Source organism: Cyprinus carpio, chromosome B6 (genome assembly GCF_018340385.1).
Source record: "Cyprinus carpio isolate SPL01 chromosome B6, ASM1834038v1, whole genome shotgun sequence".
Classification (NCBI taxonomy): Eukaryota; Metazoa; Chordata; class Actinopteri; order Cypriniformes; family Cyprinidae; genus Cyprinus; species Cyprinus carpio.
Window position 1 is genome coordinate 29,066,328 of NC_056602.1, and position 72,089 is coordinate 29,138,416.

Sequence of the window (72,089 nt, forward strand, 5' to 3'; positions counted from 1 at the left end):
CGACAGATGCTCTCGTCTAGAACATTCTGCTGGTGCAGAGACAGATGAGCGTGACGGAGAATGATCTCGAGGAGTTCCAGAAGGCTCTGAAGACCTACGCCGACACCACGGCCAATCAGAACGACAACCTCCAGTGAGAAAAACACACCCCCAAATGATTAAGTCATTATGAAGATTTGAAACATAATATAATCCAATCAGAGCTTCAATTTATTGTGTGATTATGAAGATTTGAAATGTTTTATTATTTATTTAGTTTTGTAAAGCCTGAAATATGGAGGGGAAAAAAGACTCAGAATAAGCAATTTGCAGTTTGTAATACACACACACACACACACACACACACACACATATATATATATATATGCAAATTAGTGCCTATGCTGATATTTGCATGGACAAAAAAGTAAGACATTTTAATGCTTGTAATGTAAATTAGTGAGATCTTTATAACAGTGCAGCAGATACTATATAAATATCAGCAGCCACTCTGTGTCTCCAATAATATGTCTTAGTTTGATGAGATTGCAATGATCCAAACATATAATGCAGTGATTGAGAGATGAAGAAATAAAGGCTCCTCAGAAGATGTGAGATGTTCTGGAGGCTTGTGAAGATCATTCCTCCGCTGAGGAACAGTGAAAGTAAAGCTTCTGGAAACAAACGCTCCTAAAAAGATCCTGATGATCAGATTTGAGACTCTAAAAACATGATTGATGGAGAATCAAGTAAACTGAGCTGCCTTCAGTCCAGTAAGAGTTCATCTGGAGATATTACTGCAGTTATTCTGACCTTTACTTGATCAAAATCACTCAAGATTTGAGACATAAAGCATGAGTGAAGATGGACGTTGACCTTAATCCTGTAAAGCCTGACATAGTCGGAAAAAAAAATACAGTTACACTAAACAGAAGGCATGGAGGAGATTGTGTGTGACACGTGTTTAACAGCATCATGTTAGAGGCTTTAGAAACGTGTGTATCAAATATTAGGCTTTATAGGGTTAATATTCCCACTCCCTGACTTTGATGAAACCCAAAAGGCACATTTGGAGACTATAAAGACTAGTTTTAGTACCAGAATATTCTCTCAAACACTGATTCTTGGTCTGTTTGTATTTCTCGCTCAGTGTTTCCATCCAGAAGCTTCCCCAGAAGAGCTGCTACATCATCTATGAGTTCTGGCAGGACCGTATTTCCTGGATGAGGTGTGTGTGTGTGTGTGTGTGTGTGTGTGTGTGTGTGTGTGTGTGTGTGTGTGAGAGAGAGAGAGAGAGAGAGAGAGAGAGAGAGAGAGAGAGAGAGTGTGTGTGTGTGTGTGTGTGTGTGTGTGTGTGTAGCACCATAATGATTTGGAGAGTCGGTTCAAGGGTCTTTAGAAATCAAACCCTAATCGAGTCTATTTTTACGAACACAAGACAAGCACGGTCTCGTCTGAGGGTTCGCTCAGCCTCCTGCTGCAGTCCTTCAAAGGCAGAAGCTCCTGCTGGGTCCTACATCTGTCTGGGTACATGGATGGACACGATTCTCTTCTGTCCACTACACTTACTCACTGAAAACTGATTATCTTGAGTAAAGGAGAAATCTCCAAATAAATAAGGAGTGTTTGGGTTTGGGTTTTGATGTTTTATGATTTTTGATTGTGTTTGGTTTTTGTTTGTTTTTGATATTTGAGATGTCAGAAAGCTGCGGAAGTTCAGCGTCGTTTGTAGTTTAGATGCAATAAATGTACTTTTTGGACTGGAGAAGAAGTTTTGAGCTCTTACAGTCTCGGGATGTTTTCATGAAGCGCTTAAATTTCAAAATATCTGGTAAAATGTGATTCCTCGAGATGGTGTCTATGTTCAAAAGGTTGGGTCAGAAGTAAAATTAAATGAAAGAAATTACTGCTTTTATTCATCAAGGATGCATTACATTGGTCAAAAGTGACAGTAAAGATTTATATTTCAAATTTTGAACTTTCTGTTCATCTGTGAATCCTGAAAAAATTAATTTATCACGGTTTCCACAAAAATATTGTGCAGCACAATTGTTTTCAACATTGATAATAATCAGAAATGTTTCTTGAGCAATAAATCATCATATTAGAATGATTTCTGAAGATCATGTGACACTGAAGACTGGAGTAATGATGCTGAAAATACAGCTTTGATCAAAATATAGATGAAATTCACAGATATATTTTAAAGTTTATAATTTATTAAAAAATGTAAAAGTTTTTTTTAAATGTTGGTGTATGTTTTTTTTTGTTTTTTTTGTTTTTTTCTGTATTGTTGATCATAAGATGATTATTTTAAAAAAAAATTAACTGAAAAAATTCCAACCATTTGAATGATAATGTATGTCTTCATTATGATGTGTGTGTGTGTGTGTGTGTGTCATTTGAATGATAATGGTGTGTGTGTGTGTGTGTGTGTGTGAAATTAACTGAAAAAATTCCAACCATTTGAATTATGTTTTATGTGTTAGTTTTAGTTGAGGGTCTAACGAGACTCATTTCTAATTAGCAGATGGCTCGTCTAAGAGCACACATTTCTAAACCACACACTTGTCTAGATGATTTCCACGTGACATCTTCATCTTGTGTTACTTAATCTCATTTGTGACGCTTCACATACAGCTCATGTGTGGGTCTCATCTGCTCATTGTCTTCAAAGATCTAATATAAGAAGTAATTTCAGAAATAAAAATGTAAATTATAACTTGCAGTGTAATTATCTCCTGTGGAGGGAGTGTGTGATGTTGTGTTTCCCTTATAAAGAAGTAAAAACATCCTTAAAAGTCCTCGATTGGTAGGATTTTTTACACGTTTTTGAAATAAGTATCTTATTGCTTATCGAGGCTACATTTATTTGATCAAAAACACAGTAATTTTACTCCAGTCTTCAGTGTCATATTAGATGGTGCTTAACAGTAAGGAGTAGTTCACCCAAAAATTAAGATTTGCTGAAAAAGTGCTTACACTCAGGTCATCCAAGATGTAGATGAGTTTGTTTCTTCATCAGCAATGGATCCTCTGCAGTGAATGGGTGCCGTCAGAATTAGAGTCCAAACAGCTGATTAAAAACATCACAATAATCCACAAGTAATCCACAGCACTCCAGTCCATCAGTTAACATCAAATGTTATGTGTTTGAAAAAAAATCATCAATAGTTTTTTTTTTTAACTTCAAGCCATTGCTTCTGGTTAAAATTTGAGTCCCCAATCCATAATAATGCTTAAAAACTAATCTTGTCTGAATCATTTTTTTTAGTTTTTTTTTTTGATTTTGGTTAATTGCTTCTGGTTCTTAATGATGGATTTGTTTCTTGCAAACTCGCAGCTTTTCTCTTCACAAGATGTTTACTGATGGACTGGAGTGGTTTGGATTACTTCTGGATTATTGTGATGTTTTAATCAGCTGTTTGGACTCTCATTCTGACGGCACCCATTCACTGCAGAGCATCCATTGCTGAGACACTGATGCAATGCTGCATTTCTCCAAATCTGATGAAGAAACAAACAAATCTGTCACATTTTCCTTTCTGGGTGAACTAGGTGTAACTCAGAACTCAACTAAGTCTCTCGAGTGCTGTAAGAGCTGGCTGTTTTCATCTGGAGGATGTTGCTGATTATATATCTCATCCCATAATGTGAGCTGGATTGTTTCTTCTGACGTCTGTTGTCTCTCTCTGCAGTTATTTGCAGTCTGACGCCAGTAAGATGTTCCAGCGCTGCATCATAGACATGCTGGAGGATCCAGAGATCGTCTCCACGATGCTCATGCCAGGTAAGAGCGGGCGTCATTTATTAGTTTGGTTGTTTAAAGCTGAATGCATCTGTCTCAGCCTATAGGCACAAGGAATTAAACATGAACCCCAGAGCTGAAAAGCACTGGCTGGTGATCTTTAGTGAGGAGTTATGATGCTTCATCTGTCTAATATCTACCTGTTTGTTTCTCACAGCGTCCTGGTGGATCATGACCAACAACTAACAGCAGCAACAAAACACAGCTGAACCCCGATCTGAAACATCACCCAGTGTGTCTTTGAATTATTAAACCTAAAAAAATCAGATGAATCATCTGTACGTGTGACACACACTCCGATTTTGTGTTGCATTTTATAGAGTAACGACTGATTTCCGATAGTTTACTGCAAACAAAACACGTTACACAGGGTTGTGCATCATTCAGAACTGAATTCAGATGCTTTTACATTCCTGTTCAGTTTTCTGAATTTGAATCGAATTTGCAAACAGGCAGCAGAAATGTTTAAATTCAGAGAACATTTAAAGAAATTCATATAGATGCGATTAAAGTGTTTTAAATAATTTCATTATTTTATTATATTTAATTCTGGAGTTGTTTAAATTTTGAACTCAGAGAAAATGTAAAGAAATCCATATAAATGTTTTAAAAGTATTCTAAATAATTTATTGTTATTTTTTAGTAATTGAGTTATTTAAAAATTTATTCAAATAAAATTTATTTTATTTAAATAATAATCATTAACACTTAATTTCACAGAATTTATAATTTTTTGATGCTAATGTTTATTTTTTATTATTTTTAAAGTATTTAAGAATTATTTTTAATTTGTCTGATGGACAATTTTGTGATAAATCTTTTAAATGTTTTGAAAATTTTATCTCAGTTTAGCAAAATATGTCTGATCAGTTAAAAGGGAAAACATGTAAATAGACATAATTATCCAAAAGTATTTCTGTAAATATTTATGTTTTAGAGCTTATGTTGTTTCGAGCTTTAATTAAATTCCTCTGTCTTAAATTTCTTGGGAGTTGCAGTTCAGTAGATTCTCAATTCAGCATTCGATTCAGTTCAGATTCACACTCATGAATGGAAAGGATCTGAACCTTCAGCTCTAAATCATGCTCAACTCGATGCTAACAGGCATGGGTCTAATATTCCTCGCATGTACAGAAAATCAAAGTGTATTTTGCTCCTTTCCGTTGAAGCTTTTAAAGCCAGTAGCTTTGATGCAGATACAGCGAATCTCAGAGCAAAACAACATGAAGAAAAACAAGAATTCATGTCTTCTTGTAAATAATTAAGATAACATTAGCAAAATGATCTGCTACTTGAGTCTAACACCTTTAAAGCCACTTTCACTTCTCTGGATAGAAGAACGCCGATATAAGAAGTTTTAGAGAGTCGGTTGATTTGCAACGAACTTGTCGATCACAGATTATTTCTCAAGAGAAGTTTGAAATATTTGAGTTGAGTGTGAATAGAATAGACATTTAATGAAGATGTACAGCTTTGTCATTTCTCTGTAAACCTTCCTGAAGGTGTTTAGAGGACTAGTTCACCCAAACTTATCATTCTGGCATCATTTACTCACACACATGTTATTTCAAACCTTTACACAAAACATGTTTAGCTACTCTGATTTATTATCATTATTATTATTTATTATTATTTTTAAAATACAAATGAAAAAAAATATATTTGCCTAAAATATATATAGTAAATATATTTTCTAACCAAATATTAATTCCATATTTTTTTTAAATATATTTTAATATATATATATATATATATATATATATATATATATATATATATATATATATACATATTTTTTATTTTTTTTAAGGCCCTCCATTCATTATAATCCAAGAAAATACCTTCACATAATATGACACATTTTTAAGAAAAAAAATATATTTATATATATTTATAACATGTGAACTAAATATATTTCAGTAATTTGAAAAATATATTTAATTGATTTTCACTGTTTTGCAACATAATATATATATATATATATATATATATATATATATATATATATATATATATATATATATATATATATATATAATTTTATTTATTTATTTATTTTCTGCATGGAACAACATTTATGTGAGTAAATGCTGATTTTGGGGTGAACTGTTCCTTTAGTTCACTGCACAGACAATATAAGATCCTGGTTTTATTTTAACATGGAAACCTGCTAGTTGTTGTACTATTTATGCATCGTAACTGAAATTTTGATATTTGTTGTACTATTTATGCATCGTAACTGAAAAACAGAAACTTGAGTTTTTGCTTTAGTTTTTTCCATTTTTGTGGTTTAGTCCATTGATTGAAAATAAAAGTCGAACAGTTATTTTGTGTTTAGTTTTGTTCTTCAGCCATTTTTGGTTTTACACTTCCTAATACCTGCACAACGTCCTGCTATACTTTGTATGATTGTGTTTGTGAATATATGAATATAAAGCAGCATGTTAGAAGTCAGATGTATTATAGCTACATCTTTCCAAGTAATTAGTAAAGATCCTTTCGCTCTCTCATAATGACACGGTTCAGAGTTTTTCCTCCTTACGTCTTAGTACATAACGTTTCTGAAACGATGCAGAAATATTCAGCGTTCAGACAGTAATTGGGACTTTTAAGTTCTTGTCAACAAGAGTAATTGGACAGTAATTAAAAAATGTGTGAAAATCTCACAAACAACAAACATACACTCGAATAAATTCTAACATCTGCTTCCTTATTTATGATAGGAAAATATCAGTAACACTTTATAAGAACTAAACATTAATGGCATTAACAAACAGTGTCATATTAGATGATGTTTAATAGTAAGGAGTAGTTTACACAAAAATGAAGATTTGCTGAAAATGTGCTCACACTCAAGTCATCCAAATGATGTGGTGTAGATCAGTTTGTTTATTAGTTTTGTTTGTATGTATATTTGAATGAGTGTGTTTCTAATGGATGGATGCTCTGCAGTGGGTGGGTTCAGTATGAGTGTGAGTACAGATGGTTGATAAAAAACAATAATCCACAGCACTCCAGTCCATCAGTTAACATCTGGAGAAGACAAAGGGTGCGTGTTAGTAAGAAACAAATCCATCATTATGGTGTTTTCATCTAAAATATGAGTCCATAATCCATAACATTCCTTTCTTGGATGGCCTGAGTGCAAGTTAATTTAGACAAATTGTAATTTTGGGGTAAACTATGCCTTTAATATAGATTAAATGTTTTTAAACATTCAGTCATATATTTATATGAAATCTAATATATAATGTTTGTTAATGATACTGATAAAACCAATGAGATCATATGTAGGCCAATATATGTAAAATGACCAACTAGCATACTACTTTTAATACTTTAGAATGTAGAGGGTGCATGATATGCAAAATTTGTAAATGCAAACAGGGAGGTGCCATGTACTTCAAAAACAATGAGAAAAGTCCTTATACTAGTTAGTAATCAGTTAGTATTGGTAATGGTGAGCAGCATGTGTTGCTCTCTCAGTTTCCTTCTTCTGCTGCTGTTTGGGACTCGTTATAACTAAAACTAAAAAAAAAAAAAAAAAAAAAAAAAAAAACTTTTTACTAAAGTAATTAAAACTAAAAAATAAATGAAAATCTAAATTATATGTGGATGTAGACATAAAATGCCAAACAAATTACAATTTTAAAATTAAAATGAATACTAAAATATACAAATTTAAAAAATATTAAGAAAATATTGATTTAAAAGCAACGTGTTTGAGCTCATTAATGGTCGCGGGTGTTTCGCGTTACCGAGACCTGAAAAACTCTCCGTTTGTGATCTATAGACAAATGCATGTGTGTGAGTGACTGAAGGAAGGTGTGTGATTATTGTGCGCGCGTGAGAAAACGGGTGTAAAAGGAGGCAATACAAAAAAAATGGACTGAAATGCATGCAGCTGAGTCTGATACCCCAAAATATCTGACTTCTACTTGATTTATCTGTACAAAGCCACGAGTCAAAGTATTGACTGAAAGAGTGTGTCTGGAGAACCTGAGGGAGGAATCTCTCTGATGGGAAGCACAATCTCAGTTCCACCCTGATTTCATTAAATGATTAGAGTTGATGGAGAAGATTAATCACATCATGCAGCGCGGTGTCTGTCGGGAATCCAGAGAGATCTCGAGCTGATCCTGCAGACTTCTGCATCAAATCAATCCACTGAGCCACAAAATCAACTGCATTAGGACAGCAACACCTATTCCATAATTGTGCATTGAATTACATTCTTTTCTTTAGTGAAATCAGGCACATTCACGCGAAATGTGACGTTTTTAACACGCAGGCCTGTGTGCAATCAGATTTTGGCGTCGTGTGTGTTTGATTAAAAGCTGAACAGGGTTTTCTACAGTGAAAATATACTGTGACAGACAAATCCGAGGCAGAAATGTCACAAGTTTTTGCTGAACTGAAGCGATAATATTATGATTTCTATTCAGATTTTATTTCTGGACAATTTTTTTGTGTTCGTGACTATCATAAATACGCTTAATCACGTCGCGTTGTTCCAAAACACTTTTATTTTGATTTCTTTTATGATTTTATTTCTGGACAATTTTCCACACACACACACACACATCTGCATGTCATGAATGACTAACTCAGGCTGTCTGTCTTCATTAACGTTAATGTTTAAACCTCCAAAGCATCCAAATATGAGGAATCTGTTCACTCAAAAAAACATAATTCTTAAACTACAAAACAAACTTAGTATAGGTTGCAATTTATAGTCTTTTAAGAACTCAAAATGCAAAGTGATGGTATCAGATGGTAAAACCGTGGTAGCTTATGTTTTAAACAGTGAATGCATGTTGAAAATCTTTTTGATTTTATCATGTTTTTTTAGTCAGATTTTTTTTTTTGATTAATTTTTTGTTTTTATAATTTAGTTTTTCCAATATTGTTTAATTGTTTGGTAAGTGTGAGATTAGTTGTTGGTGAAGTCAAAAGTCAAAAATAAAACTAGGATTAAAGACGTACAGAAGAAGCATTGTTTGAGTCAAAGTGAGTGTAGAGATCTTCACTCTCTTGTATCTGCGTTATAAGAGATGATAAGTTTTGTATTTGCGTTGTTTTCAATCCAAACTCTTTTCCTAACACAACTTCACTTAAAATCTGAGCATAAATCTGCAGTGGGTTAGTCATGTTTACTATGTAGGTTGACTCGATCTAGAAGACTGAAGCTGGTAAAGCCAGTGTGCTTCTGCCATCTAGTGATGGAAGCTTGAAACTATGGGTTAAAATGTCCCCATGTCTCATTTTTTTATTTATTTCTTGTCCATAGAGGTCACTAAATCTCATCTCAAAGCATGACTCCATAGTTATGCTCTTATTAAAAGTCTTCTCATCTGATCTGAAAATCAACATTTGTGATTTATTCACCTCTGTTGTGAGGTTTAATGTTGAATTTGATCATTATAGTGATGTATGAATTTATTTTAGATTGGATGTTACACTATATTAGTTAATGGGGGATTTTTGGACAGTGATTCATTTATTTGCCAATAAATGTAACACACACACACACACACTTTAATTTTGAATTTTTTTTTGATATATCATATCATATCATATAATTTTTCAATTATATCATTGTTTTATTTGTTTATGTAAAAAAAAAAAAAAAAAAAAAAATGAATTAATGTAAAATTGTATATATTTATATTTTCCCAAATCAGATTACAGCTGAAATGAGTTTTTCTTATGGCAACTAAATTAGCATATATTTCATCATTCAGCACACAAGTCTTAAAGACTTAAAAAATAAACATGATCAAATTTAGGGTAGGAAGACTTGTGTGCTGAATATTATTCTATATTATTAGTGCCGTAACAATACATCTTATAATTACAATTAAATCGATGGATTATCAAATGATGTGTTTTTTTTTTTTGTTTTTTTTTGTTCAGTAAAACCTCCATGACATGATCAAATCCACTGGTAAAACAAAGACAATGATCATCAAAGCCTGATTTCATGTTATTGTCTTTATTTATTTTTAATATCTACTTCATACCAATATTCAAGAATTCTCAAAGAAATGACTGTCACAGAGTAGCTCACAAAATAAAGATTCTCTTGCACCGTTATATTTTACACATTCTTAAACTGAAAAAATAAATCAACATGTGGAGTACCGTACAGAAGGAAGGTAGCTGAAGACGCCAGCGTGGAAATCAAAGAAAAGAAACAGCCTAAGACTCACCTCGACTCTACACGTGGAACAAAAACAAAAGTATACACATAAAACATCCTCCTGAGATTGCAGAGTTTTGCATGTGGACACAAACAGATCGGTGGATCTTATAAATCACTTATTCTGTACTGGAAGCTGAAGATTGTACATCTGGATCCCTTCAGACCAGGGTTTGTCCTCCACGATTAACACACACATACTGTACATACACTCATTCTCCATTAATAATATTGTCAGAAAATAACGATAAACTGGAACGGGAACGAAACATGAACATGTCACAGCATTGAAAGCTTTGGTGAATCCATCACTTTTATATTGCTCTGATATTGTATTTACACACACACACACTCACACACACATAAACAAACGCTCACGAAACACTGACAACAGTTTGTGCGGGTAAAACAGATCACATCTGCACCAAATGTGACCCTGGAGCACAAAAGCAGTCTTAAGTCTCTGGGGTATATTTGTAGCAATAGCCAACAATACATTGTTGGGTTCAAAATGATAGATTTTTCTTTTATGCCAAAAAATCATTAGGATACCCCAAAGATCATGTTCAATGAGTATTTTGTAAATTTCCTACCATAAATATTTCAAAACTTAATTTTTGATTAGTAGTAATATGCATTGCTAAAGAAACTTCATCTGAACAACTTTAAAGATGATTTCTCAATATTTAGATTTTTTTGCACCCTCAGATTCCAGATTTTCAAATAGTTGTGTCTCAGACAAATATTGTCCTCCTAACAAACCACACATCAATGGAGAGATTATTTATTTAAATGACACTTATGACTGGTTTTGTGGTCCAGGGTCACAAATAAGCAAGCTGAGTCTCGCCGAGTGATGCAAAAACACGTCCTCCTGTCCATAACCTGGAAAAGTGTGTGTGACTGTCCTGCTTCTGTCACATCCAGCAGTTAAACTCCTCTTTCATTGAGTCGTGGCTCTCAGTGTCCGCTGGCGTCTGGCGTGGAGGAGGACGAGGCTGGGGTGGCTGGCGTGGATGCTCTGGAGGTCTTCTCCAGGCCTGGACTCAGGACCGGGCCGCTCTCCGGAGCTTTGGCCGGGATGCGTGGCATGGATTTGGGCTGCGTCTGGAGCCCCGGGCTGCAGATGAGATGGTGTCGCTCCCAGTCCTTGTGCTGACAGAAGGAGCCGCAGTATCGCGCCGCATTACAGCCGCTGCACGTCTCGCTCGCCTTCCGACCGCAGTTCCAGCAGCACTGAGAACCAGAGAGAGAAAAATGACAGCTTACAGTCATTAAACATTACATCATAAATATAGAAACATTACACTTATAAATATAATACTAAACTAATACTTAATATGTAATGTGAATTGTAAATTTTTATGTATATATAAAAACACACACATACAGAATATGTTTTGGAAATATTATTTTGGATGTGATTAATCGTTGCCCAGCACTGATATGATATATAAGTCAGTAATTATGTTTAATCGTACAATGGTACTTATTAGTAAATTGTTAAATACCATGGTATATACACTATCATTCAAAAGTTTGGGATCAGCAAGAATTTTTTCAGGAAAAAATATCATATTTTTATTCATTAAGGATGCATTAAATTGATTAAAAGTGACTGTGAAGGTATTTATAATGTTACAAAAGGATTTCTAGTTTTAAATACAACGCTGCTCTTTTGAACTTTCTATTCATGGTGAATCTCTTCAAAAATATAATGCATCAGTTTCCACAAAAATTATTGTGCATCACGAACGGTTTTCAACATTGTTGATAATAATCAGAAATGTTTCTCGAGCAGCAAATCATCATATTAGAATGATTTCTGAAGCATCATGTGACACTGAAGAGTGGAGGAATGGATGGCTGAAAATACAGCGCGGCATCACAGAATAAATTACCAGTTTAACAGATATTTCAGAACATAGCAAAACAGCTATTTTAAATTCTAATAATAGTTTATAATTTTAATACAAACAGTTTTTACTGTATTTCTGATCAAAAAATGCCAGCCTTGATGAGGGAAAAAAATTCTAACATTAAAAACCCCACACCATGGAATGCTGATATTGATACGCATCAATACTTGGTAGTATATTTGTGTAATATTGTAATGTTTGTATATTTATTTAATAATGTGTCTTTATTTGTTATTTGCATGCACTTTCTGTGCATTTCTGTTATTTTTAAATATATTTTTGTTGTCTGAATGTTGAGTGTGTTTGGATTATGTTTAGCCTCATTTGCATAAAAAGGAAGCCAGAAAAGATGACCCAATTTAAATATTCATGATGCATTTTCTATTATCAGTGCATGCAGCATCTCTGCGGCTGCTGACTGATAATGAATGCGTGTTCACCGTGACGCTCACCTCGCTGGAGTCTTCCTGCTCGTTGATGACCTGTATGGCATCTTCAGTGGCTTGTCCTTTGGCCTCGGCGAGGGTTTTTCTCCATCTTGGCTCTCTCGGCGCGTGCTTCATCTCGAAGGCTTTCTGCTCGGCCTCGGCGACGGCCTTCTGCACCTCGTCCATCGCCTGACGCTTCACCTCGTTCACCGCTTCCTCTGCAGAATCAAACCACACATTTTGTTTCATGCACGCTACTTTCTTGTGATAAAACAAGTATCAATATCCAGCAAAGAGCTTTGAGTCTGATTGTTTGGTTAATGGGATGATGGACTGGTGGTAGAGGTGGTAAACAGGTTTCCCAGGGTGCATCTGGGTTACCGCGCTTACCGGCTTTCCTCCATATCTCATCAGGTACGTAGCCAGAGCCGGAGCGCAGGGGAAGATCTCTCTGAGAGTCTGCGGGACACAAAAACAAAAACATTAGGAGCATCGAAACGCTTCAGAAGCATGCAGGAGGGGACGGACTGGAATAGGAGGCACCGTTGAGCCACTTGGAGAGTTTTGGGCAGCGTTTGGTCACAGATGGCGGTGAGGAACGCTGCCAAACCACAGCACTTGAGACGATATTCTCTCAGCCTGGACTCAAACACATAACACCTGCTCCATCAGCAGGCTCTTTCTCACACACACACACACACACACACACACACACACACACGACTTAGTCTGCTAGTTGTGTCTTAAAAGACACTTAAAGGGACGGTTCACACAAAAATGAAAATTCTGCCATTGTTATCCTCGATGCTGCCAAACTGTACGACAGAAAGGGGGGGTAGGGCACGGGGTACTAGTCTGGGGTCCTTCTTATTTTAAGCACAAAAGATGACATTTTTAAGAATATCGGTGACCAAACAGTTATGGTAGCCATTGACTTCCATAGTATCTCTTTCTTTACAATGGAAGTCAATGGCTACCGTCAGCTGGGTGAACTGTCCCTTCAGTATTCAGTAATATCATCAACTTGTCTGCACTGAAACTAACCGATGAAAACAAAACTTGAACTGAATCAAGCTGGATTGTTTGATTTATTTTTTTGTGTTCTGTAGAGCTTATTTATGTATAAAAAAGAGTTTTTTTTTTTTTTGTTTGAATTGAATGAATATTAATTTGATTGGATATGGATGACAACACTACTGTCTTTAGTAAACCTGCTCATGGCTGAATTCAACTTGTTTCATAATGAATGAACTTAACACAATTATTGAACTGAACTGAATCAACATTGAACTAAAATGAACTGAATAATGACACTATTGTCTTCTGTGGAGCTGCTCATATCTAAATTGATTCATTCATGATTAATTATTGTTCTGTTGTTGAACTGAATTAAAACTGTCTTCAGTTAACACTAAATTTGTCTCATATTTGATGAAGTTTGCATCACTGATTCTGTTATTAAGCTGTTTAATACTGTGAAGCTGCTTTGAATCAAAGGTGAATCAAACTTGAAATGATTCTGAACTCCTAAATGACTCACCTGTGTTGACTCCCTCTGCCGACAGAGGGCTGTGTGTCTTGCTGAACGGGACGTTCCCTGCAGCCGATCCGTTCTTGCGCCCGTCGTCGTGTGGGTTGGAGCGTCGCCGCCAGTAATTGAGCTCGTCGCGGTCGGACTCCTGACAGCGCCGCAGAACGCTCACCGAACGCCGCGTCTTCTCCACCATGTCCACGATACAGTTCAGCACCTACAACCAGAGACACGACAGAAAACGACTCGGTTACGTACGTAACCCTCATTCTCTGATGGAGGGAATGGAGACGTTATGTCGTGACAACATTAGGGCTCTTACTTGGAGCCCGACTCCTCTCTGATTAAGAGAAAACGCCAGTGAAATTTGGCTGCTTGCTTTAAATTGTTGTTGCTTTTCCCCAAAAAATTCAAAAAAGTTTTCTGTTTAATTTACTTGCAATTTTGTGTTTGATTTTCCGAGCAAAAAATAAATATCATAATTTTTTTCCCTGATTTACAGAAGACACCCACTAAAAAGTCTTATCAGGCATATTTACAACAAAAATCTATTTATGACATATTAAAAGACTAATTACTTACATTACATTTTAAAATTGTGACCATTGGTCAGTATGAATTTTTTACTCATTTAAAACACAATAAAATTTAATATGCTCCCTTATTCTTTTATATATTTTAATATGTACAAGTCAGAATAAGCATGTCTTTGAATTTTTACATAAATATTGTGTTACACTGAATGACAATGTAACATTATTTAAACCAAATTTTGACATTTTATTTTCCAAAAACTTAAAAGTAGACGCTTTCCTTACATTTAATGTGCTTTCTGTGGACATAAAATCATCTTTTGATGCGGACATCTTAATGTTATTTTATTTGTTTAATTTTATTATATTTTATATTTTTATTTTTTTTATTTTGTTTATTTGATATGATATGTTATTTTATTTAATATTATATTTTAATTTGAATTTAGATTAGAGGCATTGTAATGTATAAATTTATGATGAATAAATAGTTTAAATAATGTATGTTTTGCAATAATATTGTATGTTTTGGATTTTTATTTATGAGTATTAGGTTTTTTTTTAGTTTTTTATGATAGTGCGTAGAGTTTTTAATCAGAGAACGTGCTTAATTTTTATAAAATCATACAATTTTAAAATACAGAATTACTAAAAACAGTTTCATCAGTGTTGTTACTAAATAAAATAATAATAAAAAAATTTATTTAAATTAAGCAAAAGAATATATAAATAAATATTGGATGGAAAAACATGTTGCCTTGGCAGCTAAAATTCCTAAAACTGAAATTTAAATAAATTACAGCTAAAAAGAAATATTAAAACAAACAAAAAAAAAACTTTATTAAAATTATAAAAAATTAAAGTAAAAATAAAATAAGAATTGAAAATATATAAATAAAACCTAAAAATAGTACTTAATAATGTACTATTATGATATTTATTCATATTTCAAAACTTTTATTTTAAATACAAAATGTTTTAATTTTATTCTTGATTGATGATTAGTGATATTCACCATTTAGTACCATGATATTGAATTTTTAATAAACTCAGTCTTACATGATCCAGATGTCTCCATTCTTCAGCCCACTCTCTTTCCGTCAGTCTGTGGTCCACAGGTTCCTCACGGTAGCCTCCGTTACTGCCTGAAAACATCAGCAAAAACATGAGAAATGCAGTAGTGTGTGTAAATGAATGTGAAAGGCGTGCTGCCGTGTGTTGCACCTGTCAGCCGCGGCCGCTCCTTCAGCTCCAGGATCCGCTGCGGCTCTCTGTACAGGTGAGGTGTGCTGATGTCATCCAGCGCGTAGTGCTGCAGAGGGGGCGGAGTCGGGTGGATCTGGGCGGGGAGCTGCAGCGGGTGGGCGGGGCTGTGTCTGGGGGCGGGGCTAATGGTGCAGATCCGTTTGGCAGGAGGCTCCAGGGAGGCGGGAGGACGCTCGTGAAATCCATTCTCTTTTTCTGGAGTAAATCATGAAAAATACATAAGAAACAAAACTCTAATAACACTTTTGGACCTGCACAATGACAATACCAACCAAGGTATTTTCTGAAGTACCTTGCATTAAATACCATGGTACTTTTAAAAAAGGCAACCATTATATAACCATATTAAAATGCAATGGTAAAAAAAAATCCCTAATAACACTTATAAAAAAGTACCATGGTAAAACCTGATTTTTGGGCAATTTATCATGGATAATACCATGTTTTTTTTTTTTTTTAGACATGTACAAAATATACCAGGTTTCTTTTATTTTGCACTTAAAACTGTGGTGATACCATGTTTAATCATGGAATTACTTTTATTTTTATTTTATTTTTTCATGTTTTTAGACTGAAAAAAGGGCTGAAGGCTGTAACATAAATGTTACAATTGTTTTTATTTTATTTTACAGTATTGCCATTGTTATTATTATTATTTTATAGCATTGCTATTGTTATTTTAGTTTTATTTATATACTAATATAGTTTTATTAATATTTTGAATTAAGAGTTTATTTAATGTTTTCAGTTTCTGGTTTAATTTTTAGTAATTTTGTTATGTTCTTTGCCAGTTTTATTAGCTCTTTTTGTATATTACTATTTATGTCAGTTTTAGATTTAGGACCAGATTTACTAAAAAGAGCAAATTAGCGTAGAGCGCAATTTCATAAAAGCACCAATTTGAGAAAATTCTGCGTGTGATTTACTGACAATGCGCACATTTAAGAACAAAGATTATTTCCATAATGACCAGAGCAATCTAATAAGAGCAGCGCATTTAAGAACAAAGATTATTTTTTTGGTGTTAAGATATATCTAATTAGGGTAGCAGTGAATTGACGAGTGCAAACATTAGTAAATCTTCATTCAGTTAGTTGCAAAGGTTGTTAATTTATCTAATGTTTATAATTGATTTTTATTTTATTGCAGCTTTATTTTAACGCCCAAAAAAGCATGTGTATTGTATTGTATTGTATGGTGAAAACGTGGCATATGAATAACCATTATCCGATACCATAACTTTACTATAGTACTGCCGTGGTATTTTATGTGAGTGCTCGTACCTGTTAGGACTGTGGCGTCTGCTGCTCTCGTTGGGCTCCAGCAGTAGTTCTGTGGAGTCGGCTGGCGACGGGACGCTGGTGCTGAGCAGGAGGTGCTCGTGTTGGGACAGATACTGCGCTGGAGTCTGTTTGGCGGCTCGAGCGCAGTGCAGAAGCTCCCTCTGCAGTAAGGGCAGGTTCGCCTGCAGGAGAAACACTGCGTTCACAACAAACATCAGCTGAACGCCACACTGTTCGCAATCAAACCCACTTCGCAGGGCTTTTCCTAAAGTCTGACCAGCACATTTCTGGCATTTTTCCTGATAAGAGTGGAGATAGAGGTCAGAGGGACTGGTTCCTCGACAGACTTGGAGGAGCCGCGGCGTCTGTTCAGCGTCACTGCACGTTCTGCTCGCTCCTTTCACCAACATCTCGTCAAAATAGTCAATAAATCTTTCATATGAAAACACGGAGAAGAGAAACAGTCGGCGAGATGAAACAAACCAGAGCCAGCGGTCCATTTCTTACATGATGAGCATGTGAGGAGTTTGATTACTAATGTGAACACATGAAGAACATCAGACTGTTTTCAGCAAACACACTCTCTGTAAAGCATGCTAAAGTTACTGTTGGAAAGCACAATGCATTTGAACACTGATGATTTAGTGATTCATTGAGCTGTCACTCAAATTTGCTTCCAAATCCAGCATTTTATGCACTTTCATGAAATAAAACATGGATAAATTGCTGCTGGGATCACTGTGCTATAAATCAAATTGTATAAATGGCTTTTAGTTAGTTGTATTGGTCACATACTGATTATGATGCTATTTTAGTATCATTTAAAGTTTTTCTGAATATTTTGAACTACATTTTGTTTTAGTTTAAGTTTTAGTTCTTTTGAAACGTTCTATTTTTTGTTTTAGTTCTTTTGAAACGTTCTATTTTTTCTTTATTATTATTATAAAGGCTTTGGTTTAATTGCTTTTTTTATTTCTGGTGAGTAATTTTAGTGCTTCTACTTAGACTTAAGTTAGTTTATTAATGGTAAGCGTTTATTTTTTTAATCTCATATTTACATTTTAACTTCATTTCAACTTTATCTCAATTTAACAAAAAAAAATTAATAAATGTTTTAATCACAATAAGCCTGTTTTTCACCACATAAATGTTCCAAAAGTTAAAAAAACAAAAAAGAATAAATTTAGCATTTATGGTTTCAATATATCAGTTTTACACTGTTCTTATTGTCAAGTGATTCACAAACTGGTTTCGACTAAATCTTTAAAAAGAACCACATCAAAAGAATGATTTGTTTGTGATCAGGCTTCATCACTAAACACTTTAGTATTGATGATATTCAAAACAATTAACTTTTCATAGAATATATTCAACATGATATCCAAAGAAAATGATCTGGGAAGCTTTAAAATGTTTTCTGAACACATCTGAACGAGGACAAGCATCTCTGTAGTTTTTATTAGCAGTAAGACAAACATTTCTGTACATGATTAACTCGGTCCTCCTCTCACATACGCCGCCTGTCATTCACAATCTTTTATTTTGCACGGGCAGATATTCGTCCCGACTGTGTTAACCGCTGCCGAGCTCCATATGCTGCGCAGCCTGTAAAAACCTGCAACGGTTTATAGTCGTGTTTCACACTTCCGACCGTCTGGAATTCTCAGAAGTGAATTACCAAAGACACCTTCCACTTTCTCCGTTCAACATCCCTGTCATGCATGCTGTGTTTAAATATGTTTAATGTTTAAATATTTTCAATATACTTAATATTTTCACTTAATATCTTTTTCTTTTGTTTTTAAATATTACAATTTAGGAATTTCATTTCTTTTTTGTATGTTTTGTTTATATTTTTTTTTTGTAGAGCAAACATAGTTTTTCCAATCTATTCTGATTTTTACTTTAACATTTAACATTTAGTGTTTCCATATCTCATATTTATATATATTTTAACTTTAGTTCAGCTTTATTCAGCGAAATTGTTTTAATAGTGTAAGTTAAAATCGTCCTAATTCAAGCAGCTTCACCCTTATTTCATCCTAAAATATCTTTTCAGGGATTCCCTAAAATCCCCCAAATCAACATTCCTGCTTTTCATTTTCTAAAAAAAAAAAAAAATTGCAGAATTGCCTTTCTTTTATATTTATATATTTTTAAAAAATAATAATAATATTGTAAATATAAATTTTTTTTAAAAAATATTAAACATATTTTAATTTTTTTTAATATTTACAGTATTTTTAATATTTTAATAACTTTTTTCTTTCTATGTTCAATTTATAATAAGGTCAGTTCTAGGTTTTTTTTTTTTTTTTTTTTTTTTTTTAATTGTTCCATCTTATATTTATATTTATGTTTTATTTTATTTTATTTTTTTTTCTCCATTTTTACTATTTTATTGCAATTTTATTTTTGTTTATTTAGTTAATTTAGTTACTATAATAGCCCTGGTTAACAATAGTAAATAGTAATAGTAGTCTTTTTTAGCTCAACTTTTGCTTTATTGGCCGTTTACCTTCAGGAAGGGAATGACGAAGGGCCTCAAGGGGAAGTTTGTAGCTTCTTGCAGTCTGGAGTGAAACTCTTCAATGGTGACTGTGTTGTTCTGTGGGAGAAAGCCAAGGCTAGTTAACTCTGGTTCACATGTGAGCAATCGTTGCTCGTGAAAGGCGAGTGTGAGAGACGCACCACCAGCGCCAGCACCAGGTTCCGGACGCTCTCTCCGATCTCGGGCGAGATGTCGTTGCCGAACTGCTGCAGTGTTGTGAGGAAGCGCTTGAGTTTGCTCAGCTGTCGTGCGCCGCAGGTGGCTGGAAGCTGCTGATTGGCCAGAGAGGAGGAAGATGATGATGAAGGGCCGTTGCTGTAGCGCTGAGGCGGCGAGGGAATGGCGTTGAGCATCGGCGGGGAGTGATTGATCCCATTAGTCACTGCAGAAAGAGCAAATGTGGTTAGTAATGATCTGCAAACACATAATTAATCAATGTTTTACTATTATAGTTAATATTTTGAATCGTCTTTTATTGCATGCTTCCAGTTTTTATTTTAATTTTAACTCTCTTATGTGCATTTGTCTTTTTTTTTTTTTAAATATTACTATATGTGTTCAATTTGATGTTTTTTTTTTTTGTTGTTATTATTTTTTTTGTTTTTTTTTTTTTTTTTTTTGTTTAGTTTTTCCATCTCATATTTATATGTTATTTTATTTCAGCTTTATTTCAATCTAACATTTTTTTTTTCATTTGTAATTTTAGTTCATGTTAATACCCCTGTTTTTCACTATATACATTTTCCTGCAAGCTCAAAAAAATTGTTTTGTTTTTATGGCTATGATATATAAAGGCACAGTTGTAAAAATAAATAAAAACTCTGTTTCAGCAAAAACACTCTTTTCATTTTAAACGTTTACTCTGATTTTCCTTTGTATTTTGGTACAGCAGTTAGTTGCTCCAGTAGGGTAAATGACTTTTTTTTCTCATTCTAAGCTGTTTTGCATACAAATGCATGCTAAATAATGAAATGTAAATGCACTACTATGCATTTAAAGTACTGTACTTCTCTGGTGAGAGATTATATGCCAGTATTAGGGCCTCTGTGTTTGTATTAAACTGGAAATGGATGACACATTGCATACTACATACTGCAATTTTGACAAATAGGCTATCCGGGTATTCCATGCATAAAGAACATTTCTGTTTGTGTACATGTTAACTTAATTGCATTGATTTTTTTTCTCTCTGATTCATCAGCATTTACAAAAATATCTAAAACGAATCATCAGAACCTAATCATTACGAATGGAAATAACCGATTATGCAACTAGCGCTACATCGTTGTCACGTGACCTCATTAAATCCATCTGTAATCATTTGTTGGTTTATCAATCACAATGGAAATAGAAGGTCAAGTCAAATACACTGCATACTAAAAATGTTGACAAATGCAATAAGTTATTTACTGTTTGTGTAATTAATAGCTAAACTGAACCAATTTTATTTTTTCACTTCAATGTACACATAAACAATGGCCTCCGTATCTGATTCATCAGCATTTTTTTTAAAAAAGCAAAAACTTTAGAACATATGTTGGGAGTTGATATTACTGAATATTTTTAATTTTTTAGTATATACTGTATACTTTTTTATTTTTAAAAATAGTTATGTTTATGTGGTTGAGTTTTTATGATTTGAAAATTTAAAATTTTTAATATTTTATATTTTTTGTTGTTTGACCTCATTAAATATGTCTGAAATCGCTTTTGTGCATTGCACACTACATACTGCAAATGAAAAGGGTTATTCAGGTATTCCAAGCACACAGAAAATTAAAATCCTATGCACAGTATGCATATTGCAGAAATGGTAGTATGTCATCTTATGGGATGCACTAGTGCCAATGCAACATACTGCATAGTAGAGATAGCATGCATGTTTGTGTGCGGGTCTCACATGCTGTGGTGGAGAATGCTGCCGGTCGAGGTCCGCTGGGGTTGACGGAGGGTAGAGGGGGCATGATGGAGACGGTTGGTCTGGAATGAGTCTTTCCATCCACTGGGGAACCGGGCATGGCAGGAACGTTCTTCTCTGCACTGTCTGAAAACCAGAGAGACTGAGCTGGAGACTGACAGGTCACTTATTATCTTCCTAATCATGAACATTTCTGTTTGTTCATGTAGAGATTTCCATTAAAACCCAATAAAGTGCGGCGGATTCGTGGCAGCAGATCATCTCTGATCTCATTCGTCCTGACATTAAATCAACACAGAAGCATTTCTTAACTAGATTCATCTTGCATCTGCAACCCAAAGCATCTCCAGAAGCACCAGGGCTAACGATGCAAATGCAAATGGGGTCATTGTGTCTCGTGCATTGATATGCAATCGATGCATTGATATGCAATTCATGTTTAAAGACTCCTAATCTTGAGCTTGTCTAATCTTAACCCTCGCAGGCCTTACTAAACCCATCGTCCTTTCTGCTGCACACCAGATGTTTTCTGCCCCTGTTTAAGAGCCGTGGAGTCCCGACAGCTGAAGTGCAAATGAACCAGGTTTTGTCCTCGGGAAAGAAAGGGTGATCATTGAGCCCGCTTAAGAATGGAGAATCGGGCCATTTCACGCTTTCTAACTAGGCTTCACAAAAGCCGTCAAGGGCTAAACGCATACTTTCTGCCTGTGAATGGACCACCAGGCCCAAAAGTCGTAGATCAGAGGTGCTTTTGTTCTACAAGAGCCGTGAGAGAAGCCATCGGCCTCATTTGGAGTATATCAGACCGCTGGAAATGCTTTAACAAAAGCGGCTAATAGACCCACACAGATCGAGTTGTCAAAGGTCATGAAACGCTTCTAACCAGACAGTTTTTCATAGATGCACGGGGCTGAAAAGCGTGTTTTGTTTAACGTTTATTCATGGGAAACTAATGCAGTGAATGTGTTTCTCGCGTATAGATTTTAAATGGGTCTCTCCACTTAACAATGAAAAGTAAGGCGGCTTTTAATGGGATTGTTATAGCGCTTCATTTCTACGCTTCACTGCAGTCGTGATAATCAGTTTGTCACAAAACAGAAAACTTTTTGAAAGCATTTTGCAAGTTAATATGCTGTTTATATCATTCTGTTTTACGCGTGTCTCTATTTATTTATGTTTTTGAGTTTTAACTAAAACTAAACCCTTTAAAAATATTTACTTAAAATAAAATAAACTAACTATATATCAAACTTATTTTTATGTAGCTAGTTGCCAGGGCTACATTTCTCATTTTTAATTAGATTAAGTTGAAATACTAAAATAACTACAATAAAAAATAAACCAAAACTAATAAGAAATTAATACAAAATTAAATAGACATTTTTAAAAGAGCAAAAACTAATAAAAATGATAACACACAATAAAATGACTAAAAATTTAACTAAAATTAATGTGAAAACATAAAATCTAAAAAAAAAAAAAATATAAAAAATATAAAAGTAAATTATTGATACTAAAATAACACTGTGGTGCACTGCATTAAATAAAAGAAATCACAGAAATATAAGACAAATCACGTTTCTATGGAGGACAAAACCTGCTGTATAATATATTAAATATTTAAAAATTATAAGATAAAGATAAAAAAATACATATTATTACATTTAATAATTTATTGTATTTTTTATTGTCATTATTATTATTTATTATACATTTATTGCATATTTCTGCAAGTTTGGTCCTCTGTATGTTTCAAATCAACGTTTGAAGGACAAATCAAATGCTGAAGGATTGCATTTTGCAATTTAAGCTCATTTCATGTATTGCAGTGAATCTCATTCTTGGGTTTTTATTGTGAGACTTCAACAAAACCGTCGTCTTAACTCACTAATCGAATGCGGTGCAGTCACAGGTGCGACACACTTTTACACACACGCGCTTGGACACGCAGACACAGATCTTGTGGTTTCCGAGCGCACCTGAGCCCTGCTCCGGGTCCTTCAGGCTGCCCCTCTTAATGCCTGACTGAAAAAATCACATGCCAACTATTTTTCCCTTCTATGTACACCTGGTTCCTTCCTAGGAGGCAGGAAGTAGAACACAGGAAGGACTGGGAGAAACAGGAAGCCCAGCCATTTGGGTTTGTGCCACACCATAGGATGTACACAAACCCTCCCGTATCCACCGTCTGTTAGCAGAGATTAGCATCACACCTGCAGAGAACTACAGCTCAACCAACACTAGCGACTTAACACAAGACACAGTTCTACTAGTCAAGTTACATTTTAAAAATATATATTTTATAAAAGTTCATGACTCTAAAATCAGATTGGAGTCAAGTTTATTATACAATATCAAAATATATAGACTAGACTGATCAGGCAGCCAATATTTGGCCAATTTGAGATTATGAATTAAATCATGTTGGTGTAAATATTGTATAAAATAGCCATTAATGCATGCATACCGTTAAATTATATTGAATATAAATACTTTAAATTGCATAAATGGGCATTGTAATGACTCTCAAAAAACCTTAGTAACATTTATGCATCAATGTTATTTTAATATTATTGATATGCTATTATACTTTTTCTTCATATTTTAATTTTATATTTATATTTTATATATACATTTTGTAATTTTATGTGCTTTTGTCATTTTTATTCTTATTTTTTTAACATTACTATTTGTTTTGTTCATTTTTAGTATAGTTTTAAATGTAATTTTTATTTATTTACAGTTAGTAAAACATTCCTGGAATAATAAAACATTTTATTTCAGCTTTTAACAAAACTTTACATTTTTAGATAATAACCTGCATATTATGCATATTTTATGCATTTATATTTATGCATAATTGAAATGAATAAATGAAGACTTTTAAAAATCAAGTGTTTTTAAACTGTAGATACTTCCAGCTCTTAAATGTGTCCTTTTTTGTGGTTTCAGGAACACAAGGCAGGTGTGGAGTCACACACACACACACACACACACACACAGCTCCAGGATATCTGTGCGGATCAATATTGATCTGCTAACAGCAAACACACAGCTTTCTCTGACTGCCACCTGTTACACACCGCCTCCAATAAAGAGGAAAAATTAATTACTGCGGTTATTGAACGTCACTGTCAATATTAGCTGGTCTTCTGACACATCTCATGATGCTGAGAAACTTTAAGCTGCATCCTATACATAACATTTCATCATAGCTTCACCACAGATTCATTAATAACTAGTGTGTTTAATTGTTTATGCATAAAGTACACATATTATGCATAGATGCATATTAATGTTTGATTTATGTTTATGCATATTTAGGTATATTTGAAATTAATGTATAAATGTCACAAAGGTCATTAGGCAAAACAACTGAAATAAGTTCTTGTTCACTTCATTTTTTTTTTTTTTTAATTATTATGTATATTTACCAAGCATAAACATTTAATATTTAGCTCTCTGATTAGTCAATACAATGCATTCCAGGTCAAATATTGTTATACAATGATGCTAAACTGAATAATTAATTGATTTCAACTCTATCTATCGTATCCCTCTATCTTTTTTAAAAAAGGTTTACATTCCTTTTAATTCTATTTTCTCAATTCAAATTTTACTCAAATTCATGCATTTTTTCCTTTTCACTTTTTGTCTCAGAATTTTGAGTTTATATCTAACAATTCATACGTTTTTTTTTTAAAATTTGTATCTCAGAATTCAGACTTTTTTTTCTCGCAATTGCGAGTTTATCTCTCAATTCTGACATTTTTCCACAAAACAGATTCATTTCTGAACCTACCATGAATCATCAAGAAATGCAACTTTAGTCAGAAATGATGAGACATGTTCTTTATAACATCTCTGACAAGAACATGGATATGCATACAGTATATCACTGATTGATTTCTCCTAAAACATATGAAACCATAAACGGTGTTGAATTGGTTGTGAATACATGTGCTGACTCTGAGAATATAACCAAACCCATCTGAAAGAGCTTTACTCCCCCAAAACGTTAAACATTGAGGCACAAAGAGTTGATTTAAAAGCCCGGCCTGTCTTTGTTTTAAAATGATCTATGAATTTCCATTATAAGCGCTTCAATGCGGCCGAACCGAGTGTTTAGAAATAATTTAAAGAGCACCGCCTCCAGCCACACATCATCAAAACAAACCCACACAGAGCTGCTTCCAGCCTCGGATACAAAAGGGTTAAGCCATCGGATCATTATTATGTGTGTGTGTGAGAGACAGAGAGAAAGAGAAAGAGCTGGGACGGATGTTTCTGTTTCCCTCCCCCTCCGTCTCCTTCTGTTCCTCCACCATATGGAGCTGATGGGGGTGTGAAGGACAGCTGGAGTCTCCAACAGTCACCTGTGTCCAGAACACAGAGCACAGAGCACACTTCCTCAGATGACATCACACTGAGACGTTCTGCTGCTCAGCCTCAGATGTTACTCCTCCTTGTCTATGAAAGCTTATTTCTCCCATGGAGTAAAAATTTTAAAAAAGACAATTGCGAATTGTTCTCACAATTAAGAGTTTTTTTCTTGCAACCGTGAGTTCATATCTCTGTTCTGACTTCAATTAAATTCAAGTTTATTTGTATAGCGCTTTTCAAGATACAAATCGTGCAATGCAGCTTTACAGAAAATTAAGTTTCTTCAATATATTTAGCAGAAGCTTGTCAGTGGTGACTATGTCAAATTGATACGGTAAAATTCAGTTAATGACGTAATCAAACAGACGATGAACACTATGAACAGCAATGATTATATGATGGAATTTAAAATTTGGTAGTTCTGTACGTTGTTTCGGGGTTGGCATCATTTGTGGTGCTCTTGAGGGGTTTGCATCATCTCTTCTCATTCTTTTTGTCAGAATTGTTAGTTTTTATCTCACAATTCAGCTGCTTTTTCAAAGATTAACAAGTTAATATCTCAGAATGGCAACTTTATGTGTCAAAATTTGGACCTTTTTTAATCAAATTGCAAGTTTATATCTCACAATTCAGACTTTTTTATAGAATTACAAATTTGTATCACAATTTATAAACAAATTGTGAATTTATATTACAGTTCAGGTGTTTTATTTCTCAAATTTACACGTTTATGTCTCACAGTTCAGACTTTTTTCATAGAATTAAAAAAAATATATATATTTGACAATTCTTTTTTAAAGTTTAGGATTTTTTTATTGGATTTAAAAAAATTTTTTTTTTTTGAAATTTTTGATTTTTTTTTAGGATTTGTTGTTTTAACTTGCAATTGACAGAAAAGGTCCCAAATCTAATATACAAAGTCTAAATTCTGACGAGTCACAAAAAGCAAAAATAATGCAAAAGGCAAACGTCAAAATGCATGCATAAAAAGATCTCAGTGGCGTCTCAAACTGTGCATGGATACCTGCACTCAAAACTCAAACGACCTGAGCTGCTCTATATTCCAACTATTGTCTGATTTATAGAATTTAAGTTGAAGAAACATAACCGAAATAACTCCATGAAGTCTCCTGAGCTCTGAAAGAGCAATAAAATGTTCCTGTTGGGAGGGAAAGAGGAAAATAGGAGTTTGACAGGAGGAGAGGGAGGAGGGAGGGAGAGTTAAAGAAAAGAAGGCAAAACAAAAGCTGCACCTGGTGCCTATCAGTCCACACACACACACACACACATCTGCTGCTCTCTCGCCTCAGCAACAGGTCGAAGCCTCACGCATGCTGTTCATGTTCAGTCCTCTCATCTCTTCAATGAAATCATCACATCTGACCCTGAGCTCATCAGTGTCAGTCACTCCAGCTACATCCATAGTCTGACCCTCCATTCACTGACCTGCCAGACCCATTCAGATCACTCATTCACTGGGAATGGATTTACTGGAGCATTTACATCTTTAGAAGATTATACTGTACAAAAGAAAAGTTTGACATTTAGTTCAATGAGTTACTCTCCATTTCTTTGCAGCTGAAATTTACTAGCAATTTCTGAGTGAAAATTGTTTTTGAGAATTAAACCCTACACCAATGTTTTTTTTTTTCAGTGAATATTAACAGAATGAGCATAAAGTCAAAGTGATTAATAAGCATTTGAAGACGATTGGATTGTAAAGGTTTGAGATGTATTTAATTGTTGTTGTTTTTTTAACTTTCAGTAGCATAAAAATACTATGGCATTCGAACGTAACATCAAGATATTATTTTTATTATTAATATCTGGAAAAAATATTTTACTAATTAACTACTGACATTGAACACAGTTATAGAAAGGGATTTAGTGATTGAAACTTTTCTTGAATAGTTTCTATATTAGAATGACAAAAATACAATGGTATTCTTCGAAAAAAAAAAAAAAAAAACACTATTTTTGTCTTATTTTATAATAAAACAATCTAAACATACCTAAACTAAATGCATTTAAAATTGCTTCAAATATGAAGATGTTTTCAGAGAACAGGTGTCAGAAATAAATGTATTCTGACTGCTATTAGCAGATATGTCCATTAGTTTTCAGCATGAATCACACTTCATTTATTTATTTCCACGTCTTCATCGCTGCAGCCTGATGTGGATGTAGTTTCATGAATGCAAGACAGCTTGTTTTTCTCTGAGAAGGACTTCACACATTCACACACACTTGCACATTTGCATGATGAAGTGAAGGAATCCATTACTGACATCCTGATAACAGTCAAACTGGAAACCGCGCGTGTGTGTGTCATGTATTTGGAAACCGCGCGTGTGTGTGTCATGACTGAAGTCGATGTCCTTCCCGATTGGCCGGCTGATCAATCACTCACTCAGCGGCTGCTCTGATTGGCTCCTTCCGCTTGATCGTAGAAACACAGAGATCAAGCAGTGTGGGACTCGATAAGAGCCTGTTGAAATGTTAATGTCAGTGTGTTTCTCTGGCACACACACATCTGGTCTGATATAAGGCCCGTTTCTAGCCAAAACTCTCCTGGACCAGCTGCATCACGTCTCATGAATCATGAGAGAAAAATACTCCAAATCTACTATACGCTGTCAGCTACCTGGACTAAATCCTGGAGCACAAAAGCAGTCTTAAGTCGCTGGGGTATATTTGTAGCAATAGACAACAATACATTGTGTGGGTCCAAATTATAGATTTTTCTTTTATGCCAAAAATCATTAGGATATTAAGTTAAGATCATGTTCCATGAAGATATTTTGTAAATTTCCTCCCATAACTATACCAAAACTTAATTTTTGATTAGTAATATGCATTGATAAGAACTTCATTTGAACAACTTTAAAGATGATTTTCTTAATATTTTGATTTTTTTGCACCCTCAGATTCCAGATTTTCAAATAGTTGTATCTCAGACAAATATTGTCCGCCTAACAATAAACACATCAATGGAAAGATTATTTATTCAGCTGATGATGATGATTTAAAAAAATTGACACTTATGACTGGTTTTGTGGTCCAGGGTCGCATATTTGACACTTATGGGCACTAATATGTGAGTTATGTAGCATTTGAATACCATGGTAAAATCGAACAGTACCATGGTATATATCCAAGTACTATTAGCTGATACTTGTCAGGGTACCTAAAATTTTTATATATTTATTATTAGATGATTATTGTTAGGGTAACTTAATTGTATAAGGTTTGATTGAAAGTAATGGTTAAAATGTTCCAAAATAGTACTAAGCTTTTTTTAATGAATTTACAATGGTATTTTTAGGAGTATGAGGTAAATTCCTTGATGCACTAATCATTCAGTACTACAGTAAATACTGAAAGTACCATGCTTTTGATACAATCATCTCTCTCACATGCACAACAAGTGTTCTGTCAAGCTCTGTTAGATCTTCTCTAATTACGGGGCCCTTAAAGACTAAACGTCTCTCACCAGACTCCTCCAGGGCCCCTGAGGGCCTCCACAAAGAGCTGTTCGGGGTCATCGAGCACAAGCCGCCCAGCGCTACATCTTCACTGGGGCTACTAGTGACTGTTGGATGTCCAGCAGACCTTCGGACCACACCGCAGGTCAAAGTGTGACAAGGGCTGCACACACACCTCCATCAGACGCAGCAGACAAACGGTTGTTTTAAGGCTAATCGGCCGGATCAGCCGCCTTCTTAGTTAGAGTCTTTAGCAGAGCTAATGTGGAACTTACTGCTTTCAGTGTGTATCAGCAGCTGCTCTGTGGATGTGTGTGTGTGTGTGTGTGCGTGTGTGTGTGTGTGTGTGTGTGTGTGTGTGTGTGTGTGACATATTCATATGCAACGATACTTGTTGGTATGCTTTTGGAGATGTACTATAAACACTATATAGTACTTCTAATCAACAGGGATGCATGAAATTGATCAAAAGTGACGGCAAAGACATTAAAAATGTTACAAAAGATTTCCATTTCAAATAAATGTGGTTGTTTTGAACTTTCTATTCATTAAAGAATTTTGAAAATAGGAATTTATCATGGTTTCCATAAAAAACTAAAAAAATGAAAACAAGACTGGAGTAATGGTGCTCAAAATTCAGCTTTGCATCAAATTAATAAATAAATTACAATAGAAAAGAGTTATTCTGAATTTGAATAATATTTGACAATTTTTTTATGTATTTTCAATCAAATAAATGCAGCCTTGGTGAGCAGAAGAGACCTTCGAAGCTTTCAAAAACATTACATAATCTTTTGAACAACCATTCTAATGTTTTGGGTGAATAAGTAGAAATTAATACTTTTATTCAGCAAGGATGCATTAAATTGATTAAAAGTAAAAGTAAAGATATTTATAATGTTTCAAAAGATTTCAAATAAATGTTGTTCTTTTTTCAAGATACAAATAATCCTGAAATCCATGGAAGACTGGAGTAATGATGCTGAAAAATGCAGCATTGCATCACAGGAATAAATTACATTTAAATTATTTTCACATAGAAAACATAGTTTCACACAGTTATTTTAAATTGCAATTTTTATATATATATTTTAGATCAAATAAATGCAGCCTTGGTGTGCAGCAGAGACTAAAACATTACATAACCCTGCCAACTGTTGAACAGTAGTGTAATAATATAAAAATACTGAAAAAATAATCATGTTATCATCTGATACCATCACTTTTAAAGTTCTGAAGCAAAAAGAAAAAAGATAGAAAGAAAAAAAAACACTAGAAACAGTGCTTAAACGTGTTTATCCTTAAATACGGAGGAGTACAAGACACTAGTTAGATTCCAGTCCAAAGCTGTGAGTCTGGAAAGCAGACAGCAGGTCTACAGGGAAGAAGAAACACACACACACACACACACACACACGCTGTGCTGTCAGTGTGACACAGTCTGTTGTGTGTCTGTCAGAAAGCAGCTGTAGATTGTGTTTAGGTGACATACAGCAGACCTGCAGAAACACGTCAGTAATTTCTTCTTTTCTCAAATCTTTGATTGAGTTAAAACTGGGCTCAGATGTGCCAAAAGTCTCCAAAGAAAAGCCAGAAACTCAGACATGATCACACATTCCTTTTAGAGCTCTATTATCTACTGTATAAGCTCCATTAAATCTCCTGAGCAACAACATATCGAATCGTAAACCTTCTCATTGCTGTTTCATCCACTGATCTGTCCATCCACACACACACACACACACACACACAGAAAACGAATGCTACACATGACAGTTAAACCAGAGTTAAAGCAGCTTGGTTTAATGAAGCAAAGCTTGATGCTGTAGTCAAACTCCATCTCTCTCCTCCAGCTCCTGCCACGTGGAAACGCTTCAACCAGTGAGCTCACGTTATTTGTCATCAAGGATTTTTTTTTTATATATATATTTTTATAGAGATGACACTCTCAAAGAGCAGATTCCAGCTGATGAAATATTTCAGAGCGGAGCAGAAAAACTTTCCATGATGTTATCATTAATTTCCATGACTGACCTTCTTCAGATTCCCAAATCGTTATTTTAAAATTCCCTGATTATTTCAGATTTTCCATGACCTTAAAGGCATGAATCGCCTCTATTATATCAATCAAAAACAACATAACAAATGCCATTAAGTGAATTTGCATTAGAAATAACCACATTTTTACTTTTTTTTAATTAATATTAAGTTTTAGATGCACTATATAATGAATGCATACAATTCATAAATATATATTATATATTTATTAATTAATATATCATTTAAATGCACTTGCCAGATGGCTCATGACAACACTGCATTTGTGCATTTTAAAACCATTAACCAATTTTATATGGGCATGATGTACTCAATAATGTACTCCATTTGATAAGATAAAAAAAGATGAGTACACACACTAAAGCCCTGGAATAGAGTGCAAATGCATAAATAAAATAGCAAAATCCAGTGGAACCAAAACAAACAACTGAAGCCATGAAAACACAGAGAGATGAAGCTCACCTCCTCTCTATGATGGTCCGCTCCGCTCGTGTCTTATTCCAAACAATGTAAATCACTCTGCTTGAGTGGTGCTCTCTCTTCATATGTGAGGCATGTGTCTCAAACTCTCTCACATATGTGAGCGCTGCAGTCCGAGTCCTTCCCACCGCCAGCGAGGCACAGATGGACTCCAGATGGTCTTACACGCCTCCCTCTCTCTCTGCTGATGTCATCACACAGGCCACGCCCACTGCGTGGCTCCTGGCCAATCAGCCGCTGCTCTATTCAATACATTAAACTAGAGGAGACTCATTAACATAACTAACTGCTCTGGCACTCAAAGGCTAAACAAAGTGCATGCCAGCTGAAGGGAGGGGAAGTTACCCATAACACCTCATGCTGTGTGTACCATTACTTTAGGCTGAACTATTCAACTTCTTGTGCTGTTTGCACCAAAAACGTACAATTTTATTGCTCAGCGTTGCTCTTATGAGCCCTAATTGATGTCTCAAGTAACTTTGTTCCAGATGTTTCTTGTAAAATTGCTTAGAAGAAATAAAATGCATGCAAACAGTCAATTGTTGATGTACATTAAGACATTAGAACTACTAATAAATTTGTCTCTATTAGACATAATACCGTATATTTTTATTTGTACTCATAACGGTGTCATTTTAATATTATTGAGATACTATTATAGTTTTTATTAATACATTTTTTATTTATATATTTTTTGTTTTCATTTTAAGTTTAGTTTTTTACATGCCTATTCATATTTAATAAATTTGTATTTCAGTTTTAGTTATTTTAGTACATTAACGAAATTAAAATCAGCTGAAATAAAGGGTTTTTATATTTTATTATTAAGTTTTTTTATTTGATTGTTTCATTTTTAGTTTACTATAATAGTAACCCTGACTCACAATTGTTAAATTTTAATAATAATAATAATAAATTATATATATAAAACATGTTGCAATTTTATTTATTTATTTATTTAAATATTTATATTTATCTGTTTGTTTGCTGGGACAGAAATTGTGCTTTCCCCATACAAAGGAGAGAAAAAAATGTGGAAAAAATCTTCCAAATTATTCCAAACATTATTAATAAACAACACTTCATCCGCGTGTCAGATCATTTTCTTTTCACATGGGGCGAGGGAGGCAAAGTTTAACAAAATCTGACATGTAATAAGAAACATTATCTACAATGTGGTGTCATGTGGCACATGTACTCTATCTCCCTCTCCATCTACATCTAGACAAATAAACAGAGCCCTGACTAGCGGCCAATCTCTCGTCCCGTCCAAAAAGAAAGTCAAAAATGCATGACCTCACGCTCAGAGATTTCTCAAGACTTTGGCATCGCACAGAGAGAATGAAACCTGATACGAGCAGAAATAATAAGAATTCATCATGTATAGTGAAAGAGCGATTTATAATCCAGCCTGATTAATCGGTCAATATTGAGATTATCGTTCTGTTATCAGAGCTCATCTTTCAGCCTAGCGTCAGCTCCTAAATCAAATGATAATTGGGGATTTTTTTTTAAGTAAATATATAAATGATAGTATTATTTTTGATAATTATTATAAAATTATAATTTTATTTTTTTGGTTGATTTATTAAATTATATTAGTGAGGTTTATATATCTTTTGGATGGTAGTGTTTAAATTATATCTGGTATATATATATATATATATATATATATGTATATATATATATATATATATATATTATATATATATATATATATATATATATGTATATATATATATATATATATAAAATTGTAAATATTTAAATAGAAATAATATTATAATTTTTAAATAATTATGACCATGTTTGTGTGTATATTATATTATAATATACATAATTTTATATGATAAAATATAAAAATCAGAGCTGCGTGACAAACACAGAAAACACTAAAACTAGCCCATCTTATATGCAATCTGAAAAATTGCATGAATGGAGGGAGTAAAAATCAAGAGTGATGTGAAACCTGTTGATTGTGTGCAAACAGTGCTCTGTGTGTTTGGCCTGCTATTCAGGTTAATGAGCGTTAACACCAGCTCCCTTCATTTGCATGTAAATGCACATCTATAAAGCTCGGCTTAAACAAAAAACGACTTTCTGCTCCAAAATGCATCTGAAAGAAGTGTGTGGCCATTATACCACATATGGAGACGCCACAAAGAGTCTGTTTCGAATAAAAAACCCTGGGAATGACAGAAGACTAGCTCTAAAGTGTGCTGCCTACCTAGAGAGTATTTTAAGGCTAAAAAGCAACACAAAAGCATATGCTGCCTTCTAAAATGCCTTATTTTAGACAATTTATAAAGCAGTGTTACATTATACTTCACGTAAAAGCCAATCCCAGAATGCACTGTGACAAATTAAGTAAAAAAAACATCCAAGGTGGCAGACAAAGCAAGGGAATCGCATATTATAAGTATATTCCCAGCTAACAGGGAATGTTCTCAGAAGTTTAGCTAGCTTTCTGGCAATGTTCTCTCAATGTTATGATCAAACATTCTTCCAGTAACATTAATATAGTAGTCAACATTTGAAGTGGATCAAAAAAATTTTTTAAACATTTTATTTGGACGTTCATCTAACATTTTTTTTAAATGTTACTATTTGTTTTAGAGAACATCCAAAAGTAATGTTTGCATAATGTATCAAAAATGATCAAATGGAATGTTCATTTATCACCTTTGAAACATTTAAACACGGGACATTTTGTAACTTTCGAGAACATTCCGAAAGAGTGTTTAATGGGAAACATTCTTAGAACTAATTTTGCTAGTTGGGTTAACACAAAACAGTTCTAATTAAAAATGGGTTATTTTACCCAATATTTCTATGCACTGTGAATTTTTATGATTTTTAAGAGTATTATGTTAACATGCTTAACTAAGAACAAAATGTTAACATCTTTGGCACCAAAACAGCATGGATTGATGAGTTTCATCATTTTATTTTGGTGAAAATCGTTCTTTAAACACATGATGATAAAGAGCACAGGAGCCTGTTTCTATCTAAATCGTTACAATCCTTCACTTCCATCTGCAAGACGTTTCCTCCATCTGTGGACGTAACGCAGCAGGGCAACAGATGTGAACATACTCGCCCTGAACTCACACACACACACTGCGCGGACTGCTGTTCCAAATCCACATCCAATCTCCTCCACAGCAAAATCTCTTTCCAAGCACTTCTCTGCGTCCGTCAGTCTCTCTCTCTGTGTTTGTAGTGGCATTCCTGCTCGGCTCTCGGCTCCAGTGTGTCTGGCCCCGCTGCACGCCTGGGAGCCATTAGTTTAAGTAAAGCCTGACACACACACACGCACTCAACTCCTCTTACAACACGTACAGACTGAGTGTGTTTGTATGTAAGTGAGGAGAAGTGTGTGAAAAAGGTGTGTGTGTCCAAATAGTCCCCAGAAGTGAGTTAAATCTCATTAAACCTCCCTTTGGGGTCATCCAAAAAATATATATATAGTATTTTCTATTTTTATTTTAATTTTTTCAATTATTTTAGTCTTAAAAAACTTGGCATTGTTAGAACAAGGTTTAAATCAATAATAATGTTTTTTTTTTCATATAAAAATACAGCATGCAGTAGCATCAAACAATGGTGTAAACTTCATTCAGTGTAAATTGTGATAATAGTAATTCATAATTGCAATTTCAATTTCAAGGGAATAATCGACAATTATGTTTATTGTCATAATCGTGCAGCCCTAACTTGGACGTTCATCTAACATTTTTTTAAATGTAACCATTTGTTTCAGAGAACATTCAAAAGTAACGTTTGCATAATGTATACAAAATGATCAAATGGAATGTTCATTTAACACTTTTGAAACATTTAAACACGGGACATTTTGTAACTTTCAAGAACATTCCAAAATAATGTTTAATGGGAATTGTCATATTGTCAGTTATTGTCATAATCGTGCAGTCCTAGTGTGTGAATTATATCATTTCTGCACCATTATTGAGTCAAAAAAAATAGCAAAACAATAATAATGATTATAGCATAAAATGCCACATTTAAGAATAAATATCACAACAATATAGCATGCAAATAATTAAATTATATTGTAGTAAACTATGTACCATTTAGATGCTATTATTTAAAAAATGGTAGGTATGCATGCATGTGAGCGGTATTCAGTTAGTCTGCTAGTTTTTCATACTGAAACACAACAGTCTGAAACCATCACACTACTGGCAAGAGCAGCTAAGTTACCAGTTAGTTACTCCCCAACACTTCAGCGTCGGTCCGGGTGCGTGCATCAGCACAATTTATGAGAGGTGGGTCACAGGCTCTCTTGGCCACATCACCCTAAAGTTTCCACTTTGAGAGCCAAGAAAAGAGTCCACACACACAGTTTACTGTTAGACAGACATAATGACCATCAAATGACCAGTAAACACAGCAATCCTGATCCATTATCATTACCTGAACCTGTAGTTTCAGCTTTGATGGTCAATTCATTAAGTTTGTCCCTCAGAACCATTTAACAAACACACATGTGGTTTCAGATGCCCAAATAGAATTAAATAATGTGCAAAAAAATATTATGTGAATCAGTACGCAACAATAAATGTTTAAATAAGATATAATGTAACACTGTCACCTGACCTCCCAAAGCTACATGTTTAATTTGGAAATCTTAGAAATAAAGATGCATTTTCTGCACTTCATAACACATCAGTCTTTTATTACTTCACTTCAAATGTCACAGAACAGCAGGTCTGGTATCTGACCCGACTGCATTAACCATCCTAGAGAAAGTTTCTCTGAGAATCGCTTTTCAAAGTGACGAGGCAATGACGGGGAGGAATTTACTGCCTGGTTTTACAAGAGAAGAACTGATGTGAAGTACATGTGTGTGTGGACGGACAGAGAAGCACACACCGCTTCATACCGAAGAGGTCAAATCCCAAACCAGGTCTGGTGTAAACAACCTCAGGATTATATTTAAGACTTCTGATTAATCACTGATCGTCAACACTAATAAATGGCATACAGCCGCCATAGAAGAACATGTAAATGTCACTGCATTAAATATCGTCAAAGCAAATCCTAGCAAAACATTTCACCAAAGGATGTTCATTAGAATTTTAAATCATAAAATAATGACTACAGAGGCAGTTTATCAACATTTTAGACTAAATTCATTTAAACGAATTAGAAACCTTTGTGTCTTCATTAGTAAATTTGAAATACTTGATATTTAGTTTTCTAGTGCAGTGATATTCACACATTTGTAAGTGTGATTTATACCTCTAAACACTTTCTGGGCCGTTGCATAATGAACGAAGGACGTACTGTAGGCAGTGACCTTGAGCCTGATTTGGAGGTGTATATATATATCACATCCAAGTTGTGCTATTGGAATAAAATGCATCCGAGTGGGATGAAAGCATGGATGAGATAACGTGGCTGTAACAGGGATATTTTCTTGACAAAGACACAAAGAGCTCTGTGTCATGTGGGATCCATGCCGAACGAAATCTAAGACACAAGATGAAAGAAAGAGATGCATTGAAAGAGACAGTGTTCGCATAGTGCTCCTGATGTGCACCAGTGCACCATTTAATGCAATACTCATATTTATGCTGCATGCACTATGTACATGCATATATAATTAATTGCAAATGTAAATGCAAGCTTTTGTGTGTATATACTGTATATGTAAACAGTATAGTAGAGCAGTAGAAAAACAGTAGGAAACGCTTGTTTTAGAGGTTGTTTGGAGCTGGTCTATATCTCTTGTTCTCCTAAACCACACCTGTGTTTATTCTGAATTCTCAGTCCATTTTTTTTTTGAATGAAGGAGAGAGGGTGTGTTTTTTTTTCAAACACACACACACACACACTTAGAGTCACACACACCTGTGTTTGCAGGTGGTTCAGCTGGAGTATGTATAGAGAACACCTGGAGAAAGAGAGCGATAGAGCGAGACAGAGAGCGAGCACGCATGGGGCTTTTTACGCTGTAAACCAAGGACTTAATTATAGTTGTGCTGATAAGAAGAGAAAGGGGATCTCGTGTGTCATGCCTTTCCTGAGGCTGGATTGCAGGATCTGTTCTGGCCTGTCAAGACCACCGTTTCCCACAATCCCTTTGGCATGTCTACAAGTGCTGGAATGCCTGACTCATTTTGGTGAATCGGTTCTTTCAAACTGTTCGTTGCAATGAACCAGTTCAAAATATGATTCATTAGCTACTTTACACTTTCACACAAAACCTGGGCCCATATTCACAAAACATTTGACATCTTACCACTAAGAGTTCTCCTACATAGCACTAAATGTTTTTAGCAAAGAGTTTTCTCTTAAAAGCTGTTCACAAAGCTGCTGAGACAAACTTGTACTAAGGAATCGAGAGAAGGTTTAAGCTAAGAGTAAGGGGGCGGGGTTGACCTCGTTGCTATGGGTGTTGTCAGCATGCTTATTAACTATGCACACAGTGATTGGCTGATAGGGGTCTCTGTCATACAAATATTGTAGAGTGCAATATTATGTTCGAATAAAGATTTTAAAGTGCAAGCTAAGTGTCACTAATTAAACAAATATATGTTCAGCTAATTGTCAGCCTCTTACATGTGTGCTTCTCATAATTAGTGAATGTGCATATAAACAGCCTTTTAATTAACAGAGTAGAATAATCAGGGCTGATTGTAAGACATGCAAACGTAAAAGAAAACCAAACTGGATGCAAGCACAGCTGTGACTTCATGCCCAGCTGGTTAATGAAAACAAGCATATAATCAAAAGGAACTTGGAGTTGGGACAGCCTCCGAAACCAAAGGTGATACCTTCATAAAAGCTCATTATCGTCAAATATTTGTGGCTTGGTCTTAGGAGTCGTCTTCACTATTCCTGACGTTTCATAGATTTAGGAGCTAGTTTTAGCGCTAAAACTCTTTGTGAAATACTTACCATTATAAGATTTTCTCCTGAATCAGTGAGTTATGAGCTACTTTTAGCCTTAAGATGTTTTGTGAATACGTGGGCCCTGATGATTTATCATAATTATTCTGCTTATCTGTTAAGTTGTAAACAGATGTAAATAATACCATAATAGCATACTATTTTATTTTATCAGATAACTTATTAGGTTTCATTTAAGTTAGGATGCTGCCTTTGTAGGCAACAAGGCAACAAGTGATATTTAATTGTATTTTATTTATTGTTTTTGTAATATTTTGAATTAGTTTTTTATTATTATTTTTATATTTAAATTTTGGTTGTTGTTGTTAATTTTTTTTTATTTTTTATTAGTTTTATCTTTTTCAAAATAAAATATTATTATTAATTTTAATTTAAGGTTTATTTTTAGTTCTTTTATTATATCAAGTTGAACTAAAAGGAAAAGAGAAATGACATATATTATTATTAATTTTAATTTAAGGTTTATTTTTAGTTCTTTTATTATATCATGTTGGAATATTATTTTTTATTTATTTATTTTTATTTTTAATTTAATTTAATTTAATTTAATTTAATATTTAATTGTTAATTTTTAATTTTATTGTTAGTTTATGATATTTACCCACAAAATCAGCCCGAATCAATCCGAATTCAATTTTTCAAAGTTGTTTGTGAACCAGTTCAATGAAAAGATCCGACTCACAAGACTGATTCGTTCCCAAATCAGACATCCCTCACATGAGACATAAACACTGCGTTCACATGCTGGTAATCACACTCATATTTAGAGTATTTCATGGGAAAGATATCATTACAGCCCTCTGGACTCCCAAAAGCAGACAAAAATAAAGCGTCTCATTCACTGTCCCGTTCATTCAGAAGCACTACTGCCAATTCTACAATTGAAGAAATATAATGGATCATTGAAGTGTGACACAGACATCCTGTTTAATGTGGCAGTATGGCCTGAAGCATGAGAAACAGTTGGGAATACACACACACACACATAGGGTCTCAATGTCAACGCTCTGGTGAGTTCTCACAGACTGGACTGAAGGCGATTTTTATCCCCTCTTTTTTTTAATAGTCCATCGGCCACTGATGCCCACAAAACAGCTGGATTTCCCATCAGCCCATGAGAGAAATAAAGGATCGGACAGAGAGAGGAAAAGAAAACAAGTAGTGTAATGTAACCACTGGATTCATTATCATTTTATTTTATATTGCACACATTTATTTTAAATTGCACACATGTGGAAATATTTTCAAAATATATTGCGAAATATTTATATATCACATTAAAATCTGCCAAACATATATTTTTGGGGGGGTTAAACTGATATACTATTATAGTTTTTATTAATATTTCAAATCTGTTTTATATTTATATTTTCCATTTTAAATGTATTTTATTCATTTACTTAAAATTAATTTGTCATTTTTAGTATTTTTTTATATTTATAATTTTTATTCAAGTTTATTTCAGTTTTATTTATTTTAGTACATTAAGTTAAGCTACATTAAAATGAGAAATGTTGCCTTGGCAACTAGCTAAAATAAAAAAAATCTATTATATTTTACTTTGTTTATTTTATTTTAAGTAAAGAAAATGTTCTTATGGTTTTAATTTTAGTTTCAGTTTTAGTATATTATGTTAACCATGACTGTGATGCAAAAATAAATAAATTAATTAAATTAAATACATTTGTAAGTATGCATCATGGTACTATTTGTTTTATTAAATTAAATGTATGTATTTTTAAAAATCATTGTGTCCAGATGATTTCCATTACCATTTGACAGATGAGATTTTTTATTGTTGTTTATTGTATTAAAGATAAATGTGTTCAGTTGTCACGAAAACCATCTTAATGATAGGCTCTATATTCTTTATACTATAATCTCTTGATTGTTCCTGTTTATTTTGGGGGTAAAATAACACCTGGATATTGATCAAGAGATTCAACCATACAACAATGTCTCTAACATACAGCTGCTTGAATATGATTCTGAGACTATACAGAAAGAACTCCACAGAAACGTGGCTGGAGGAGGTGGAGGGCTCGTTCTCAAGTGGTGTGGATGGTGGGAGTCCTAAAAAGCTTTAACGGCATGATAAGCCCCTTTCACAAGCTCTTAAACGCTCCTCCCTCTGATAAACCCTCAATGACTGCCGTCTTTGTCCCTCTTTAAACTCCCACCGCTGCAGAAAGTTCAGAGCGCGATCAGCCGTCCTGAAATAATCCTGCCACTCCAAACCCTCCGAACCCCTATTGCTTTGTTTTCACAACAGCCAGATCAGCTAATAACCATCAGCCGTGCGAACAATCGCAGATCAATTCAAAAGACAACAAAACCCATCGCTGCTCCAGGAATCTGCTGCCGAAACTGAGGAAAAGACACTGTTAAAAAAGTCCCATAATAAAAACGTAAATGACTGGCAGCTGCGGCTGCCAAACAAAAAATGTAAAATTAAAGTAAAATATCATAATTGAAAATTCTGTAAAATAACATAATATAATATTATTTTTCTGTAAAACCTTTAATGAAAATTTCTGTAAAATTACAGTTTTTTGCACTTTATTTTAATTAAGATATTTCACTTTAATTTTACAGTTTTTGTTTGGTTTGTTTATTTAAAAAATATATATTTTTATTTTTTTTTTTTTTTTTTACAGTGGACTTTTAAAGGGACGGTTCAGCCAAAATGATCTTTCTGTCATTTTTTTTTCTTTTTTTTATGCAACACAATGCTTGCTGTTTCTATGTAATTATTTGTGAAATTGAATTTCTGTGTGAAAATTGTTTCAAAGTAAATCCTATGCAAGTAAGTAAAGTAAGTCCATATGCAAAATTTCAAGTCTTCAGAAGTCATGCGTCAAACAATTTAATTTGTTAGAACAAATCGTGCATGCACCTGAGGTCTCAAAACTCACATTCAAACACAGTGCTTTGAGATGCATTATGGTTTAAATTCAGTGACGTCCAGTGCTGAATTGATGACGTATTGTTGTAGGCCAAAACCTGGAAACTAGTTTAGAATTTTAGGTTCCATTGTTCCAAAATCAAAGGGAATTTTGTGATTGAAATAAGGTCTGTGCTCCATTGTTCCAAAATCAAAGGGAATTTTGTGATTGAAATACATCAGTGATGTGTGTTTTTGAAAGTTTTACTATTCTTTAAAAAGTTGGTTGCTTACTAAATGGGACTACAGAGGTTATCGCAGACATTAAACCTCATCACTGCGAATAGCTAAACTCATCTACTTACTAACTGCTTTTCCAGCCTCATCATGTCTATAACCATGACCTTTGACCACAAAAATCAGTCATAAGGGGTCAATTTTTCAAATTGAGATTTATACGTCATCTGAAAGCTGAATAAATAATCTCTCCATTGATGTGTGGTTTGTTAGGAGGACAATATTTGGCCGAGATTCAACTATTTGAAAATCTGAAATCTGAGGGAGCAAAACAATCTAATATTAAGAAAACGCGCCTTTAAAGTTGTCCAAATGAAGTCCTTAGCAATGCATATTACTAATCAAAAATTCAGTTTTAATATATTTACAGTAGGAACTGTACAAAATATCTTCATGGAACATGATCTTTACTTAATATCCTAATGATTTTTGGCATAAAAGAAAAATCTATAATTTTGACCCATACAATGTATTGTTGTCTATTGCTACAAATATACCTTGTGCTACTTATGACTGCTTTTGTGCTGCAGGGTCACAATTGTGCTCTTGCAAAAAAAAAAAAAAAAAAAAAAAAAAAAAAAAAAAATTTTAATAAAGACAATAATGTCTTATTTGTTTAATAAAAAAGTTTTCAGGAAATATGCAACCATAGTTTGTTTATAGTTTATGTTTAGCTTTTTACTTCTTCTGATTGTTTTTAGTCTTCTTTGAAGGTGTGTTTATTTATGAAGAGTCTTTAGTTTTGATGAACAAAATGTGTGAGAATCACCAAAGACCGACTAAAAATCTACTTTTGTTGGTCACAGACCTTATTTTCTAAATAATGATCCAACAGAAAAGCAGATTGGTTGGTTTTTTCTCAAGGCAAACAAATATATCATATTGGGTCTCAGGTGTCTCATAACCAATCACTATGCGGCAAGATTGAATATGCACAAGTTTAAATGAAATTTGAGAGCAAGAGAGCAAATTCTGTGCAAAAGGAGTTACAAATGGTCGAGTAAATAATGAGACTTTCCATCTTAAGGTGAACTGAAGTGAATCGAAACAAAGACAGTTGTCAACACATCAGGTTAATATTCATGATGGAAGCATATAAAGAAATCTGGATTCTTCTAAACGGGGTCAGAGGCCCGACTCCAGGCAAAAACATTCTGGGCAACAGTCGTTCGTTGGTGGTGAGAGAACTATTCGCTGTGGAGCCTCGACATCTGGATTCAATCTTGCACAGCCTGTCTGCGCAGCGGTGGGCGACGAGAAACATCTGGTGGAGCTGATGTCAATTACTGCGTTGTGTTTCCCTTCCGAGATAATCCATCCAACACACACAACCGTGCTCAAACTGCTAAACACAAGAACGGGGTCAATGACATTCACATACACGCACGAAGAGCCATATTTGAGCATGTTTGACATCTTCAGTGCTGGTTTTAACACTCTACAGCATCAAACAGATGAATGAAAGAATGCTCGTGCATGTAAGGTCTGATAAACTAGCATTTGCAAACCATAGAACCCATCTAGGGTGCATCGTGCATCCGTTTTATTACGGTTGGGACTCAAAGGGTTTGGTTAATTGCTAAATGGAAGCAGCTCTCAGCAGTTTGAGAGGAGAACCGTGGAACTGAAGCAGGCCAAGATTGCCTCGTTTAAACACTAACAGCTGCTAAAACCGTAGCGGAGACCCGTACTTCATTCCCCAGACTTCTTATACTCTCTCTTTCTGACGTGCACAAACTCTCCCACGCGACCCGAGCGCCGTGATGCCAGCGCTGGAGACCCCGGCAGCAAGAGCCAAGAGCAATTAAAGCGCTAATTCAAACCTGAAGGGCCCTTTTGTCCTGTGTTTCCTTTCTTCAAGTCAGAGGACCGGAATCTAACCACCCCCAACACACACACACAACGTTCCCGTCTTTCAAGAGCCCTGGCCAAAGCTGGAGGGGAAAATTACACCAAAGTCCTAAGCTTCACATTTCCAACTGGATCTGAACCAAACACTGGCTCACTAAAGAGGGCTGTACATGAGCGTTTAAGTCTCCAGGATGCTGGACAAAATGGTAAATGTGTTGTTTTGGAAATGATCAATTGTATTATCATGATAATACTGTGCTTTTTAAACAACACATAAAAGTTTCACGGTAGTCCATAATTAGATTTTTTGTACCATTTAGCATCAGCATGCTTTCCTCCAGATATTTATGATTTTATTAAGATGTTTCATTGGAAATTATACTGGAATGGCATTTTGGTAGATTGAATGGTTGGTTTTTTAAATGGAATGTAGTTTTACTATTTAATACCGTAACTGTACCATGGCACCACCTACCAATGTTGTTAGTGTAATCTAAAACAAAAACAATTAAAAATGTTTTTTGTTGACTGAAATAAAGGATGAATAATTTCAAATGTAAAAAAAAAAAAAAACCTTTCAACCAAAATTAGAAATATTGCTTTGGCAACTGACTGAAAAAAAAAAAAAAAGTAAAAACAATAAATTAAAGCTAAATAGAATATATAGAATATAGAATATAAATAAATGACAGAAGCACATAATAAAATTGCTAATACTTAAAGTAAAATTAAAATAAAATATAAAATAAAAGCTAATTCAAAACATTAATAAATACTATAATAGTACACAGACTACTAAAATAACAGTGATCTACAGTAATAATACAAATGCACTTTGAGATATAAGCCTACCTTGGCAATAAAAGTTATCTGCCATAAGTATTTACATGGTGCACAAGGGTACTTTAAAAATATCATTGTATATGTCCAAAAAAACTTGAGCTTATGAGCGTAGAATGAAAGTGTTTTGTAAGCATGCAATTTTTTTGTTATATGTGATGTCTGTTTTATTAATTGTAATGACTAGTTTATATATAGATAATTTATCTATCATGTGGTCAAAATGATCATCACATGATCTTCAGCATCATCAGCTTCAGCTACTAGTTCAACGCATTAGTTATTCAGGCCAAGGAAACAAACCCCAAGGGACAAAACAATGCCCTGCGTTATACTTGAGCACGAGGGACCCGACAGCACTGCTGTGGCACCGGGACGTTCATTGTAAACACACACACACACACACACACACACACACACACAGGCCTCCTGTAGATCAGTCCACCGAGCAGCACTAAAGTCCAGATGGTGTGAAACTTTGCTGAAGGGATTAACGCCAAATCCTCCAGTGAGACACAAGAGAGGGGCCCTCAAAACAGATTAGAGCCGGTTTACCACGCTACACAGACAGCTTGCCTGGTCTACCACGGTATTAGCATGAAAATATACTTTGATACTGTATGGGAACCAACCACTGGCACTCTTCTACAGGATGCCTCAGGGCACTTCAAAGAATGACATGATCATCATTATAATGTCCAAACAAACAACAAAACATAGGAGTAGCATGGTCCAAAAAAAGGTAATTCCACTCTTACAAAAAAGAATTGTGGTTATGATATCAATAATCCATGGGTTTATGTGGTACTTCAAGGTACTTTGAAAGATACTATGGTGCTACCAGGGTACTTTGCTTGGTCTGCACTCTTATAATGGTACCAAGTAGTGTTGGGAAGTTTACTTTGGAAATGTAATAGGTAACAAATTACCCTATTTAAATGTAATAAGTGTAACTCTTTCTTTTCTTTTCTAAATTTCTAATGAATAATTTCAACTGTTAAGCATTTTTAAGCATTTAAACCAGGCCGGGTTAACCTCACAGTAGAATTCAACACTTGACAGACTTCTCAAAATCCATCATTACTTGAATTAATTAGGATTATAAAAATGTCATTTTAAAGCGCAGTTACCACAAAATCAGACTTTAGCACCTCCTTTACTTTGAAATTTTGAAATCAAATCTTTGCATCATATTTTAGAGCAGTTGTCAAATGTATAGAAGTAGGCTACACGTTATCACACTTTTAATGATACAGTAAACAACAATTGACCATGCATGGTAATGGTAGTTAAAATACCATAGTTAACACCTCACAAATTGCTTCATAAATTGTCTGAGGGAGGTTCCATATTCATATGACTATTAACATTAACATATGACTGACTATTAACAACCTACAGTCGATACAATACACTTGCAAAGAAAGAACGCGTACATCATGCCTTACAGTAAAAACAATAACAGCGGTATTTACCATGGAAAAATTGCAGTACACCACAAAACGTGTTATTCTCGCTGCTCTGTTGATCTTTTTAGTGTGGCATGCCGCGATATGTGTTACTGTAAGATAAGAGCTGCTAACAAAATGCTGCACACACGCATAATCACGTCACATTAGTGCACTTACATTGAAACGCGCCCGGAATCCCGACCATTGTGATCCTCCTCGCTGTGTGTTTGTGCTTCTTCACTAATAGATCCACGGACTTCAGTGTGTGTGTTTGCGTGTCTGATGGGGGTCTGAATACACTGACAGCATCTCTAGATGTTCATTACTGGAGGTGGAGCTACAGAGACTCTTCTGAACAATAAATCAGAAGCAGTGTGGTGATACCATGGTACAGTCATGATACCAGGTGTTTTTTTATGTACGATAGCAGGATTTTATGTGTCATAAAGAATGATTTGTGTGTATTGTATCATGTCATTTTAAAATGGTATCATGTCCCTTTAAAAAAAAAATGAAAGAATCAAATATATTTTAAAAATAATTAAATAATTAAAAAATAAACACCATTACAAAATGTGTGGGTTTCTACTGGTAATTGGTCACCTTCTATTGGTGGCTTGCTAAAACCAATAAATCCTAATGGAATATGTCCCAAAACACACTACAGAAAACATTTTTTATTTTTTTTCTGATTAAATGTTGACAGTTTATAATGTTTGTAATGGCATTTGTTTGTTTGTTTGTTTGTTTTAATTTGTAGCTACTTCTGGTTTATTCATATAAATTTCAGGACCATGGCATATGTAAAGTATCTTCAATTGAAGTTCACTTGACAAATGAACATATAAAAATATAGGCTAAATATTCCATACAGTCTTTCAATTAATATCAATAAACCTGTATACAAAATATATTTTAGTATTATGCATATATTATTATAGTTTGTTTCATATATTTGTATTTCTTAACATTTTGAATTAAGTTTTTTATATTTTCAGTTGTCATTTAAATTAATTCTTTGTTTAATATATTTGTATTTATTAAACAAGTACAACAACACTGATGTATATAAATTATATTTTAGAAAATGAATTAGTAGTTTAAAAATTTTAGATGAAATAAAGCATCTCACAATATAAATGAGTGATCTGAGTGCAGATGTGTAAAATGTAGTAATTTCTTACATATATATGCATCTATGTGTGAATTAATAGATTTTTTTCTTAATAGATTCTTATATGGATGTTTTTGTTGTTTGTTTTGGTTGCAATAGAGTGTAAAAAAGGGTTACATATTACAGGGTTCCTGAAGTGGCTGTGTTGGGTCTGTGTTGATGTTGTGTCCATCCACGTCCTCATATGTTGGTGGTGTCTCTAAACAGGATGAGAGTCTCTCCCTCCTCCTGCTGCCTCCCACATGAACACATGTCGCTCATTCTTTCCCAGTCCCCTCACGAGTCGCCACCTGCTTCTGAGCGTGCGGCACAGCTGCTGACCAACAACAACAAATTAACACCCACCGTCCGTCCTGCGCCTCCTCTTTACTGATGCATGTGGAAAAGATGCTCTTCCTCGTACACTTAAAGTGTCATCGCAATAGATGCAGAATATAAAAGCAAGAGTCATTTATAGAACATAAATTTGAACAAATACACCTAAATATAACATTTGCCAAAAATAAGTTTGTTAGTAGTTTTGATGAATATTTGATCTTTTTTAGCATTTTAATTTAAGTTAAAGTTTTGAATATAATATTTTTGTTAGTTGTTTTTGTTAGTATTTTTTATTTTTTTTTGATCTATTTGTTTCATTTGATGAATATTTGATCTTTTTTATTTTTTTTTTTTTTTTTTTATTTTTTGTAGTTTTTCTTTTTTTTTTTTTTTTTTTTTTTTTGTTGTTTAACAAAACTGAAAATAAGAACAAAACATTGTGCTTTTGTAAAATAATCATAACAAACACGGTGCGCTTTCTGCCGTCTCTGTCTCCGTGAGCAACTTTCTACACATCTCAAATATGAACCGAAACTCAGCAAATACTTAATACAGAGAGATGAGAAATATATTATGTATGGAGTGTATTGTTTTTTTTTGAATTGATTTATTATAGTAGAAAATGAATATTATCTGATTTTGTAATCCATATGAAACTAAAGGGAGGTACAGTCTTTCCCATATCTGAGGTCATTAAGATTCATCTAATTTTCATCGTTTTTGAAACAAGTAATGATATTAGTATTAATCTAGTTTTTAACTTATTTGGAAAGTTAGTTATGACGTGGCTTTATTCAGCGGAGGAGATCATTTCTGTAATTTATTCTTACCTACATTAGTTAACGTGTTATTTTTACATAAACCTGTACGGATTTTACTAGTTGGGCTTTTCCTGAACATCTTGCCAAACTGAAATGTATTATTTAACTTTTCTTAAGCTTTTTTTGTTATTCAGATATTTTGCAGAGTATTTCTATTTGTTAACAAAATAAGGTTACATTTTTTATAAAAATGTTTAAGTACTTGTTTTAAAGCTAAAAGTCTAAACTATTCAATGTTTGACTCAAATTGAAAGAATAAGGAGTTTTATTATTTTTTATTAGATTATGATTTTTATAAATATATAGTTCGTCTATAGCAATTTATAAACAACAAAAACAAATTCAATGGTATATTATATAGTTATAATAAAGGTTTATATAATATATTTAAATTTTTTATTTAATTGTATTAATTTATTTTATTACATTTTTATTTATTTGTTTGTTTATTTTTGTTTGTATGTTTTTTTTTGTTTTTTTTTTTTTTGGTTTTATTTATTTGAAAATAATATGCTATCTAGAATAATAGATGCTGATCTCGAAGACAGTCAGTCCTGTGTTTGTTTGTGGATCATGTTAATGTAATCTTTAAACCTGTGCTAAATTTAATAAGGACTGGCCACCAAAAATCACTAAAACACTAGCTGGTAAGTGATGTTAGTTAAGAGAAAAGACTCAAACGGAGACGTTGCTGCAGACAGACGAAGTAATAAGTGTGCAGCCTATGAATACATCATATGTGTCACTCAGCAGGCCTTTGTGATGATAATTTGTAACGGGCAAATGAAACAGGGTGCATTACGTCAACAAAGACAGAAATACGTTAGTCCGAATGGCAGAAGTCACCCCATCAATGTGACTCGTGCCAGCGCGTGTGTGTGTGTTTGACAGCTGGGCTTGTGTCTCTGAGTGTATGTGTGTCTTTGTCACTGGTCTATTTAGTGCATTAGCAGGTCTTTCACAATGCAACAGCTTGAGAATGACCGAGCGACACACACACACACACACACACACACACACACACACACACACACACACACACACACACACTCGTCTGCCCCTGAGCTCTTGTTCTCCTGCTGTTCTGCTCCTGTGCGTGTGACTGTGTACCTGCTGTTCTCCTGAGGTCCACGCAAAAGGCCGGGGTCAGAAAGGTCAGCAGGCAGACGCCTGGTTAACCCTCCAGGGTAAAGACATCTCCACACACACACACACACGCACACACCACTTCAGGACAGTAAGATTATATGTGAGCAGATGGACACCAGTGACGGCTTATCATCTGCAGACATACAGCATAAATACATACATTTACATTTCTTTTCTTTTTTGTCAGGCAAACACACTGACTGTTTGTGGTGGGCTGCTTGTACTTGGCGAAAATAAAAAATAAAGTTGCGGGTAAAGTTTTTAATTTCACTGTGCAAACACAAGCATTGTTTATATACTATTATAGTTGCTATTATGTGCTTTTTTAATTTTTAATAGTTTTCATTGCTATTTAAGTTTAACTCATTTTTATTTCAGTATTAGTTTTGGTTTTCATTTATTTCAATTTTTCAATTTATTTTCAGTAATTAATGCTTTAATTTAAAATTATTTCAGTTAGTTCCCAAGGGAGCATTGCTAAATTTTGTTTATGTTTAAGTTTTCATCTAATATTTATAGATTTTTATCTAATATTTATATTTAATACATTATTTTAAATTTAATACATTTTTACTAATACATTTTAGCACAAAATGAAAAGTAGTAGTGAACTAACATGAACAAACAACTGATTTAAGCATCATACGGCAGAATAATGCTGAAACTGTGCCTATACTGTGTGTGTATATATAAACATACATATAGACACAGCATCATAAAAACATATCTACACACACACACACACACACACATACACACAAAGACAAAGCAAAGGTACAGAGACAGACATACACAGGTTTGAGACCCCAGACAGACATAAGGATTATGAGAGCAGATGGTATAATGGTAAAAAAACACCCAAACCAAAATATGCAAATATTCATATAACACGCCCAAACACACTCACACACAAACACTCACTCACACACACACACACACACACACACACACACACACACACACACACACACACACACATAACCATCCCGTAGCAGTTTGGGGGAAAAAATTTATACACCAACAAAAACTAATTGAATGTCTAAAAGAATATTAGAAAATCAAGTAAATATGGCCAATAAAAATTATGGAATACTATAGTACAGTATGTAATATAATACCAGCAAAACACTTTCATGAGGGTCCCTTTGTTTATATAATATAATATAATATAATATAATATAATATAATATAATATAATATAATATAATATAATATAATATAATATAATATAATATAATATAATATAATAAAACACACACACAAAATACTAAAATAATAAAGACCACTAAAATTAACGGGAAAATTGTCTAACCAACTAGAACAGATGTAGAAAATTTGTCTTTAAACTCACTATATTTTAATTAAGTCAGATGCCTTTTATACATAGGCCTATTGTTCATTATTGGCTTTGGTGAGTAAATGAAACGGCTGATAACTTTGGAAAGAACAACAGGCTCATTCGTTGTTTTTAATCTGATTTAAGTAAATCAAATCAGCGACTCACTTAAGTGACTGGCCCCATTGATGGAAGTGTTTGTGTTTTTAAACGAATTGACTTCAGTGTTGTTGAAGAATCGATTGACTGAATGATTCAAAATTCTCATAGGCCTATAATACATTCCCTCGTCGCCATCTGAAGAAACTGCAGAAAGAGTCGGCCTATAATAAATTGTCTAGTTCTACTGGTGCAATTATGTAACTGCAGAAAGAGCTGCTGTATAAGCCCATCTCTAATCATTTTGTTTGTTTAGTTTCAGTGTTGTGGAACGAATTGATTAAATAAATTAGTCAATATTTGCTTATTATACTAACACTTGTCGCCATCTACTGGTGCAATTATGTAACTGCAGAAAGAGCTGCTGTATAAGCCCATCGCTAATTGTTTGTTTAGTTTCAGTTTTGTGGAATGAATCGATTGAATAAATGAGTCAATATTCGCTTATTATACTGACACTTGTCGCCATCTACTGGTGCAATTAAGTTTCCCTCGTCGCCATCTGAAGATAAGCCCATCTCTAATCATTTTGTTTGTTTAGTTTCAGTGTTGTGGAATGAATCGATTGAATAAATGAGTCAATATTCACTTATTATACTGACACTTGTCGCCATCTACTGGTGCAATTATGTAACTGCAGAAAGAGTCGCTGTATAAGCCCATCGCTAATCGTTTTGTTTGTTTAGTTTCAGTGTTGTGGAACGAATCGATTAAATAAATTAGTCAATATTTGCTTATTATACTAACACTTGTCGCCATCTACTGGTGCAATTATGTAACTGCAGAAAGAGCTGCTGTATAAGCCCATCTCTAATCATTTTGTTCGTTTAGTTTCAGTGTTGTGGAACGAATCGATTGAATAAATGAGTCAATATTTACTTATTATACTGACACTTGTCGCCATCTACTGGTGCAATTATGTAACTGCAGAAAGAGTCGCTGTATAAGCCCATCGCTAATCGTTTTGTTTGTTTAGTTTCAGTGTTGTGGAGCGAATCGATTGAATAAATGAGTCAATATTCGCTTATTATACTGACACTTGTCACAGTCTACTGGTGCAATTATGTAACTGCAGAAAGAGCTGCTGTATAAGCCCATCTCTAATCATTTTGTTTGTTTAGTTTCAGTGTTGTGGAATGAATCGATTGAATAAATGAGTCAATATTCACTTATTATACTGACACTTGTCGCCATCTACTGGTGCAATTATGTAACTATAGAATGAGTCGCTGTATAAGCCCATCGCTAATCGTTTTGTTTGTTTAGTTTCAGTGTTGTGGAACAAATCGATTGAATAAATGAGTCAATATTCGCTTATTATACTGACACTTGTCGCCATCTACTGGTGCAATTATGTGACTGCAGAAAGAATCTCTGTAAAATCCCCACTTATAATGCTCTGCAACAAACACAGAATGATACAAACAGTATAAATACTATTTCCTCATCTTTTACTGTTGCCAATATTATTTTTTAAAAAAGATTCATTAAAAAAAAAAACAACACTTTAAATCTATAAAAATTAAATCGCTGAACTTTGTCCAGTCACCTATTTAAACAGCAGTGCACAATACAGATTGTATCAAAACAGCTTTACAGTGTTAAACAGGAAAATAATGTTTCAAAAATGCAAACAGTTCAATGCTGAATATGTAATCATTTGATTTTGTCTACATTAACGTCAAATATCTGCATAGGAGGGTCTATTGAGGATTCAGCACAAACCAGTCATTTGTTTTAGTTTCTTGCTAGTATTAGGCATGAGGTTAAAAGAGGAAATTATGTTTCGAATGTTCAATAAACATGACTGAATATGTCATTATGATTATTATGCGTTATCTTGTATCAGGGCGTTTGAAGAGTGATTCCACCACTAGAGGGAGACAAAGTCAAAGCTATTGAGGTGAAAGATTGTGTGAAGCAACAATCACCAAAACTGAGATTCTTCATTACAGCTCATCCACTCTTACGAAAAAGATGGTATCAGTTGGAAATAGACTTTTAAAAAAAGATAGAAAAAACAAACAAATAATAAAAAAAGAGAATTTGGATCCATAGAATTTGATGATTCAGGTTTTTCCTGTGCCCTCATTACTTTCTATTGCGTTGGTCTTTTGTAAAATCCTTTAAACTAACAAAAGCCAGCTCCCTCATGACATCATAATTCTGGAAGTGACATAATTTATTGGATGGAGTCCTCAGCACAAATATCAGTAAGTGTTATCAATGCATGTGATGAATTCTGGGATGTTTTGTGAGGCTGGTTTTGTGAATGAAAACATTCATCCTTGAAAATGAATTTCAAGTAGACATCATCATGTTAGAGTTCGAAATACTGCAGCGCAGGAGTGAATGATCTGAGAAAGTAATCTTTTTTTTTTTATGAAATGATGTCAGATGCATGATGTCTAGATCAGAGTTTGCTCAGGAACATCACAACCGTTTCCACATATAAAGAGACTAATTAGAGTCTATTTGGTAATTAGGTTGAATGGCTTCACACTGCGCCTTCAGTGCAAACATGAGATTCTTTCACTACATCAATACTTTCAGATGAAGAGCTTCAGCTGTCTGTGTTTGAGTTCTGGAGATCAAAATAATACCATTACAAAATGATAGAAATGTACTATATATAAATGTTATGTTAAAATAACACAGTTATGGCATCAAAGAGAAAGACCATGGTACTTTGATATATGAAAGTCATCTATTAAACACCAAAGATCTGCTATTAAGTGCTTTGTTTTATGTGGTTTTAAATATTTATGAATACCATTTATTACATAATAATAATAATACATTTATTTGTTGTGTTTAATACTTTATTCATATTTATTATTTTAATAAAGTACAAAATTCAAAGGCAATAAAAAACATTTATATGACAGTAATTTTTGACTTTTTGAAGTTTTGAGTTTTTTTTTAAATCAAAGACACATTAATTATATTATGTATTATATATATATATATATATATATATATATATATATATATATATATATATATTACTTACAAATTTACATTAATGTTTAAGATTTACCAAGAATAATAAATAAGTAAACAACGTTCTGAATACAAAATTGTTTTAATAAAGAAAAAAAAATAAATGATTAAAATTGTTTGTACGTATACTTTTTTAATGGCAGATTTTTATAAAAATGTTCTTCTGTCGTAAACATTTGTTAATTTTAAGAATTAAAAGTAATTTTTTATATCTTTGTGGAGTTGGAATGAAAAGTGTTACGTTTGGAAAATGTAAATCTTTTTTTTTATTAAAATAATAAAAAAAAGAATGTAACCAACAATATACAAAGATGACTTTTTTGTTTTGCTGAACGTGTATTATTATTATTATTATTATTTATCATATGCTGTTTGTTTCAGTGTTAAACTTGCATTCTTTTAACATTCTTGCAATTTTATTTGATTTATTTTTATTATAATTTATTTTTTTTTTTCGTTTTTTTTTTTTTCGTTTTTTTTCTGTGTGAGTTTGTGCTTTTTGACAGAATTGCAACAAGCATGACAATAAAAGCAGGCTACTTTGAATCTGATAACTAAAGCTGCACTGAGAGAGAGAGAGAGAGAGAGAGAGAGAGAGAGAGAGAGAGAGAGAGAGAGAGAGAGAGTAGAGGGGTTTGGTTGGTGAGGAGGAGGGGATAAGTTGAGTTGGGACTCCGCTCCTCCGCTGGTATCCCAGGAATGTGTTGATCATGGCGGCCGCAGTGAAGCCCGTGAAGAGCGGACTGCTGGAGCTCCGCGTTACCGTGCACCACTGGATCCGTGTGCTCGCCGCTCTCAGCGAGGACTCGTTCACCGTGAGCCCCGGAGACACCGTCGATGAGCCCGCGGCCGCTGGGGCTGTTAACGGCGATCCGGCGAACCTCAGCGCCTCGCCGGTACCGGACACCATCACGAACGTCAAACGAACCGTCAGAGTCACCAAACAAGATGTTGGAGGACTCGGAATAAGTATTAAAGGTACGGGAACTCGTTTATATTCGGTTATTAAAGTGCTCTTGGATTACTTAAAACTTATTTTTCGTGAAACAGTTACTTTGAAACTGAAGAACGGTTTGATCCGGTTCAGTTATGAAGGTGGAGAATAACTAATAAACTATCATATCTATCATAAATATGTCTATCTATCTATCTATCTATCTATCTATCTATCTATCTATCATAAATATGTCTATCTGTCTATCATAAATATGCCTATCTATCTATCTATCTATCTATCTATCTATCTATCTATCTATCTATCTATCTATCTATCTATCTATCATAAATATGTCTATCTATCTATCTATCTATCTATCTATCTATCTATCTATCATAAATATGTCTATCTATCTATCTATCTATCTATCTATCTATCTATCTATCTATCTATCTATCTATCTATCTATCTATCTATCTATCTATCTATCTATCTATCTATCTATCTATCATAAATATGTATAATAAATCCAAAAAAACATACTAGTTAAACCATGGTAACCACAAATTAACCATGTTTGGCTGCACTAACTATAGTTTAACCGTGGTATTTATAGTACAATTTTAATTTTTGTAAGGGTATGGTATAGCACTACAGTAAGATACAGTCTTTTGAGTTTCTAATTCTCAAAATTCTGAAAACTATTGCCAAATTAAGTGACATGTCAGTGAAGGCCTTGGAGAAACATCATTACATTTGACCACATCTGTTGTGATGTTTTATTAATCATCATTAGCGTAGATGTAGCGAGTGTTTGGTTTGGTTCTGAGATTTACAGTTCGTGAATCACACGTGTGTGTGTTCTCGGGGGAGGACGGTGTTTGCACCCCGATGTCGACAGCTGACCGAAGAATTACCCATCATGCTCAGCCTGTCACTGGCTTCAGATGAAAGCTGTGGAGCGAGAGCAGAGAAGAGTATGGTGCTGTTTATTTTAGGGAGCCGGAGAGGAACGACCTTGCCTTGAGTCCGAAGTGCAGTTGTACGTCTATATTTACTGTGGTACAAGTCTTTGGGCCTGAACGCTTTTGGAAACCCCTTGAAAACACACATGAAAACTCAGCAGCACCTCTTTTCTACTAAGAACCCTTTGCTTGGGTTTGTATTGTTTTAATTTGTTGCTAGCCAGAAATTAAGTGACTAGAATTTGTTGAATTATGGATATTTTGTCAAGTATGCATTGTATTCTCAGCATTGCCACAAGGGGCACTTTGGCCTAAATGATCAGATTTTCAATTTCTAGAGATTCGAGGAGTAAAGAAATAATTATAAATAAACAACAACAAAGGAAAATATCTAAATAAGACTTAAATCAACACCTATTAGTGTAACCAAATTCTAGTTATTACATTTCTGCCAAGTGACTTTTAGGGCTCCTTGCAGCTTTCCACCAAAATAAAAGCTTGATGGTTTAATGCAGGGTTTTTATAGTTAACTAAACTAAAACAAAAATTAAACAATAATTTAAATAAAATTAACATTAACTTAAGTAAAATAACATATATAAAAATGTAAACTTTTTTTCAGCTAGTTGCCAATGAAACACTTTCATTTATTTTAACTTTATATATTAAAAAAAAACTAAAACTGAAATAAAAAAGACTATATATATATAAAAAAACTATTTTATATTTTTTTTATATATTAAAACAAAAGTTAAATTTAAAAAAATCATTCATGCTAAAATAACACTGGTTTAATGCTTGAAAATTTAGAATTTAAGATATTAAATATTAGGACTGTAATTTTACTGTTATACTGTAAAAAAATGCTGTTATTTTCTTAAATATTCCATTTTATATTTTACACTGAAAGAGTATTATTACAATGTAATATTTCATTTGGTTTAATAGTTGTATATATATAATATATAACGAGTGCCTCGATTGTGAAGTGCTACAATAAAGCACAGCAAACCTGGAGCTCTTTAAATGAAATGATTTTAAATCACAATTTTTATCAGAAAAATCGCTATAATGTTTTTTTTTTTGTTTTTGTTTTTCCAAATGAGAGATGTACACTGAGATCCAAAAGCCTACACACATTCTGGTTCAACATTACACTAAAATTCATATGCTGTTAATGTAATTTGTAATTAAAATATTTGTGCTAAAATAGAAGCGTTTCCTCGAGTGGACTCAGACCTTTGAACACTGTATTTGCAGAAGAATGATGCAATCAGCTGAAGGTCATTGCATTTTAGCATTAGTGTGTTTGTGTAGGACGTCCTGGCAGGGACTGCAGAGGGAAATGATTGATAACTTGCTGGATCTCAAGCAGAGAGACCCCAGAGGTTGCCAACAGTATCTGGCAGGAGCCGAGCTCCCAGCCGCATGTGTTTTCAAAGGTCAAAAGGTCACTAGAATAGAGGGTGATTAAACAAAACATCTTCTGATACATGCTGAGGATGATGACGGTGAGGAAGAAGCTGCTGGTGATATTCCACTCGTGAGCACGACCACACAGTCTCTTTAAAGCGATATAAAACCTGGAACCACATATAAATGTTTTATGGTTTATACTCAAGGTGGTCATTTCACATGCCCTTGATTTTCTAGATGTGTGTTTAAAGCCTAAGAGCCTTTGAGACCAGCGACACCAGCTGTCTGGTTCTCATTGGAAATTTCATTCAGATGCTCGTCTCCTCCAAGAGAACGCCACAAACCGAACCATCATTCACTAAAGAAGATATATGTGTGTTGGTCTGTAATATTTGGAGCACACCCCAGCTCAAGGATGAAGGCGATGAAATTTTGATTGGTATTACAGCGTTGCCCGTAAATCACATCAAAGGGCACTTCAGTAGTCAAGATTTAGAGCTGGTTTTTTGATGCAGTTGCTGTGTATTTAGCAATGAACACTCAACCAGTTTCATTTTAAGAGAGTTTTGGTGATTTATGTGATTAGTGTCCTTTGAGTTTGGACAGTATGATATTTAAATAAAAGAAGAGCTATATTTGGAAATAATGAATCATTCAAAAGTGATTGGGTTTGTTTTGTTATTATATAACCAAATTGTGCAGCCCTACCAAAAAGCACAGCAAACATAGTCTTTAATTGCATTTTTATTTCATTAACATATTTTTAAATTGCATTTCATATAATTTTTTAAAGAAAAAATTGCAATGTTTTTGTTGTGGAGTGCATCCCCATATATATATATATATATATATGTCAGCATTCGACCTCCTGTAGTTTTGTCTCCACGCCTCTAGAGGTCCCCTGTGTTGCTTTCTGCCTTAATTCTTCCTCGCTTACCCTTGTCACATTATGCAGGTCACCTGTGCCTTGTTTCTCTTAGAGTATTTTAACAGTGTTTTTTTCCCTTTGTTCAACACTTGGTTTTTGAGTCTTGGCTGTGTGCTACCTGCTTTTGTTTTCCAAGTCTTTCCAAGTTATCTCAAAGTAAGGTGTTTTTGTTATTTGATTGCTTGTATGCTCTAGTTTTGTTTTCTCCCCTCGTGGAGTTTTTATTTTCCCATGTGTTTTTTTTTTTGTTTCTATTTTTCTTTCATGTATTTATTCCTCTGTCTAAGAAGAACTTTTGTTGGATTTTTGGCTCGCAAAGACCTTCATCCGTGCCTTTTAATAAACCAACCTTGCCTGGAGTACTGGCTTGAGTATTTCGTTTGGGTCCAACATTACACCCTCTGTGGCCTAGTGGCAGATCTCTCAACCACCACACCAGAGGCCCGGGTTCTAGCCCAGCTTGTGATATATATAAATATATATATATATAATTAGAATTTTATCTTATAGTGCAGTTGTAAAATTACAATACTAATATTTACGTCTGAATTTGGGTTGCTTTTGTTGCGGAGCAAATCTGAAAATAAACATAAAGTTAAAAAGCCACTTTTTACTCTAAATATACTTTTTATGTGACCCATCCTCTTAGATTTTAACAAAACTTAAAAAAAAAATTGGGTATACTCAAACCAACACAAATCTCTTTCAGTAACCATTTTTTCTCTCTGTATGCACTATAAAATAATAAAGTTATTTTATTGTGATTTAATATTAATTTAAAACATATTCAATAAATTAATAAATATAATGTAATACTTTTCTAGTGTAAAAATGTAATATATATAATCAAATAAAATAATTTGTATTTAATAAAAATAATACAAATTTTATTGTATAGTAGGCCTACAACTGTAAAATTGCAATACTAACATCTACATCTGAATTTCTTAATTTTCAAATGTTAATTCATCTACTATTATTTATTTTGGCAGTTTGCCGACAAGTAAATATATGCACTGCCATTTTCAGAGTGAAGCGCGGCACTGTGTTCATTTAGACGCATACAGCTCATGATACAGTGTTTCAGCATCTCAGAGTGCCTCGATTCACAATAAATTAACCAAGCTGCTCTAAAACACTGAAACATTGTATTGTGAGCACCATATTCATTCTGTATCCAGCAGCGCAAACAGTATATTTATTCAAATAAATCTTAGCAATTTGATTATTGCATTAATTAAGCCATATCGCAATATCGGCTTGATATATCGTGCAGCCACAATTTTGACACTTATAATATTTTATAGTTTAATAGACCAGCATTAATTGGAGGGAATAGTTAGAATGGGAACTGGTATCCTCAGTTGACTAAAAAGTGGCAAAATATATAACGTTAATAATTAAATGCAGATTGTGATAATTTACATTTTTTTTTACATTACAGTTTTTACGTGAAGCATTTCATTTAAATAATTAATAATACAATCGGGCTACACTGATCTTTAAATATGATCTTCATCTTTCCCAGAAAGGATCTGTCTTTCCTTTATGTCCTCTTTAGACTCAATGGCCATTTTGAGTTTCTGCCAGAACGCTCGAGTATCTTCTCCAGGTTTGGGGCGCCGTAGATACGTCTGCTTCTTTACCAGCTTGCGCATTCGGTAATATGGCGAAAGCTGGTGTGCTGGAATATCCTCGAGAAAAACTAGAACCAAAACGTCTTTCTGTTCATCAAAAAGTCTGAAGCTGGCCACCTGGATCTCATTCGAACACCAAACACTCTTCAGGTAGTTGTGCGTGATCAGGCAGACGGTTTTGCGGCTGTTGTATATTGCATCCACGATGTTGTCGATAATAGCCTTTCCTGGCTGGAAGTCTCGGTGATGAAGGCACAATCTCAAGCCGTGTTGACCCTCAAGTTTAGGCACAAGTTCTTCCAGAACCCATGGCTCTTCTTGAGCATTGTACGAAATGAAGGCGTCATATTGGAAATCCAGTTGATTTAAGGGTTGCTTCCTCTTTTTGTCATTGAGGAAAGCCAAAAAGAGGTAGTACGCATAGACCAGTTGCCATTTTAGAAAGTGGTAGATAAATGAAATGACTAGATTGAGAATGACAATGGAAGAGCTGTAGATAAAGCAGATGAAGTCGTAATTCACATTGCAGGATTCAGTGTTGAAGGCTGCCAGACTCTTTCCACTTAAAGAAAGGGGATAGCGACATTCGTACCTGTTCAGGTAGAGCACCTGTGTTTTATTGTTCTTGACGGCCCAGTCGATGAACCAAGCGTTACTACAGTCGCACGTGAAGCTGTTGTTTTGCAAATCAAGCACTTTGAGTTGAGGAAGCGATTGGATGATTGTTTGGTTTATAAATTCAAGGTCATTCATACTTGCTCGCAGGATCGTCAGATTGGAGAGATTTGCGTCAACTAAGAAGTCCAAGGACTTAAGGTGAGTCCGACCCAACGTAATCTTGTTTAGGCCTGATATTGGCTGGAAAAGCCTGGACGGCAAAGCATTCCTGTTCGCAAGATTATTATTTGTCAAATCCAAGTAAGTAAGCTTGGGAGTGGAACTAAATGTGTCCACATGTAAATTCTTGACATTAAGGTTCCCAGCATAAAATAATTGCAAGTTTTTGAGACCTTTCAGGAAGTTCGAAGGGATGTAGTTTAAGCCTCGACGTTGACTGTTGATCTTCAAAACTCTCAGTTCAGTTAACAGGATGAACGGTGGACTTTGTAGCTCCTCTTGACTCTCGTATGAGATGTAATTGCAACTCAGATCTACACTCTTTAGGTAAGGCGTACCGGCGAACACAGTATGGTTTTCAAGAGTTCTTTCTGTGATTTTGTTAGATGCAAGATGCAAGTCTGTTAAATTTATCAGTCCTGCAAAAGCATTTGGATCGATATTTAATATTTGGCTATCTGAGAGATGCAAGGTCCGAAGGGAATCCAAAGTTTTAAAAGAGTATCTTTGGATGGCACTCAACTTATTGTTATTCAAATCCAGGTATTGTAATTTTTTGGGGCCGTGTGTAAAGGTGCCACTGACTGTTAACATACGATTGCTGCTCAAAATGAGCTCTTCGAGATTTCCTAAATTCTTAAATACACATTCCTTGATTGTCACAATTTGGTTCTTGTGCAAATAGAGTTGCCTTAACTGCGTCAGATTCGCAAAATCAGAGCAGGCAAGATTTTGAATGTTGTTGAGATGAAGATCGAGGACCCGTAAGTTGGGGAGAACCCAAAGGGTGTCATTCAGTTGCGTCAGACGGTTCTTTTGTATTCGTAACTCTGTCAAGTTGACTAGATGATAGAATGACGACTTATAGATTCTAAATACGCTGTTGTTTCTTAGGTGCAACTCATTCAAAAGTGCACACGGTCTAAACATGTGATCGTTAAGTACAGAAAGTCGGTTGTCCTCCAAGTGGAGACCCCTCAGACTGGGAGAACATGCCTTCTGTAAAAGCGTCTCCACTTTGAACCCCTTCAGACCATCCAGTGCCATCCAGGTCACAGAAGCGAAACTCTGCATTATATAACCAAGCTGGTTTTCTTCAATGTGATTCCTACTGAGGTTGAGAGTCTTAACTGTGTTCAGGAACGCCTTGTCTAGAATGAACCTAGTGGAAGTATCGGTCTGGAAACAGCTTGACAAATCCAAGTACTCAAGTTCAGGAAAGATGTTTTCCGTCATCTTGAACACTGTCAAGGGATTCATCGACAGATCCAACTTTTTCAAATCAAAGAATGCCGATGGGATGTCGCTTGAGTTGAAAACTCGGAAGCCGTTCTTTCCCAAGTAAAGTTCCTCCAGATGTGGTACTTGAAGAAGAGGATGGAGTTTGGAAACGTGCTTTAACTTGTTATTGGTAAAGTTTACGAGCCTCAAATTCGAAAGTGTCGCAAGTGACTGGTTTTCAATCGTCTCTATGTAATTCGAGTCGAGTCTTAAATAAGTCAGGTTTGCAAGACCGTTGAGGAGGTTTGTGGTCACCGTTTTGATTTTATTGTGGGACAGGTTGAGCTCTTCCAGGTTTGTTAGGTAACTCAATGCATTGGCGTGTATTTCAGATATCCTGTTGTGAGATATGTTTAAAATGATCAGATTTGAAAGTCTGATGAAATCCCATTCAACGATCCGATGGATGGCATTGTAGGAAATATCCAGATTGACAGTGTTGTGGGGTAACGGTGAAGGTGTTTTCCTGTAACCCATCCTGTTGCACAGCACCTTCAGATGGCCAGAGTATTCAAAGGGATAATAAATGGTGCAGTTACTTAAAGAAAAGCCGTCGGTCAGGGTTGTGAGGACGCAACAGTACAAAACGAAGAAAAATGCAGAACTTTCCCTCATTTTAATGTTTTCAACTTTTACTTGCAGTGTGAAATCTGTAAATAACAGAAGTCCGCAATGATTTTGAAGGGAGATAATGAGGCGTTGACAAGATCTTAAAATAGAAATAGACTTCCTTCTCAGTCTTGATTGGTTGTCTCAGACATCGCCTTGATTTTCCCCTGTAAGAGACATATTTTGTTTGAAAACACACGATATGTCCACTTGTCTAATGTCTTGTGATTAGCAAAAGCATATATGTGACCTTGGACCACAAAACCAGTCATAAGGGTCAATTTCTCGAAATTGATATTTATACATCATTGAAAGCTGAATAAATAAGCTTTACTTTGATGTATGGTTTGTTAGGATCGGACAATATTTGGCCGAGATACATCTATTTGAAAATCTGGAATCTGAGGGTGCAAAAAAATCTAAATACTGAGAAAATCACCTTTAAATTTGTCCAAATGAAGTTCTTAGCAATGCATATTACTAATCAAAAAATAAGTTTTAATATATTTATGGTAGGAAATTTACAAAATATATTCATGGAACATGATCTTTACTTAATATCCTAATGATTTTTGGCATAAAAGAAAAAGCTGTAATTTTGACCCATACAATGTATTTTTGGCTATTGCTACAAATATACCCCAGAGACTTAAGACTGGTTTTGTGATCCAGGGTCACATATAGATTGAAAGTGTGAAAATTATGCATGAAAGTCAACAAAAATACCAATTTGTTACCACAACTGATAATTATACAGGGTTTATGCAGGTCTCGAAGGTTTTTTAATTGTTTTTTCGTAATTTAAGTAAATTAAGAGGTCTTGATAGGTGTTGATAAGTGTTGAATTTATTAAGTTATTGAATTAATGGCATTACATGTAGCATGTTATTTTTATCTTGTTTTCTAACATCCTTAAATCAAAAACATTTGCTTGAGATCCAGTATGAAGATATGAAGTCTAGTTTTCTGAGAAATAATACAATACAATATGTTCCTTACAATTTCTTTACTTGGTCTTAAAAAGGTCTTAAAGTTCTAATGTAACGTCATTAAAACTGCAGAAACCCTGTAGTGTTTCATGTTTAATTTGCAATTAAAACAAATTCATTTGGATATAATGTAAGCAATTTTTTGTTTTGTAAACATGTAAAATGCAATTCTATCAATTGTAAAAAAATTTAATTATCTTACTGAAATATTTGTTTTTGTGCGAATTAGATTGGCATACCGTGTCTAAAGAGTGCTTTGCCACTGGTTTGATCTAGTTAATCAGTATTACAAATATAAGAAAGAGATCCCTACCTTGTTTGTCTATATTTCTAAGTAGCAGCATGACATGCAACCCAGTATATCAGAGAGAGTTCGAACAGTTTTAGAGGAAGAAGCCTTTTGAGTAGTTCCCTCTGTTTTAATGCGGAACTTTGAATGATGTGATGTCACTGCCGTATTATATGCACATTTGCATGCCTCTTCATGATTTCAACACCACAGATTGTTCTTCTTTCCATCACATGATTTAAAAAAAGACCGGTTAGTCAGCAGATACTTTCATACTGCATGAAGAGAGCCAGTATGTGTAAAAGTAAAAACTTGGTAAAGAAATATATAGACAAAACATAAAAAGTTCATCAAATATGTGACCCTGGAGCACAAAAGCATTCTTAAGTCTCTGGGGTATATTTGTAACAATAGCCAAAAATACATTGTATGGGTCAAAATGATCGATTTTTCTTTTATGCTAAAAATCATTAGGATATTAAGTAAAGATCATGTTCCATGAAGATATTTTGTACATTTCCTACTGTAAATATATTAAAACGTTTTTGATTAGTAATATGCATTGCTAAGAACTTCATTTGGACAACTTTAAAGGTGATTTTCTCAATATTTAGATTTTTTTGCAATCTCAGATTAGTTGTATCTCAGCAAAATATCGTCCTATCCTAACAAACCATACATCAATGGAAAGGAAAAAATCTCAGTTGTTATGTCTGGTTTTGTGGTCCATGAGGTCACATATGATGGTCAATTTAAACATTCATGTTTGTGTTTTCAGTAAGCTTAGTGTGTAATGTATTGCCATTTACCACATGTGCAAATGTATTTTGTGTTAACAGGTGGGAAGGAGAATAAGATGCCCATCCTGATCTCAAAGATTTTCAAAGGACTGGCGGCGGACCAGACGGAGGCTCTTTACGTGAGCGATGCGATTCTGTCCGTGAACGGCTACGACCTCAGAGACGCCACTCATGACGAGGCTGTTCAGGCCCTGAAGAAAACTGGCAAGGAGGTCATTCTGGAAGGTAAGACAGAGCAGATTGTTGGACTTTAAGGAACAGATCAGCCAAAATTTTTTATTTTTTTTTTACTGATTTTGGTTCTTGGAACACAAAAGTTTATGTTAATATCCTGATCATTCTTTTACATATAATAACAGTGGGCTGTCAAGCTCTGGAATAAAAAAATTAAAAAAAAAAAAAATCCCTGGAATGACAAACACCATGCATATTTCTCTTCTGAATTCATACAGTACATTAGTGTCAGGAACAGACCCAAATTTTACTCATTATGTGCTGAAAATCATGAAGGATCAAACCTACTGTAACTGTCCTGAACGTCTGAATCATAAACAAATTGTTCTTCTTTTTTCGTTTTTGTATACTTTAACTTGAAGCACTAAAATAACTAAAAATAAAAAAAACTTAAGAAAAAAAAAAAAGAATAAAACTACATATTTAATTAAATATTTAATATTTGTGTTACTTGATGCAGAAAAAAAAGTTATATATTTTCATTTTTGTTTAGTTTAACTTTAAGTACTAAGATGACAAAAAAAAGAATAAAAACATAAAAATATTTGTGTTACTTGATGCGGAAAAAAAAACGTTTAGTGAAATTAAATATAATATTTTTTATTTTATTTTATATATATATATTGAAATTAAATATAATATTTTTTTTTTTTTTTACAGTTTGTAATCAAATCAGTTTATATATATATATATATATATATATATGTATATATATATATAATAAAAAAGTTGAGAAATCTTTAAAGTTTAAGGCAACCAGCTTCAGCAGATTTCTGAGTTTTCTCAACTTGTTTTTTTAAAAGGTTTTTGAGTTTTCTCAATTTTTTGTTTTATAAACTGAGAACGACAAGTTAAGAAAACTCAAAAATCTGCTGGTTGCCTTGAACTTTGAAGTTTTCTCAACTTTTTATTTTTTACAGTGCAGCTATAGTTTCCAAAGCAACAATTCTCATTTTTGTTTAGTTTAACTCAAAGTACTAAAATAACTAAAAATAAATAAACTAAAAATAATAAATAAAATCTATATATACCTATTTAATGAAAAAATGTGAAAAGAGAATCTCATTCTAAATATTAGCAAAAATCTATCAGACTTTTAATATATTAACCACTTATATGATATTTTTATGGTATTTTTTGTCATTTTGGAGCTTGACCCATTCGTTCACTTCAAGCCTTTTACAGCATTACACTCTTAAAAATAAAGATTTCAGAAGAGTGTTTTTGCAGTGGTGCAATAGAAGAACCATTTTCGGTTCCCAAAATAACCTTTCAGTGAACAGTTCCCAAAAGAAGCATTTTGAAGAACATTTGAAAAATCTAAAGAACCTTTTCTGCATTTGAAATGTTCCATGGACGTTCAAAGTTGTTCATAGAAACACTGATGCCTGTAAAGACCTTTATTTTTAAGAGTGTAGAGCTGCCATTAACCAACTTTCCTTTTTTAGTTTGAACACTGTTTCTGTTCTCTCTTTCTCTTAGTGCAGGGGTCAGCAACCCTTTTGACATGAAGTGTTCAGATGGGAAACCATCAGACCTTAATAACTGTGCACAAGTGTTTGGAACTAAAACTGAGCATGAGTATATCGGTGAAAGATAATTACATTAATGCACATCTTTAAAAGGCTTGATGGAGTCCATAATGGAAGATGGGCTGTATAGTTTTTTATGAGCCTGCACGTGTGTGTGAGATAATGCCATATCAGCATTTTAGCCCCTTAAAGAAGGCTCTTAAGCGCCAATGATGCAGAAGTGAACAGGGTTTGCATGTAATGCTGCTCTCAGGTCCTACTTTTGAGTTCAGAATTAGTAATTACTGTGAGATGTACCTTCAGTGATTTTTGGACTGGATGTTTTTTCAGTTTCGTATTGCTTTCTGTCTTTTTTTAAAACTACAATCACAAAAGTTTTTTTTCTTCTTTTTTTAGCACATTAGGCTGTGTGCTTCAAAAAAAAAAAAAAAAAAAAAAAAATCCTAATATTTCTGTTTTGTTTTTCAGATGAAATATTTACACATTTTTAATATTTCTGTTTTGTTTTTCAGATGAAATATTTACACATTTTCAGTTCCTGAAACAAAAAAGAAAGCAATTTGGCAATAAGATTAGAAGAATAATTCTAAGGAATAATTACATTTACATTAATAATTTACATTTATGCATCTAGCAGACCCTTTTATCCAAAGCAACTTACAAAAGAGGAACAAAATCAATACTTAAATAATTAAGTAACACTTTACAAAAAGGTTTCATTTGTTAACATTAGTTAACAATATTAGTTAACATGAGCAACAATTTATTGAACAAGCATTTATTAATACTCACTCGAACAAGCATTTATTAATCGTAGTTAATGTTAAGTTTAATGTTTACTAATACATTATTATAATCAAAAGTTGTATTTGTTAACATTGGATTTGTAGCAATAGACACCAATACATTGTATGGGTCAAAATGATAAATTTTTCTTTTATGCCAAAAATCATTAGGATATTAATAAAGATCATGTTCCATGAAGATATTTAGTAAATTTCCTATTCTAACTATATTAAAACTTATTTTTTTTTTTTTGTTATGTGTTTTTATGAGATTTTTTTTTGAAAATTTTTAGGTGTTTTTTTCTATATTTTTGGATTTTTTTGCTCCCTCAGATTCCAGATTTTCAAATAGTTGTATCTCAGACAAATATTGTCCTCCTAACAAACCACACATCAATAGAGAGATTATTTATTCAGCTTTCAGATGATGTATAAACCTCAATTTCGAAAAAGTGACCCTTATGACTGGTTTTAATAATCTGATGTGACTTATAAGTAATATATTTGGTGAATATAAAAGAAAATGATATCTACGACACTTTAGGCACTTTGTCTCATTTTCTTCTGTAATTCTCACTTTGTGATCCTAAATCTGTGAGTTAGAGACAGACGGGCATCATGAGAGGGTCACAACAGGAACGATTGGAAGCATAAAAATTTATGTTCTCAGCTTTTCCCACCATGCTTGGATGCAAAAGGCTCATCACACACACACACACACACACACACACACACACACACACACACACACACACACACACACACACACACACACACACACACACACACACACACACGAGCAGCTCAGACTCTTGCAGTGGTTTCTATCTCAGGGATTTACTCTTTTCTGCTTAGTGAGTTTTCTATGTGTTTGGTTCTGCCTCCTTCTGCTTTCCTCACACATCAGCCATTGCATCTGCTTCACCTCTGAGGCATTCAGTCCTGCTTGATTCGTTCGTACTGGATCATACTGTGGATGTGAAGAATAATCTCTCAGACACACACACATTTAACGTCTGATCAGGTTTACTGGGTCTGTAGTGTTGATTTCTCTGACACATTTCTGTCTGTCGTTCTTGTTGAGAGTTGGAGGATTTTCTCTTGTGACATTTGAATCAAACAAATCAAGCATGAAGGTTTGTGACCTTCTGCTGCTCCAAATTTATTGACTATGAAATGCATTATTCATGGGAGGATATGTGGGTTTGAGTTCTAGTCTAGCTGGGAAGGATTCAGTGAAGGATCCTTTCTGTGCAGAATCACTGTGAAACTTCTGCAATCTCTCGCCTGATTTAAAGAGGAAAGTAAACAGAATCCTTCTGATTCCACATGTTAACACCGTGTCCAAACCAGACGTGACACGACATGCTTCCAGTGTTAAGTCAATGTAAATGCTGCATGCTTGAAAAAATTCCAGCCAATCAGAAAGTTTCATATTTAATATACTGCAGATATAATTTCCACTCTATCTATGTATGTTATCATGTGAAACGTCTATTTGTTGAATGTTAAACACAAGAAAATGTACTAATTTTCAAAAGTTTGGGAGTCAGAAAATAATACTTCAATTATTAAATTGATCAAAAGTGACAGTAAAGACTGTTACAAAAGATTATATTTCAGATAAATGCTGTTCTTTTGACATTTTTTTATTTCTCAAAGAACCTTGGGAGAAAATGTATCTAAATATGAAGCAACTGTTTTCAACATTGATAATAATCAGAAATGTTTCTTGAGCGGCAAATCAGCATATTAGAATGATTTCTGAAGATCATGTGACACTGAAGACTGGAGTAATGATGCTGAAAATACAGCTGCTCATCACAGAAATAAATTACATTTTAATAGATATTCACATAGGAAACATTTATTTTAAATCGTAATAATATTTCACTCTTTTTGATGTATTTTTGATCAAACAAATGCAGTCTTGGTGAGCAGAAGAGACTTCTTTCTGTAAAAATACATAATCTTAACTTTTGAACAGTATAGTGTGCATTATATTAAGAGTGAATTGCTAGCATACTGTTTACTCTAATAGTATGTGATATATTATAGAACAATATTAAACTCTTATACAGTAATATGCCATATGTTTAATGCACTTGACGTTCATTATTTTGTATTTTGAATGCAATTAAATGTGAGAAAATCAAATCAAATGCATTGCATTGCATCGTGAGATGCAGTATGCTGTGATCATGGACTAAACATTTTGGCGAATGCATATAATCCAAGTATTGCATGCATGTGTAATATTCACAAACTGTATACAGTACGCTGCAAAAATAGTCTGAGTAGCATGCTATTCTGAACATATCGCTCGTCAGATGCTGAGGTCCTCCACCCTCAAACTGAACGCATGACTTGATTCCAGGTCAGATCTTCATACTTGTGGCCAAATTAAATAGTTGCACTTAACCAAATTAAAATTATAAGCACTTCCAGCTGTTTTTACGGCTTCCAGTCAGGAGGAAAAGTTGTGGCGTATTTCTGGGATGATGAAAGCGTTTCTTTCCAGATTATTCAGATGTTAATGAAATGGAAAGTATGCATTAGCTACTTGATCTAAGCACACACTGCTTATATTAAACAGTTTAAATATGGAAACACACACAGACACACACACCCTTTTAAAACTGCTTACACACATTTTCAAAACTTTACACACAAATGCAAGAATTGCACACACAAAATGCAAAATGTCTCAGATCACTTGCAAAACGAAGCATTGCGTTCAAAATATCACAAACGGGTCTCAAAAGCAAACGTTTGCAAACACCTAGATTTTTAGATTTTGGTGTGTTACAGAGAGAACTTTTTTATGAAAAAAGGCAGAGAATAAGTGTATGGTTTTGCAGATTTGGTGTGTGCTTCTGCTTTTAGAGATTGTGTGACAAGTAAAGATTTTGTGTGTAAGCAGTTGAAAAAAACTGTGTTCATACTCTCAATTTTGAAATGCAATGACATTGAGGTATTTTTAAGCGTGCAAATACTTTTTTTGGGATCGCTGTGCATGCACCAGTTTGGTCCGGTGGTTTTGTGTGTTTTCAGGAACATTTTTGTGTAGGCGATGAGCGACATTCCGGGCACAGACGGATTCCGGACGCTCCCACGGCAACCGGAGGGCAGGGGCTCGACTGTAGGGGTCTGTTGTGTTTGACGTGTCTCTGGACTCTTGTGTTTGTCCAGTCAGCCAGCAAGAACAACTGCATGCCTCCGTGTCGCCCGACCCGGGCCTCAGCACCTGGAAACCACCGACCGAAGTCAGCAGCTAGAATAATCTCTCTCTAGTCTCTTAAAGGATGCTGGCTTTGTGTCCCAAAGGGCAGGAATGTTCACGTTTAGAGCAATGACAGCACAGACAGATTTATACCTTGTTTGTCTTTTCCTGAGAAACACTTTAAGTGAGTGTGTGAATGCAGATGTGTTTGGCTGAGGCATCGTAAGTATTCGAGGGGGCGATAGAGTTTCCCTCAAAAGTCTGTCATTGTACTAGATGTTTTTATTCAGGTAACTGGATTCACTCACTCAGAAAGAAAAACTCGTGGAGTATTTCATTGCTTTCTCTTTCATATCTCAGGTGTGAAAACTTGCTTCCATCACAGAATTAAAAATATAGTTGAGACGTTTTATTTCAAGATTATACCTCAAAGTTATGACTTTTTTCTTGTAATTGTGATTTTATATATCACAATTCTGAGTTTATGTCTGATAATTCTGAATTTGTCTTACAATTTCAGATTAAGTCTTGCACTATTGAGTTTATATCACACAGTTCTGGCTTTTTTCTTCATAATTCTCTTATTATATCTCGTAATTCTGACTTTTTCCCCTGTGTTTATGTGTTCTGGCTTTTTTCTTCATATGACTTTTTTCTTCATAATTCTCTTATTATATCTCGTAATTCTGACTTTTTCCCCCCATAATTGTGAGTTTATATATCTCACCATTCCGAGTTAATTCAATGAGGAAATCTGTTAATTCATCTGAGTTTGACACTTTTCATTGAATTCTGAATTTATTTATTTTTTGTCAATTCTGAGTTTACATCTTGCATTTCTTACTTCAGAAGAAAAAAGTGAGAATTGTAAGATATCAGCTTCCATACTCAGGAGACTTAATTATGTTTCATATAAAATATAAAATTTGTTTTAAATGTTTGTTTAAAAATGCTTTGAAGAAAATCCTTTGGAAGATTTAAATACAAAGAAGTGACATGTAACACATTGTTTAATTGTTTTTTTTAAAATGTGTTTTATGACATGTGATTGCAGACAAATCTGAGCACAGTTTGAGATCTCTTCTGAAAGTCTTTGTCTGCTCTCCATTCAGTCTTATTGAAGTTTAAGAGAAACAATTGAGATACTCAAAAAGATCTCAAAAGTTATTTTTCCAAAAACATGAACCTACACTGAAAAAAAAAGTGGTGTAAAAATTTTCACTCAGAAATTGCTAATAAATTTCACAATTATTCACATAGAAATGACAAGAAACACTGAATTATATCTCAAGTTTTGAATTTGAAAGACTGAAATAGTATTGTGTTGTAAAACATACTCCAATAATTGTTATTAAAAACTGAAATAGTATTTTTTTAGCTAGAGGTAAGAGTATGGAGCTATAAAATCAATGTGGAGCAGCTCATATCATTGGAAATCATAAGAAATGTCTTTTATCAGAAAAGACATCTTCAAGTCTCTTCAGTCTCATTGCTGTGATACAATTAAGATACTAAAGGAAATATCAAAAGTGTGTTTTTTAAGATGCATGAATTTATTTACATCAAGGTATTACAGTCTTA

General features: G+C 34.0%; 4 protein-coding genes across 7 annotated transcripts in view; 2 read left to right on the plus strand and 2 right to left on the minus strand.

Moving 5' to 3' along the window:
* Positions 1-4,394, plus strand: part of necab3 (N-terminal EF-hand calcium binding protein 3) — a 38,975-nt gene extending 34,581 nt beyond the window's left edge. The window contains 4 exon segments of the mRNA XM_042726672.1: positions 21-133; positions 1,130-1,207; positions 3,678-3,769; positions 3,945-4,394. Of these exon segments, the coding sequence (XP_042582606.1) occupies positions 21-133; positions 1,130-1,207; positions 3,678-3,769; positions 3,945-3,973 (312 nt within the window). The 3' untranslated portion in view covers positions 3,974-4,394.
* Positions 4,395-10,696: 6,302 nt separating this feature from the next.
* cbfa2t2 (CBFA2/RUNX1 partner transcriptional co-repressor 2) lies at positions 10,697-46,404 on the minus strand. 4 transcript variants are annotated; one of them, XM_042726674.1, is made up of 11 exons: positions 46,264-46,404; positions 21,401-21,544; positions 19,641-19,882; positions 19,468-19,557; positions 16,950-17,131; positions 15,625-15,860; positions 15,460-15,545; positions 13,877-14,084; positions 12,727-12,795; positions 12,361-12,554; positions 10,697-11,225 (listed from the first exon to the last, which is right to left on the minus strand). In XM_042726674.1, exons 1-11 carry the CDS (start codon positions 46,289-46,291, stop codon positions 10,950-10,952), a joined length of 1,755 nt encoding a protein of 584 aa, XP_042582608.1. In that variant the 5' UTR covers positions 46,292-46,404; the 3' UTR covers positions 10,697-10,949. The 4 variants fall into 4 exon arrangements, with proteins under 4 accessions (XP_042582608.1, XP_042582607.1, XP_042582609.1 ...); XM_042726673.1 differs by lacking the exon at positions 46,264-46,404 and adding an exon at positions 34,936-35,259; XM_042726675.1 differs by lacking the exon at positions 46,264-46,404 and adding an exon at positions 31,807-32,001.
* Positions 46,405-54,671: 8,267 nt separating this feature from the next.
* The window catches only part of snta1 (syntrophin, alpha 1), a 32,243-nt gene continuing 14,825 nt past the window's right edge, over positions 54,672-72,089 (plus strand). Inside the window, exons 1-2 of the mRNA XM_042726678.1 lie at positions 54,672-55,024; positions 64,774-64,959. Of these exons, the coding sequence (XP_042582612.1) occupies positions 54,757-55,024; positions 64,774-64,959 (454 nt within the window). The 5' untranslated portion in view covers positions 54,672-54,756. The remainder of the gene's footprint in view (positions 55,025-64,773; positions 64,960-72,089) is intronic.
* Positions 58,627-64,145, minus strand: LOC122137717 (toll-like receptor 13). The gene is made up of 2 exons (XM_042726677.1): positions 63,959-64,145; positions 58,627-62,823 (listed from the first exon to the last, which is right to left on the minus strand). Exon 2 carries the CDS (start codon positions 62,660-62,662, stop codon positions 59,795-59,797), a length of 2,868 nt encoding a protein of 955 aa, XP_042582611.1. The 5' UTR covers positions 62,663-62,823; positions 63,959-64,145; the 3' UTR covers positions 58,627-59,794.

Coding starts and splice junctions, on each gene's coding strand:
- cbfa2t2 (XM_042726673.1), bottom strand. CDS start 35,053: ATGCCACTACAAACACAGAGAGAGAGACTGACGGACGCAGAGAAGTGC. Junction 21,545..34,935: donor AGTCCGCGCAGTGTGTGTGT/GTGAGTTCAGGG, acceptor TCTGGTTTTCAG/ACAGTGCAGAGAAGAACGTT. Junction 17,132..19,467: donor TCGTCATTCCCTTCCTGAAG/GTAAACGGCCAA, acceptor TTTCTCCTGCAG/GCGAACCTGCCCTTACTGCA.
- LOC122137717 (XM_042726677.1), bottom strand. CDS start 62,662: ATGAGGGAAAGTTCTGCATTTTTCTTCGTTTTGTACTGTTGCGTCCTC.